Here is a 57,349-nt window from a genome sequence, read left to right as displayed (position 1 = left end):
TTGTTTGTATGTACCGTAGACCTCTATACATTCTGTGAAGAAGCTGGTGCTAAAAGTCGGAAATTGATCCCGCACAAGTTTCATAAAATACACATGACATCTAACAAAAATAGAATCAATTTTTTTGGCCTCATACTCGATGCCCTTTTTGTAAAATATTTTGGCCTCGATGCCCTTCTTGTAAAAATATTTTGGCCTTGGTGCCCTTAAAAATATGAGGTACTCAAGGCCACACTGGCCTTGCCCTAAAAATGACGAAATTTAAGGCCTGCCCCCCCCCCTCCCCTTTCCTCCCTCCCCTTCCCCTTCCTCACTATATCACAGCCACCAATTACATTGTGGCCTTTTCCATGTGGAATAGATCTCTCTTTTTTGTGGTTTCTCTGAGGTATTAGATCCTAAATCAAAGATAATTATTAAAATTTTGAAGAAAAAAAAGTTAAACATCTCGCCTGTCTATCAAATTGTCTGCTGAGAACCAGAAGGGTGTTAACTCTAAGTAAAATAATAGGAGTTACTGCCCATCTTGCTCCAAAGAAGACAAATGAAAATACTGCTTTCGTCCTTAGTTGTGATAAAAATCATCAGATATGTCATTTTGAATAGCTCAATGAGGTGTAGATTATTACTTGCGGCAGACAGTTTGATTTCAAGGAAAACATGTAGCCAAAAGATACCCATCTAAGATGTCTAGAATTCTAGCTGGAAAATCAAATGCTCTGAGTATTAAAATTCGCTACAAGGCTAATTAAACAAAAAGTGGTATAAGATACCGGTACATATGAAAATACTGAAAAAATAGAGACAATTTGATATCACAGAGTAGCAAGAAATGCACATCCAATATATCTGAGAAATCTAGCTGGAAAATAAGATACTCTTTGTAAATACAGTCTACAGCTGCTATGAGATACCATCAAAATGCCTATAAATAATGTGGTGGTGTAAAATAAGTCATTAAAAAAAAATAATACTGAAAAAATACAGATAACGGTAGTTTGATTTCAAGTATTAGCGAAAGATGCACATCCAAGATGTCTGCTGAATATGAAAATACTGAAAAACTAGAGACAATTTGATAGCACAAATTAGCAAGAGATAAACATCCAATATATCTGAGAGAGATTTCTAGCAGGAAAATAAAGTGTTGTTTGTAAATGCAGTCTTCAGTGTCACAGGTTTAATACAAGACTGAGGTGAAGATCGCCTTTACGAACTGAGCTGTCTAACGATCAATTGGAGCTGTCATGTTTCACCATGGATTATTTTGGGCTGGGATTAAATATCAGGCACCCAAAGAATGCAGATGTAGTGCGGCAGAGGGGGCGGGAGGAAATATCGGGGTCAGGGATAATATCATTGACACCTGGTTTATCCAGTTATTATGGACGAGGGTGGTGGGGAGGGGGAAAGGGGTGTGTGTGTGTGGAAGTGTGTAAATGTGGGTGGGTGGGTGTGCGTGTGTGTGTGGGGGGGGGGGAGAGGTTGACAGCAGCATCACATTAAAGCAACAACTTGAGTCCTGGTATTGAATTATTGTGCTTGAAGTAATTGTGACTTGTTCATCATGCAGTACATTGGTTGTTTGGACCAGAAGCAAAATATAAAAAATGTAAAACTAGCAAAGCTAGAAAACAATAATACAACACATACTGGTACATGTATGAACACAAATTTGACCCTATATAATGCTCAACATGTGGATTCTTGCTAAAAATAAACCGTTACATATATTTCCTACCAGAATCATTACGCAAATTTTATCAATGTGCTGAGAGCTACCGGTAAATCTTGTATGATTTTACACAGCATTTATTCCCTTCTGGCCCTAAACAGACAATAAGACGTGTTGAACATTCACAACTACATACACAGAACCTGACTTGCATTATCTAGTAATTGGAAGAGATTTGATCTTGAGATACATTACAAAAAGTGCATCTGACATGATTGCACTATCTAATGAAGATATAGACATAGAGAGGGGAATGGGGAGAGGGGAGGATGGGGAGAGGGGAGGATGGGGAGAGGGGAGGACGGGGAGAGGGGAGGATGGGGAGAGGGGAGGATGGGGAGAGGGGAGGACGGGGAGAGGGGAGGATGGGGAGAGGGGAGGATGGGGAGAGGGGAGGATGGGGAGAGGGGAGGACGGGGACGGGGAGGGGAAGTAGGACATTTAGGGAGGTAAAGAAGGAGAGGGAGGGGGAGAAGAAGTGGGGGAGAGGAACAACTATTCTGCTAATAGATTGGAGGGGGGCACTACATTGTAAGTAATGTTTTAGAAGTCCACACAATAATTCTATAATGTTACTGGCTAAAGGAAGTACAAATTTTTCTTCGCAATTATTTACAGAAATCCCCACCAGTATCTACAAATCAAGTTCCCTGAAAAACATAGGATGTTTTCAGGGCTGTTTCTGGCGATATCAGTCTAAAAGTACATCATTTACATCAAACAGTCATTCGTACATGATATAAATACTGCTTCTTATCAATTTTTAGTTAATAGTTTTAGTCGGTAGTTTTTTACACAAATCCCCACCAGTATCTAAACATTAATTTCCCTGAAAAACAAAGGATGTTTTCATAGCTGTTTCTGGCGATATCAGTCTAAAAGTACATATGTACATCATTTCCATCATATATTTATAGTTTCGTACATGACATAAAGATATACTACTTCTTATCAATTTTTAGTTAAAACGGAACTTCCTAGTTCAACTTTTACACTGAACTAAAACAATGGCTTCCTGCTTTGATAAATGAAATTCAGAAGCCATTTCCCTTTCTTCCTTGTATTCATGGCAACACAATTGCAACAAAGTTCACTGTTTATAAATGAACTATCACAATAAATATCATATTTCATGATTTTTATTGACAGCACAGCAACAGAAAAAGTATGACAGGAATGCTTTTGTCCAGATGTTGCTAATCAGCATAGCTCTTTAGAAAGTATGTGTACCGTATATTTTGTAATTTTTGTTAATGTACAAGCAAAAAAGGGCACTAAATAAACCCAAGTGTGAAACCATATCCCAACCATTTAATGATCAGATAGAAAAATATCAATCTGAGTTGGTGAAATTGATGATGGAATTTGACATTGTTTTCAGTAGTTTGTAAACATCATAATGGTAATATCAAGACATTATATTCTATATATTCAAGAATCTTCATTTCTGTGTTTAAAGGTGGCTAGACCTTTTTACACATACAATGTATAAAGGTATTCATAAATAACATTACTTATGGTGGTCTATTTCACAGTTCATATCCATCTTCAATCTTCATATTTTTGTTTATCAAATAATAACTTCAGAAATGTATATGGCTTGAATTCCTAAAGTAAGCTGGTTCCATGCCGGCTTCATCAGTCAAACTGAATGATCCAATTCCTCAGCAGACTTTTTCGGAGAGTCACACGATTCTCGTATTCCCTTTCATTACGTCACATCCTTAGCACCGTGCAGCCTGCTCATCCATTACCTAACAAGGTTCCGCTTTTTCCACAGACTATTTTTCGATCAAGCTACTTCGAATAACAAGAATTTAGAATACTGCGCACTTAAGGTAGTGTCATGTTTTCAAATCATCACAAAATCTAAGTAATCTAAGATAGGATACCTGGTTACCAGAACAGGTTCGGTACAAAAATAGACATAGCGATGGGAGGGGGAGGGGCAGGGGGGCACATCACCCAATGAAATTGGGAAGAAGAAATTAGAAAAAGGAAGAAATGAGAAAAAGGGATAAAGGGATAAAAGAGAAAAGAAGATAATATAAGATCCACTCTGATACCCTCTTTTTAATTGGTATACCCTTGTCATTCACCAAGTGGGATTGGTGCTCGCCCCCCCTCCCCACCCCCAAACATGATGTCATTGCACCCTCAACAGTTGGAACCATGCTAACTATACCTGGAGAAATTCATGATATTGGGGTATTTAGGGGCAAATGAAGTCATCAATGTCACACCCACTTAGAAGTCAATGCAAAATTTGCTAATCGATTTTCCTTTTAAAATCGTTGAAAAAAATTGAAAATTCAACCTGTTGACCCATGTTTGAGTCTACAGAGGCTGTTTGCTATTTAAAATTGTATTCAATGGATTATGAGCTAGAAAATCACTTTTGGAATATGAAATTGATATGCATTTAACATTGTAAGGATTATCAAATATCTGAGGCTAATCGATGAATGGAAAAGCATGGTCACAAAAGACGTTCACGAAAGCATCTCAAGGCACTTTCAATGACCATGTGAATCACATATTGAAATATGCAAACATTCACGATGACATATTACTTATTAAATCCCAACATGATTTTTACAGGCAATACAATATGGTATTTTAAATTGCTTTTCAGTTGATTTATTTGTTATAGTCTTTGCCATGTGTTGGACACTCATGTCACGTTGCTTGACAGTTATTCTTGTTAACCCGGACTGACCAAGGCGACCTCCGCAAAACCAATATTAGTTGGACGGTCAACAGTGATGGGTCTGTTTTGTGCATCACAAACAGACACACACACGCAATCTCCGGTTACGAAGCGTCATCGGCAGCGTACGTCAAAGTCGTTAGCTAAAGTTTGCTTGAATTAAAACTCAATACGGAGCTCTGATATTAAGCAAGAGAACTCAATATCCCATCCCATCTTACGTCACACGACCTCTTCACATCAACGAACAAACGAGCAGCGACTACCTGCAAGGCTGGCTGCAGCTTAAGTTCATCGTCTGACAGGGGTCAAGTTTTTACTGTCTGCACAACTTACAAGCAGAATTAAAGCAGTTACCTCATTTCTAAAGTCAAGTGCAATTCTGTTCAGTCAAGCAGGATATGAAAACTAAAGGTCTCTGTTGAAGAATGAACATCTGTATATCCATTTTATTCTAAATATGTAGGGGAAGAGGGGGAGTCTGCCCATACAAAATGTGATAATACCCAGAAGAACTAAAAGGAATATCCCCTTTAGCTAAGATTTCTGGTTGAAAATTTTAAAAGAGCCTTTAAATCAGAAAATACCTAAACAGACATGGTATACAAATCTTTAGTCAGACAGTTGAGAGTATTATAAGAATAAATTGTCTTCACAAACTTTGTTTAAAATGACGATCCAAACCTTCACAACAAAACCTGATACACAACCCAATCTCCCATGTCAATGCAAATCAGATGATCTTGATTTGAAGCAAAACAAACTGATTGACAAGTTATTGGGCAGGAAGCAAAGCTTCTTGACCAATCATAAAGCTCCTCTCTTCACATTAAAACGCATAAAATGACAAAATTATGGAAGGGAAATATTATCTTTGCTATTCTAGCTGGCACAGCTGCCGACCAATTTTGATTTATTTTGAGACTTCAATCTAGAATTCAATTTATATTTTTTATCTAATCTTCCTTTTGTCTGTGTCTCCTGCATGAACAACAGGAAGAGACTAGTTGACCTCAAAGGTCAAAGGTTGCAGGGGGTGAAGGAAGTGAAAGTCACATAGCATGAGCCATGGTGAAGTTTAACATCAGTCTGGCAACTTCAGACCCCTCCCAATTTGGGCATTTAGAATAACAGGATCAGTCCAAGATATTTAATTAGAAATTAAAAAACCTGTTGTTGGCACTTGCATTGTTTATGCATGTTTCCCATGTTGCAAAAGTCTCTCATTTTCCTATGATGATTCAAATGTAGAGCCTCTAGCTTTTGGTTACATGTTAAAAAGGTGGTTTGGTGCTAGAAATATGTGTCTATAAAGTAGGCCCCAGAAGTTTTCATGTATTGCATTGTACTATTAATGTTATTGTTCTGCTGGTGAGAATCTTTGCAAATCTAACCAGAAGTATACATTTGCATCTTTAACATCTCTGTTCGCATATACTTCCAACATATCTAATTTTCGTCAGCAATTTTCAAGTAAAGGGTCTATTCATTGAAGGCTAATCACAGTTCAAGTTTGCATGCACCTGTACATGTACACACAGGCAGTGCACGAAGATAGACCAGTGATAAGTCTAGCTCCCGTTACGAATTCCAGCTGTGATTTACGACTTGTAAACCAGTGGCCAGCCAGGGTGTAGGCCTATATTTAGTCGGCTTCATAGAATTATGATGACTTGAATTTCCCATGGAGTTTACTAGATTTCAAGAATACAAACTGTACCCAAATAAACAAAAGCATTTCAAAAGAATTGTAATTGATGTGTTAAATATCTGATCTGGTGAAATAATCAAATATTCAGCAGTCTGGTGAGTGAATAAAGGGAAAACCTTGAGTAAATTAGTCATAACCTTTTTTGATGTTGTAATTATGCCAGTTTATGCCATTAGATCAAAGCTTGAAACCTATTTAATCCTGTACTGTTACACAGTTCAGTTCACTTGATTATTCATTCAATTTTTTCAAGCATATATGCTGTCAAAAATGCATACAAAACATGTCCAAATATTTAACATGAAAGTTTGTGAAAGTAACATTTTATTAGGTTTTCCATTGAATGCAAGGAATTGAAATTCAATTAATTTAAAAACTCATGAAATAAATTACCAATAAATCCTCAATCTCCATTTTGAAACATACAAAATGACAAAGATAAATGCCATCTACATGTATCTCTCTGTAGACAAGTGCACATGCATAAGTGCATGAACTTTCATAGTAGCCTTTCAGAAGGTCTTGTAAATGTCACAAGCATGTAGGCATGTATGTTTACTCTGTGCATAGCTTTCTAGTAATATCATACAGTAACCATAGCTGATGAATGTCCATCTAAGACAACGTTGGAGATCACCTACATGTAGGAAGCTACAGTGTAGGATGCCTCAGGTTATACTAAACACCTGAGGGGTGTTTCTCAAAAGGCCTGTCCTCATCAGCCCGAGTCTGCCAAATTGCCCGCTATTTAAACTATCACGATTGCAAATTAGCCAGTTAATTTTCGTCTTTATCAGCCCGCAGTTGCGATTAGCTGGATATCTGGTCGAGAAATTATCCAGAAAATTTTTGGTCGTTTCCAAAATATCCTGCTATTTGGGAAATGGCAGGCTAATTTGCGTTCATCCGAGCTAGCTTGTGATGAGCGTATCGGTCTGGTAAAGACGCAATCTCGAGATTCGGGATAATACCCCCGAGTCTGAAAAAAAGCGTGTTATTTGGCAAACTTGAGCTGATGGAGACAGGCCTAAAGACTATAAGATCAACTTAAGTTGGACTTGAACTATATGGCAGGCCGTTAATTCATGCCACTGGTTGCTCTCACCATTGGTCTCTCAATTATGATCTGAAGATAATATTCTTTCCTTTTATCCTTTAATGATGAACAATAAAAACAGGTAAATTCTGTAGATTTGTGACCACGATTTGTACATCCCTTACAGGAACAAGTGGCATGAACAGCCTGCCATAGTTCAAGTCCAACTTAAGTCGATCTTAGTCTTTGTGAAATACGCTCCAGTGTTTATTACCTGGCAATGATGCTGGTATATATTCTATTAATAAAGGTATACACTATCTTAATTCTATTCTATTTTCTATTTTATTCCTGGAAAATACTATATCATAGCTTTCAGTTATAACGTTTCATAAAAATTTAATAGCTACATTTTAATATATTATTTTCATATTGTCTGTAGTATATTTCGTTCCTATTTTCACGAAGTGACGGTAGTGAGGAAAATTCGCATGCAAATTGTATGTGATTTTCATTCACTACCATCACTTCGTGAAAATAGGGACGATTTAATCAAATAATATGTCCATGCAAGCCTTAATTGTCCCATAATCATTTGAATTTGTCATACAGCTTTAATATGGATTGATTATATATCTTCTAACAATAAACATCATGTAAGTAATTAATCAAACAAATTGATAATCCAATTTATTTGATTGGCAGCATAAATATCAAATCCAGCTTATTCTACACTTACCATACATCATCACCTCATCCTTCACACTACATGAACATAATAATGCATCGATCATTACGCTTAAGATGCCAAATTAATGATTTGTTCGTCCGTGCCTCCAATTATCTCTATTCAATGGGATTAGTCTAAAGAACGCTTTAACTAATGTAGATGACTCACACATTATTTCAACCTCGTTTCAAATCATCTTTGCATATCCACCATAAAAGAAAGCAGCCTACTGTACATTTGTACGCAGACCCAGTCTCATCGGACAATTACATCGCAAGTCTGCTCCTTGCAAATTTCAAACATGAATCCCCTCATTCTGCAGCTCACGAAACGCAATCAATTTAGCGGTGTTTAGAACTGATTGGAAAACAGGACACAAGGCATGGTGGAAATGAAAATTGGCATGCAAATGTTGCTGAAGCAATCAGAAAGAAAATAGAAAGCATGCTTTTCCATCAATCATTTGCATTAGATACTGGACATGCATGACCCCGTGGTAATAGTTCAGAACTGGTTGGGAAGATGGAGTGACGAAAGTGTTTTGTCGTTTCACCCAATCGATTCTTACATAAATATATATACTTGGAAGTTCAAAGTGATTTAATTTGTTCATTTTATTATTTTGTACATGTACATTGTACATTTTATTTGTTTATGGATTACATTTTGGGGGCAGCTAGTTTCCTTCCGTTACTCTCTCTCTCTCTCTCTTGCACATCCTTTATATTTCCTCTATTTTGATTTCAGTCTCAACTTGTCTGTCTTCCTCTTTGTTTTCTCTCTCGCTCAATCCCCCTCCCTCCCCTCTTCTCTTCATCCCTCCCTTTTGATAATGATAAAATATCTACATTTCCTAACAACTACTTTAAACATATATTATTGACAATGCCTGTTTCAATACAATACCTGTGCAATGACATTTGTTTCTAGAAGATACCTTTATTGAAAGTGACTTTGTATCAATGAAATAGCTGTTCTTTCCATTTACGAGCTGCGACAATATTTTCATCTCACGATTCAAGAATAGCTGGTACTACTCTGTATATTGAAATGTAGAGGTCAAGGACATGCTAATTGGCTTGACCCCTCCCTTGCGTCCATCTCCAGGGATGGAGGCTGACCTGTCAGTGATACTCGGCAATGAAGTATTCATGAATTATACAATTTTTATACAATTAGTTGTCATCAAACCTCCAGTACGCATTTCACAATATACTATTAAACAGAAAATAATTCAAGTCGGCATCCACTTTTGCCAGTGAAAGAGAGTGCTTGGGGGAAGATTATGCTCTACAAAACTCAAATATACTCTGGAATTCTTAAAAAAAACTCTGGGAATTAAGGCTCATCTGTCACTGACACTTAGCAATGAACTGTACATGTAGTATCCCCTTTTTATAAAATTAATGGTGATTAAACCTGGTGATTAAACCTGCAGATCATTTTTTAAATATTTAAGGAGGCGTGATGGCTCAGTGGTATAGAGCAGGGGCCTCGTATCTGGGGAATCCTGGGTTCAAAACCAGGTCAAACATTACCAAATCCATCAGAGAGGACTAAAGCCATCAGGCCCTTGTTTGCTAATAAAAGCATATACATGCTTTCTTAGCGGTCAGGTAAAACAATCATAAAAGTGATAAAACAATTGTCTTCTTCTTTAAAATTCTAACGTCAAATATCACTCAAGTCAACATGCACTATTGCTAGTGTTAAAAGAGGGCACGGGATGGAGAGTGGTAACTTGTGGAAAACTAAAAAAAAAAGATAAAGTGAAGAGGAAAAAAAAATCAAGTCTTTGTTGGTCTTTGTCGTCAATCTCTTTCAAGAAACCTGTTTTTCATAATTATCAATTCCTTATTATGAATGTCAAGCTTGAATTCATAGAAGAAAGAAAGGCATTTCTTTGTAAAAAAAAAACATTGATGTGTTACACAATTTATTAAATGGCTGATCTAAACAGGCAACGATAGTGAAATGGTTAAAGAAGATACAACATGTACATATCCCTTCAAGACATCATCTATTATTCATTGGGATGGCATGGGAAAGAGTCTTTGAACGAGAAGGTAGAAGATCGGATGAACAATTATGGTATGTCACTTCCATTCTCAATCTAACATGTCATGAATGGAGTCAATCCGTATGAAACGTCACATACACTTTGCTGCATTCTCGTTAATAGGTGTATTATATCAAACTACTAGAGCCCCCCAGTCTGGTAAGTGGCAGTCCCTATGAAACGTCAAATACACTTTGCTGTAATCATCTAAATGGATGCATTTTATCAAATTATCACCCCCCCCCCTCTCCTTTAGTCAGCCATTCCACATAAAATGTCACATACGCTTTGCTGTATTTTCTGAATGGACAAATTTTATCGAATTACAGATCCCCCCCCCCCCCTCCCCCCCCCCCCCCCCCCACTCTGGTCACTTTTTATGGAACGTCACATACACTTCGCTGTATTCTTCTAACTGGACGCATCTGATCAAATTACTCACTGACCTCCTATACTAGTATGAGAGGAGGAACTGTGGGTGAATGGTAATTGATGAAAATTTTGTTTTCAATAGTTGTACGATTGGTTATGACTAGCGAAGCATGCAATGAGTGATCTTTGTAGTATTATTGAATTTGTTTTGGGTTTAAAACAGTGGGCCGCTTGTGGGCGAATGGACCGTATCATTTCCTGTACATAGTGTACTAACTAATCATCGCTCCTTTGTGATTTAAAGGGGTATGTCATCTACAAATAATTTGTGTAGAGCTTTAATATACAAAATTAACTATTTTGTTAAACCGCCTCTCTCTCTCTCTCCCTTATCTACATGTAAATCTCATCTCGCCATCTTTAATTATCTCTTTTTACGTTTGAATTTTAGAAACATGCAAAAGGCTGTGTTATATGAACTTCTTAAAACCACCCCTTCACATCTGCTACTTCGACATCTACTGATGACAGCAATGGCAAGCAGCCATTACATGTACACACAAGCATATCAACTGTATTATCAGTTTTATGATATTATCCAGCTCAGTTTCACTGATTAGTGTGAGGGGGATTGCTTGGAGGATTCAGAGGAGAAAGGGATAAGTCTGTAGCTCGTCTCGATTCTGGAATGTGAAATACAGGTAATCGAGACAGCCTCGATGATTGTAGTTTATAACCGCACCTACTTTCTAAATAATAAAATGTTGAATCCACATTTTAGTTTTTTTTTATGTTGGTACATGACATTTAAAAGGGCTAAAGAATTAAGCAATGCTTTCATAATGGTAGATCGATACAACACTTGTGATTTATAGTGTTCCAGCAATCACATTCATGTACAGTATACTGTAAAGCTCATAAAACCGAGTATCCCAATGTTATCAGTTAAATGGTAGTTATGAGCAATAAGCATTCCTACGTAGATAATTGCTGCCAGTAAATAATTACTACTGCTGAGTTTGATCAAAGAATATTTGTCAGATGAGTCTTTAATTGCACAAGGACCTTTGCCGCTGGTTTAAAAAAGAAAGGTCACACGACACATATCTACATTACATGGACAACCTCATCCATTGCGTGAGTTCAATAACCTACAAGCACGAATTCGGTAAATCCTTGATTCCAAAGAAGGCATGAGATAAAGATGGAATCTAAATCTACAAGTGCATAATTAATGTACAGGAAATCTGCTCTGTAAACCTCCAACGGCACAAATCTCCACTACTACACATGGGCTTAGGGGGAATATAAATCACACACCCTCCTCTACACACAAATACTAGTGTGCAGACACAGACCCTAGTCGGTCAAAGTGCGTAACTGGGTGTCTGACCTACAAGACTATGCCAACTGCACGGTCTACTGCCTCTCATAGGCTTTGTACTATAGCTGCTCCTACTTATCTGACATAGCCGTAGATCGAGAGCTAGGCTCAGCTCAAGACTTTATGATATTGTGTTTCAGTGTCAAGTTAGAGTCTGAACCTTGAGACTACAAAAAAACAGTGAGCACAAGCCTCGCCTCTCACACGACGACAACGCCTCACGCTACGTTCCTCCGTAAATTAACTTCACCCTCGGGCTAATTACCGCAAACAACGCTTGATGGCTTAAGAACTTTGGAGATGAAAATAGCAAACCGGTTTGAAGGAGAAAGAGAGAGCAAAGATACATCTATGTTAGATGAGTCATCCCTAAAAGGAGACTGGTAAGGGAGACTGGTGTGGTGGAGGGACGAGATGGGTAGCAATGTGTTTGCTATCAAGGGCTGTTCACACTTTACGTAAGCTCCCCCCCCCCCCCCCCAAAAAAAAAAAACAGGATGTGCTAGATATCTTTGATTTTAGTTAATAAGTGGCATTTAGTACTACGAGTTGACAAAAATTTAAAAAAATGGAGATGCTATAGATAGGATCGCAAATGGAAATATCATATGGCCAAAATGCACAGAGTGGGAAGTCTCCATGTGTAAAAGATCTGTGGATATTTGGGGTTCATTTGTACCAAGCTGACTTTGAACTGGTCTATTGATAAAACTATAGCTTTACTACGCATCATGTACAAAGACAAAGCGGCCTGAGTTACATAAACATTTATCTACAACCTCCATGCATATACATATTGTAGCTTTCATACTAACACAAAGTTCTGTAAGTGGGAACACACCTATTGCAGACAACACTCTTGTATGCTATAATTAATACCATCGGAGTAAAAAGCAATCTGCATTTTAAATGATCATAACCAATATCAGACGCTAAGACACGTTCACATGACTATACTAACAAGATGAGCCACTTAACGCTTTCACCACTTTATTTATTTGAATAAAACATCTAGCAGCCCCATATTATGTTATTATTATGTTATTATTTAAGTTGTGTCCACAGAGAAAGGGGAAGGGTTGAGCCTATACACTGTACTTTTTGCGTATAACATATCTTGCAACTCAAATAATGGTAATATCAATGTTGTGTGAGATGAATTGAAGCAAATTAAAGAGGAGTATAAAAGTAAGAGGTGAACCCAGATTTGTTTGCATAAAATACCTTGTAAGCACTAAAAGGAGAAATAATAATGTTGTGCCAACAGAGAAAGTAAGAGCAAAAGTTGGGCTCAGAATTGATCGCAAATTATGCGGCAATCCCAAAAAATGATAGCAATACATGTGTCAAATTTGTTTTAAAGAAAAATTCCAAGAGGTGGTTCTCTGCATCTTTGCATACGGTAAATGTCTTTTTTTTTAAAGCACTAAAAACAGCAATATTAATTTTTGGTCGAAAAGAAAAGAAAGAGCCGGAGTTGAGCCTATACTTAATTTTCATTTCTAGCTAGCCCTAAAAATGGCAATACATGTATTAGTTATGCTTTAACAGGGAAGAAGCAAGAGTTGAGCTCAAACTTACATGTATGTGCATAAAATATTTTGCTAACCCACATAATGGAAAAATTAATTATGTGTAGGCATGGAAAATAAGCAAGAGTGAGGCCCAGACTGAGTGTCTCCTTTCAATTATAACGACGGCGGGAATAAAATGATGATAACCGTGGAAGACGTAAAGGTAACCAGGAGACGAGAGAGAACGGTTGCTCGTTAATGGAGCATGAGAAGATGACAATGTACTTTCTACACGTAGCTAGGTGAGCTCTAATAATACCATGCATGCATATCTTTATTAAACAAGGTGTACTTTTGGAAAACAATGTGATCATACGAAAGTTACAACTTTTTTATGTTTATTCTCTGAGTTTACACGTACCAGAACATATTGTGCAGAAGCATGTTCCATGTTGCCCCATTAAAAGTTGAATCTTTAAAATTGCTTTTAGAATTAGGTGAAGGTAATTTCATATTCTAGAAATTTGCAGTAAATTAATTCTACAGTCATTGCTGAAGAAATATTCTCAAGCTACGTTGTTTAACACAATTAAAGGCCTGTATTCTACTATATATATATTTCAATTAAATTTGATGCAATGATGAATAAAAATTGTGTTTAAAAAAAATAAAGAAAACTGAAACCCAGGGTAACATGTACCTCCTTTGTTGAATTTGACTTGAATTATACCAAGCCTTAAACCAGGCATCAGATAAAATTTAATTTGAAAATGTAGAACACAGCCTACAATGAAGTCACAAGCAAAGATGGTGCTACAGAGCCAAAATAAAACTCAATGCCATAGTCACATTCAAAGCTAGTATCCTTGAGCACTGTAGCTCACGTGTATGTGTACTCTCAAGAAGAAAACCAAATTGCCCCCTCGATGACTAAGCTTAAACAGCAGGCTAAATTGCTCCAAATGACCCTAAAGGCCCATTCACATTTAAAGCAGGGGACCTCTTAAAAAAAAATCTTCCCTGCAGAATTTATTGATACAAGTATAGTGCACTGCACATATTTATGTTATAACATACAGATCAGTGAGTAGGTATTAGGGCTATTGTTGCATGGAGCTATGTGTATGTTTGTGTAACCCTAAAATAGTGCCTCTTGCCGGTCCTTTATGGCGCTGTAGTTTTTACAGGCGGACTTAAAGTGAATCACGACCGAACTGGGCGTAATTTGTCAATTCTTGCTTGAAAGTGGAAGTGATTACTTGCATTATATCAGCTATTTTTTTCCCTTTCCCCTTTATTCCTTTTCTTTTGTTTATAACCAGGATTGTGCAGTTTTTCATGTATATGTATCAAATGAAATAAACATATCTAGCGTGAACTATCATAGGGCAACTGGAAGAACTGATAAGTCATTGAGAACACATAGTTATTTACAGATGAAAAGTGAAACAAGATCATTTCCGCGTAGTGTACACTTGCAAGTCTTGAAATCTTTAAAAACAATGTCAAAGGATCTACATAAAATCTAAGTGGGATTTAAATTGATTATATGAATACCTAAGCAGGAATACAACATACCAAATGCAAAGGACTATAATAGCTCACTTTCCTTATCCTTCATTGCTTCTTACTTCTTTATTACATATTTTCTACTAAAATTGTTAGAAAAATATCATTTATTTGTAGCTGGCAATACAGAGAGTTAGTTTGTTGGATTGTATTTAAAAAAAAAGTATTTCCATCGTTTCAGAACCAAAGATCATTTGACATATAAATCCTGTCAAGGTTTTCCATTAAATTAATCTGTATGCATATGATACAGGTAGCTAGCTGTACATGTAACATAGTTTGATTGGAGCTAAAAGGGCATTGACCGATAGCACTTTAAAGAATTAATACCCTTCTTCTTCTCAACAGAAATATTCTAAAACTACGTCCACATCTTATGTAGATAACCCAGAGACACATCCAATACGTGAAGCAAACGATATTAACTTAAATAATAAATCATAGGTTGGGTCAATCAGACTACCAAAAGTCTCACATTGAGTTTAAAGCCCCACTGCACTACTTATAGCTACATGTACTTGCGCTCTATATAGCAAACAATGCGTAAGCGGTAACTGTCGGTCCCCCATGATTCCCTTTTTCTTATGTTAATTGAGAGCAGATTTGATTAGATAACCACCTGTCAGTGACCACGCAGGGAGGTCTCATTTCTCCTGGCCAAAACAGTGCAGACAAGCTTTAAATAATAAATCGTAGATTGGGTCAATCAACCAAGTACGTCTCACATTGTGTTTAAACAATTTTACCCTGTGAATTTTATCTCTCTCTTTCTCCTTTCCTCTTTTTCCTCGTGAAGCATTGTCATTTATATCTTCTTCCAATTAAAGTGAAGGCCTCATTGTCAAATTTGTTATTGACCCAAATAGGCCCTCAACTTAGCCATGGTTTCATAACAGGCAATTGAATTTATCAAACCTGCTACATCAAATCCACAACAATCCTTACTTTAAAGGACATATACCTTGCGGTCCACTTCTTGAAATCGAGGGTTCAGTGACACAAAGGCGTAACTCCATATTTTGCCAAAATGAGTATCTGATATCATAATGTTTAGACAAATGTGGGCTTTCTAGGAAACACAAAGACTTAACTCCACTCAACATCCCATTGAAGTCAATGGCAAGTGAAACATAGCCTTAACTCCTTAAGGCCCAAGTGCTCAGCGACACATAAACCACTTTTTCTCAAAATGGCCACAATGGAGTTACGTCTTTGTGTCACTGACCCCTCGAAATGTGGTTTGATATACGAGGGATGTACACAGCTCTGATTGGCCTCCTGCATTAAGGGATGAATCACCAAGAAGAACAGGCAGCAAGCCACCACCTGGGGTCTTTGATTATTTGCCAAAATGGAAAGGAGGCATACCAATCAATGTGTTCATCCACATCTTCACGGTAGATTCTGCATCTTCCAGAGGTTATCTTTCTTGTTGAGTTCTGGTAATGCGATTGCATTGTGAAAGCAACAGTGTGGAATCAATCAGAGAAAGTTGATCATGTACCGGTAGTATATATTTCTTATTAAAGATGAACTAGTTCTTAATTATATCTACATCCTTCACAGTGACCATATGGTAAAATTACTCCAAAGGGAGTGGAGATGGTGCACACTTTACGTGAATGAATCACATGGCAGGGGAATAATAATAATATCTGTAAAGTGCTTACAAAGGGTATTCCGTATTAAGCGCTATAATCCAAATTTATTATTATCATTATTACATCTGCATCTTATTTTTTTCCTAAATCGCTTCACAAGAGCAGACAGCGGAGCTCCCATCTGCAGCCTTTGGTTGTTTGCCAAAATGCTAACGAGGCATACCGATCTATGTGTTCATCCTCCTGCATGCAAGGACACTGGCTGCTTGCATCTGGTACAGGTTCAGCATCTTCAAGAAGTTAGATTTCTAAAAACTAATCTTCAGAGAGATTCAGCACCAAATCCAACTTTCATAACTCCAAATTACAACAAGCCAAAAGCCAAGAAAAGAATCAAACAAGATTTGATTTTAATATTGTATCATGTTGTATACTACATTTGTACTCAGTTTATAAACTTTACAGAAAATCAATGTTTTCATCATAGCAGGAATTGTCACTACCTCCATCTGTTCCAGGATTTCAAAAATTGTCAAGAATATTGATTTCTAGTAAATAATTGTCTGTAAAATAGACATCACTGCGTTCATCCCAGCCAGCAAGAACACTGACTGATATCTGTGCAATAGATTCTGGATCTTAGGGTAGTCAAATTACCTTCTGGAAAATATTTTCTGGAAGACAGGACATTCATCGGTCATCTTAGAGAAGATGGAATTCAGGGAGTGAGCTTTCAAGACATTAAACAAGGACACTGGCTGTATCTGCCATGCCAATCCTGAATCATTAAGAATTTAAATTTCTGGAAGTTCAATCTTTGGGAAGTGAGTTTCTGGAAATGTTTCTCTGAAAGATGGCATACATTACAAACTTCAAAGAAAATCAACTTAAATGAAGTAATTCACTAAATGTTTACTTCCAGGTTGTCTTTCCAAATAAAAGGTGTATTTTTACCGTTGTATGAATGTTTTGAGCTGCGATTTTCCAAGCAAATCTGTTAACAAATTCATTTGTATTCAAGGGCCTTCTTAAAGGCAGGTATTTGACCAAAACCCAGGCTTTTAAAAGTCAAAACCACTCCTAGCATCCATTAGATGCCATTAAAGCTCCACACCATCACTACCACTACTTGACCCGTTCCTCTTACCAGCAACCCTAGATAGCCCTAGATAGCGCTAGCATCCTCTTTGCTACTGTGCTATGGTCACCTCTCTTCCACGTCTTCCTGTCCCACTTCCTTTCGTTCTAATGTATCTCTCTATCTCCCTTAATTCAATCAGTCTATCTCTCCCTTTCTCTCTCTCTGTCTCTCTCTGTCTCTCTCTGCCCACTACTTAAAAATGGGCATAACCTTTGCGATCTTCATTTTATTAGGGACAGTGTCAGTTGTCAGTGATAGATTGAAAATATGTGTTAGAGGAGAAACTATTACATGGATGATTTTTTTTTAAAGTAAAACAATAGTGATACCATCACTCTCTCTATATTTCTCTCTCTCTCTTTCTTTCTTCTTCAACATTCTATCTCTTTTTTCTTCATCTCTCAAAGACTATTGTTTTATCTTCTTACCACTCTCCATCATCTTAAATAATCCATTTCCCTACCCTCCTCCCCACCTTCTCCCCTCTCCCTTGCATTTTCTTTCCAGTTCACCTCCCTCTCGCATCTCTAGTTTTGCCATTTCAATGACCCAACACTTAACACACATACATGTAAAGGCTAAAAGCAATCTCACATCAGAATGATTAAAATAGCCCCCAATTTTTCTTCTTGAGACACTATTTGGAGCGAGGGAGGGACTTGACTAGAACCAAATATTGATTACTGCTACCCTACATGTACGTCCTCCTGGAACAAATTTTCTGTTTTTATCTCTCCCTCTGCTCCCCCCCCCCCCCTCCCTCTCACAATGCCACCTTCTTGTTATCCCTTTCCTATGTTTAAATCTTTGCCTACTCCCACCCCCTCCCCTCCTCTCGCTCTCTCTCCCTCCCCTCTTCCCCTCTCTCTTTCTCTCTCTCTTTCTTTCTTTCTTTCTTTCTTCTTTCTTTCTCTCTTCTCTTCTTTCTTTCTTTCTTTCTTTCTTTTTTTCTTTTTTTTCTTTCTTTCTTTCTTTCTTTCTTTCTTTCTTTCATTCTCTCTCTCTCCTCTCCCTCTCCCTCTCCCTCTCCCTCTCCCTCTCCCTCTCCCTCTCCCTCTCCCTCTCTCTCCCCCTCATCTCCATCCTATCTTCCCACCTCCTACCATGCAATGTGTTATCCATCACAGAGCTACATAGATAAGGAGGGGCCATCATTCAATCGCATCAGTACCAAGTGCTTTGGAAGTGGAGATGGTGATTCAATTGAAACACTGATCAATGTCCATGAGATTCCAGGTGTACCACATCATCACTCGCTCTAGCCGGGTTCACATTTGATACAGAAAAAACGATATTAAAAAATAAATTGCTATCTACACACCCTGTAGGTGTAACCTTGTGCCTCATATATCTGTATGAAAAACAGAAATGCATAGGTGTCGTGGTCGAGTGGATATGTCACCGAACTGTGACACAAAGTCAGCGGTTCAAGTCCCGCCGCAGCACTAATGTCCTTTGGCAAGACATTGATCTACATTTGCCACTCTCCACCAAGTGTTAAATGGGTACCCGGTAGGATGCGAAAGTTAATGTGGTTTATAGATGAGCAAGTGTGCGCTTGTAAAAATGATGCCTTGCTGGAATGCTCCCCAGGAAGTGGAGAATGTGCATACAATATGTGTGGGTAAGCCTGAATCTGATGACCAGGGTAATAATATATGTCTTTAACGCGCTTTGAGAGGGCCTGCGGTCCTGAAAAACGCTATATAAGAACAAGCTAATTAAGAGCCTTTGTTTAATAGTTGTTACATACATGTAATATAATGTTTTCTCACCCTCACTTCCCATTCATTAACAAGTTAGAAACAAACAAACAAACAAACAAACGTTTATTTCACCATGGCTGTGTAGTGGCTATCACGTGTGAACAAGCCTTTGGAATCAGGGGTGCGTTAACACTAACCAAAGTAAGCTAAGACCTAGCAAATTTGATTGATCAGTGCTTTCATAGAAATTGATTAGTCGAAAGTTGAACTATCCTTTCATCAACCAACTACAAGGGATGCCCATGCACATCAGATTATTCAAATCCAGGTGCAGAGTTTACACGGAACAGAGAAATACAGTCCAAGGATTCATCTTTAGTATATTAACCACAAATGAGTCAAAAAGAAGTCTTCTATTTTTTATAAATATAAATGAGACCAAGATGAGTTCAAACAATAGTTGACACATGTTTTTCTGGCGCCGATTGAAGGTTTTTGGTGCTAACACCAACATACTGCTGTCAATTTCTTTCAAGTATACTTGGATCCATTTCAACAAATTTGTTAAAGACAAACAACATTGAAAAACATCAAAATACCTTCCTTTTGAGGGGGGGGGGGGGGGGGGCTTCACTAATTTTTTTTTAAAGAGGGCCCCTAAAATGAACTGCATCAAAATCATGGGGGGGGGGTGTAGGAAGGCTTATCTGCAAATGCCTTTCAAACCTTAGTAGATCCATTTCAACAACATTTACCTACACAAACAACATTACACACTTCCCCTTTGAAGGGGTGCTTACTTTATTATAAAGTAGAGCCCCTAACTGGCCCCATCGCAATTGTGGGGGGGGGTGGGGGTTCATCAGCAACTGCGATGTCATTCCTTTTCAACCTTATTTACATGTAGATCCATTTTTCAGCATCTTTATCTCTAAATACAACATTTCCCAAACATCAAAATTCACTTCCCCCTTTGAGAGGGTCTCTATTTTTAAAGGAGGGCCCCTCAATGCACCCCCATCACAAATCACTGACCTACAAATCATGGTAATGACTCCACGAGGAAAGTCAGAGGCATTTAGAGGGTCATTGAAAGAGGTAGCAAGTTGTCTCATGAATACATTGATGCCATGAGCCCTCATGCATGTTTGATGGTTTGTGCACCTATCTATAGATTTCTGTGGACAGAGCAAAGAGAGTCTGTTGCCCATAAATTTACCTGTATGTCAAGTATACAGATTAGCCTCCAACATGTAAATCTTGGGATAGGATAATGCTACAACAGTTTTTTTTTAAAGCATATATTAGTTTGAAAGTTCTAGTATAGAGAGTTTTCCTAAATTACAGGTATTCTTTTTTCCTTTTGGATGTGATACAAGAACTTTCAAACCATTATTACAAGAACAACCATCCTGATGAAACTCTTTCATGATTTAATAGTCTTGTGTAAAAAGGAACCAAATTTTGTTAATGTTTTTGAAAGTAAAATGCTATGTACTGTACAGAGAGAAACAAAGTTCTGGTTGCTAGTTTGCCACTAGAACTGTTTAACCAAACATCAATGTCACTTGCTAATACCTTTTCATGAGAATAAATTTCAAACTAATCAGACTAACTTGCAAGAGCGTACATTTATGTTTACATATTTTAGGATTTCAAATACATTTGTTGATCATTTATTTTGTAGTGTATATGTAATTGGTAAAATTGGGAAGTGACACATATTTACGTGTCATTGCCTTTCTAGTATTTCATTTAAGCTAATATTTTTATCTTTTTGAGGGGGAGGTTCCACGCATTAGAAAAATAGATACAATGTATGCATGTACATGTATCTACACAACGGACTGAACAACATCACACCACATCTGTAGCAACCAACATGTTGCTCACAAAATAATGAAGTGATTATGACGTACAAGAAATACCACAACACCTATCCCCTTAAACCGTGCGGTTGGGTTGGTGAGAAACAGGAAAGCGTTTGTAATAGTCTACCCCATCCTGAGCCTAATTGCTCAATTTGTTAATACCTCCTCCTCCTCCTTCTCCTTCAGAATACATCATGCTTTGCAGGGATAATGCACACAGGAGGAGAAAGGTAGTATTCATCCATACTCAATACAGCAGTTGAGGATAGTGTGACCAATCTTGTCTGAAAATCACAATACAACTTTTCTATTCCAAAGAATTTGAATGCCAAAATAATATGACAAAAGGAATAATTAAAACGATTTTCAAATACAGAGTAAATTTCTTTCTAGTCTTACAACAGATGTGAAATCTGTTGGGAAATTTGACGGACATGGCAAAAATATCTTGCTGGAAACATGTACATGTAGACCTGTTCAAAAACAGAACCCTGAGTTTTTCCAAACAATATCTACAAGATAGAAAGTAAAATAACAATAGCATACACAATTTGCATATATTATTTTGGCACTTAAGAGGCTTGCAAAAGAGAACCAGAGGCTGCTTTACAATCCAACAAGAGCATTCAAGTTAGACTTCTTATCGATTGAGTCCCTGTTTACTACACCTGGGTAAATGGTGGCATATGCAGACGGATGTCTTGGTTGATGCCACTGGGTTTCAAACATGAACCAGTTATATCCACAATACAGTGACTTTTCCAACCTCAACCCCAGTTTACAGGCAGGCACATACCCTGGTCAGTCATTGTGCATAACAGTGTCTGCAGCATGAGACTACAATACGCTTTGTATTTTAGCTGTCTGACATAGCCAGAAACGGGCAGACCTAGGCTATACTCAAGGGTTTAGGAATTGTGGTAAAGTATCATATTAGAGTTTGTGGTTGCAACCCCTCCAATGATGTAGGTCTTGGCTAATGATTGTTGGTCTTTATATGATAAGATTTAAAAAAAATTGCCAATTTCCCAATGAAACAAGCTACAGATGAGACCATTTAACACCCTCTCCACCAGGAAAATTACAAATTTCCTGTTCACAACCAAAACATCAAAGACAAATATCAGAGCCAAAAGCTATTTATTAACACAGTGCTCAAATTAGGAAATTTTCCTCCCACTGAAATCCAAATATTTATTTTTATCTTGTAAGTTTGCCAGTAGCCTATTTGCCAGGCATCTAAAACAAAACAAAACAGAAAATCTTCAGTCTCAACAGACTGTAAAAATAAAAATGGTTGGCTGTGCCAAAGACGGACGGAAATTACCTTTCTTTTTAAATTTGCTCTCAAGAGTCTGTTGTTTCAGCAGTTCAAGAATAAAATACCTTTCACTTGACTTGTACATACATGTAGAGCATGCATCTTTCTATTTGTCAACCACCAGTTTAAAACATTTTACTCAGGACTTCAAACATAGCTCATATAATGTAACAACTGAAACGATTCTTGAGGTTGACAAAGTTGTTGAATATACTGTAAATGTAAGGAAGTTACAATAAAAAATAAAAAATATCGAAAAATCCTTCTTCTCTTTAAATACAACACTACAGAGGTCTAATCCAGCCATTAGTATATTGTTAATTAATTAGTGTTAATTATATCTACTTGTATCATTAAGAAATTTATGGCACCTCTCTGCCATTGAAAGGTATAAAGTTAGTGATTGAATACTAATCTTTTTAATGTATCCAGAAAATAGCAGCATGATAACAGATTTTAAAGAGAATTATGTGACGGAATAGTGACGCATATTACGTTCAAATACCAGCCTATGCAGCCTAAAGATCTCTCACTACTGATAGCAAGCAATCTACTGTGATTTAAGTGATCAGTACAACAACATGTAGGCCTATGTGTACATGATGTAACTATTAAATTCTATTCCCTAGAGCCTTGTATGTCAAGTATATTCTACACGAGTTCTACATATCCTTCCCACCGAGATGTCATTTCCTGAACATCGGCAATCGAAACTCTACTCTGAACTCTACCATGATAAACGAGGAAAAGACAACCTGTGGTATTTTCCTGATTGCTAAAGCAGGAGTGCGGTGTTGTGCCCTAGTGTTGAAACATTATGCAAGGGTCCTATCCGAAGACTTTGATTATACGCGTTTGTGTTTGTATGAAATTTTAGATCGACACACAATCACGATTTCATCTATGAGCTCAGCTACAAGTACACTGTATATGATTAAAGATGAGTGCAAGCAAATAAGATAAAAGGTGATGCTAAAAATGTTCAAAGCCATGTTTAAATTTACCTCCTCTTACACAAATTCAAGACCTGTACTACATCTGCAATACCTTTTAATATTATGATATAGAGGACATGGTAATGAGTCTGTGGGTGATGTATTGTATTATTGTAAAAGAGTCATAAACAAGACAAATGAAGTGCTTAAACTAATGAATGCTGCAAATGTTTCTCCCTTTTATATAAAGCACTACATTTATTACACAGTCCACAAGAAACCTAATTGCTCCTTTGATTTTCTTTTTAAAATGTTTACAACACAAAAACCTCTTAGCCACAAATGTGCATCGAAGAATTCCCTTGGTGTCTCTATAACATGTACATGTAGATAGTAGATACTCCTAGATCAAGATCAAATATGTCCCTGAAAACAAAAAGTACATAGAGAGCAGTATACTGTCTGTTCCCCCCCCCCCCCCCCCCAACAGAAAAAAACACAGAAAAGAATAGAACGTAGGAGTACTGCAGTAGGGTACTGTCAAATAAGAAGTTATAAAATTATTGTTATTGCCTATAGTCTGTAGAGACTAGAGACTAAGACCCCGTTCTCACTCACTTTGAAAGTGATCTTAGTTAGACCGCTCCAGACTGCTCCAGAGGAACGGGTCTTGAGGAACGCTTTGCGAGCGTTCACACTCCGAGCAGTTTTTATGGCTCAAACCGCTCCACGAGTCAAAGTGGTCTTGTTGTTATGGCAGCTCAGGTAGGCGGAATACAAACCGTATGTACCGTACTACATGTTTCGCACCGAAGGTCACTAGCTCACTTCCGTTCAAAGTACGCTTTCCGTTCACATTGCACGTTAGAGCGCTCTGGAGCGCTCTTAATAAGACCCGCTCCTCAAGACCACTTCGGAAGGTGGACTTCTGGAGCGGTCCAGAAGTCCGCTTCCTGGACCACTTTGAGCGTTCTCACTCACGTAAGAACTGCTCCTGAGGAGCGGGTCTTAGTTAGAGCGCTCCAGAGCGCTCCAACGAAGTGAGTGAGAACGGGGTCTAAGCTTTTATGACGTGAAACTGAATGTGACAATTATTTTTATGACTCAAAGGGAGTTGGAGTACTATTCTAAAGCGATTTTTCATTTGACCAAGCATTGATTTGTATTCGTCATGGAAGAGAAAACAAAGAAAATGCATGATTGTCATTTTACGATGGTCTGTAGTACATTAATTTGCAATTGTTTGAATCTGAAACTGATTGTTTTGGTCGTGAACAATAACATCCAATGGGGAATGAAAATACTTCATCATTTTTTATTTTAGACTTAAGCTGAACTGTATAACAAAACAAACACTACATTGTATGCACACTATTAAAAAGTATACTTTACTCTAGAATCTAGATTATAAAAATGTTTATATATTCTTTAAAATATTATCTATCTATGGGAAGCAAGCATCTTACATGTACCTCTGTTCTACCACTACTTAATTTAGTTACTTGAAAGCTTACCACCATCAACATATTATAACTAATTAACTGTGTATCACCAGAACCTTTTGCATGAAATAAATTTTTGAGAAGTAGAGAGTGGTTGAGATTTGCAAAAGTTTCAAGCAACAAATTAATAAAAAATTAATCCAATACGGAAATATTGAAATACAAACAAAAGTTTCGTGAATTTAAAACAAAATTATTTTTGAGTTTCATATCCTGAAAGATTCTGATCAACAGTAAATCCGGCAATTCTCTAAAGCTACGTTGAGTCTGCAGCGTGTTAAAATTATTAAAATTGAAGACAACGAAAATAAAACATTATTAGTAACTAGTGTTAAATACATCTACTCACACTGAATCTGAGTGTATTATCTCTCAACTACTGAAATTAGAAACTACAGATCCCAATTAAGTACAGGAGTGAAAAACATATTGAAAGCACATTAGAAGAAGAAGATTACATGAACATGTAAATGTATCTCACATGAAGGAGATTAAAAAAGAAAAAAGAAAAAGAAGACACTGTATGTAGGAAATTGAATTATCCCATGTGACATAATTACTAATTGAAAAGATATGAAACCTGTCAAGATTGAAGGGGTTTACTGTTAAATGCACGCTCCAAGTACAATTGAAATTCCTTTAATTAATTAAGAATGATGGACATGAAAGGTGTAGAAATACAATGTTGAAAGCGGATACCATGCACAGATGAAATACATGTTATCAATTAAGGATTACAGAAATCATGATTATGAAGAGGGTAAAAATACATGGTGAAAAGTAATATACACTGTATATATACATTAAAAACAGAGTTGATATGCTCACTCATTAGAAATCAACAGAAGAACACGAAAAACCATGGAAAACCATGGAAAAAAAGGAAGCCTATATATTAAGAACAGAAACTTACGAGCTAGCTGGAAAGCTGAGAAGCTGAAGTTGTCTAATGAGCCAAGGGTTGACTGATGGGGAGGCAGAGGGGCTGGTTGGCTCTGCTGACCTACATGTATGTCTGCATCAATTGACTGAAAGAAGAAGAAGAACGTTGAAAATAAGTTTTATTATTACTAGACTTTACCAAACAGGAAAGAACTAGTTTAGGATTTATACATTTTACCTGTTTAAGCTTTAAGAACTTTAATGCAGAAATATATAGTTTTGATAGCCCCCCCCCCCCCCCCCCCCAGCCCCCCAAAAGAACTTACATTCACATTTATTTGAGTTACGTTTATAAATATTATATTGCTCCTGATGTTGAAAACAAATGAAAGACTTAAAAGTTATTTCATCCCTGGCAAGTATAGCAATTCCTATGTGTGACAGAAATGTCTAAAACCCATCATAAGATGCTGTTTGATAGAATAAACAGTTTTATATACCTCACTTAAGAAATCCAGCCATCTGATTTGTCGAAATTGCATTCATAAACTTTAACTATTCCTGTAAAATTCCCGGTAAAATTCCAAACCCATGTAATAGTTCAAAAAAAAGTTCTAAAATCCCAGTTACCATGGTTACCGGGAAAATAGTTCTAAAAAATAGTTCTAAAATCCCAGTAACCATGGTTACCCATAGGTTTACATGTTAAAAAATGGTTTGAGCGATCGAGGATACCGTACGTGTGCGAAGAATTGGTCGGCATTTTTAGTACGGCAATATATCTCGATTCAAACAAGGCAAAAATGGCTGTAGAAACTCCCCCAAGATTTCAACTTCTGGATGAGGATCAAATTTGAGACATGCTGACAGCAAGAACACGGTATGTGAAATCTTCCATATTTTTTTTTCAGTAGGCCTAGATCTAGATTCTAGTACGCGACAACCAGATGCTGGTGATTGTACTGATTTGTACGTCACGGACAGATGCATATCCTTCCCGTAGAGATTACACACATCCCTATGCATTTCCATTGGCCAGTGCGCACTCGATGTTTTAATTACCAGAGATTCAAACTAATATTGCTTGTGATCCTGAAGGTGATACTCAATAAGTGACGTGTCATATGAAAGCGCAGGTTTTTCTCCATATTCCCCGCAGGGCCGGCCCACCCCTAAAATTGTAAAAAATATCTTGCTTAGACTATAATCTAGATCTAGTCTACTTTCAAAGAAACACTCATAAAAAACAACCGTGCAGATAAACTAGAGAAAGGCTAAGGTGGTGTTATAATTTTTTTGGCATATAAAAGTATTAATGACTGCTTTAATATTCGAGAAATAGTTGTTTTTATACGCTCTCGGTTAGGTTACAATTGGGCTATTGCCCTCGGCACGCCTCGGGCAATAGCACAATTCTAACCTTCCCTTGAGCGTATAAAAACAACTATTTCTCTCAAAGCAGTCATTAATACTATATTATTATGCTAAATACCAACTCTAATAGTGGAAGAAGTGGAATAAGTGGAACAAGATGAAGATGATGAAGGGGAGAAGGTGAAAGAGAAGATAAAAGAGAAGGTAAAGGAAAAAGAAGAGGTGGAGGAGAGGGGGAAGGTGAAGAAGAAGAAGAAGAAGAAGAAGAAGAGAAAGAAGAAGAAGAAGAAAGAAAAAGAAGTATGATACATTTTTTAAATCAGTGTTGATTGACATATCAGGATTTGAAGTGAAAGATAAAAAAAGAATCCATTTGTAATCAATCAATTCAGATGGGCGCTTCACATTCACAACTATCATAAGATTTCATATAACAAGGAAATAACGATCATGCTATGTTGAATCTATAGAAAAGTGAATCAGACATGAGATACACTCAGAAACTGAAAGTGGAATGGTCACGTACACATACATAGTTTGCAGAAACAAATCTTTTCCTGGATCTTGAAGGCCATTTACTTACAAATGTATGTCTACACACGTTCTACATACTCTATGTCAAAATCAGTTCTACGTATGTACTGCATCATATTCTACGATTGTTTTTTCAAATAACTATAAATAATAACCTTGAAAGATTAATATAAATAGAAGAATAAGGCATGCATCCTTTAATTGACTTAATCATACACTATACACCTGAGCCTCTCACTAACTCACACATGTCTGGACTTCTTAAATCTAAGCCCAGACCCTCAATATTTCAATACTTTATGCATTAGAGGGCACATACAAACATGAACAATAGCTGGCTGGTTTACTAACATTTTAAAATATATGGATTTTTGTTTCCTGGTGACATAGTGACAAGGTATTCCATAGAATGAACTACAATATTTGGAATCCAGTGTGCATACATTATTTGTTGCTAGGTTGGGCTATGTTGGGCAATCCATCGGGTTGTCAAGAAAAACATTTGTCTAAAAATTATGCATAAAATTTGAATATATGTTAGTATTGTTCTACTGTTCTATTACAGGCGTGGTAAGGTTTTATGCATATGAACCCCTTGTCTATCTACCAACCTGTGTAATTGTTTCCAGTTCCCCGAGCCATGTTCCCAGCATCTGGTCCAAGTCCTGCTCTACATCACTGTCTGGTTCTGCATCCATGTCTGTGATGTCACCAGACGTATCGCTTAGAGTATCCCCCGTGTCAGACCTGTAGGTGATCAATGGGACCAGGGATAACATTAAGATGTAGTCTTGGACTAAAATCTAGAACTTAAAGCCCATCTGTACTGGTTGGCTAGGAGGGATTAGACCTCCCTGCATGGTCACTGACCGGTGGTTATCTCATCAAATAAGCTCTCAATTATTAGAAAAAGGGGACCATGGAGGGGCTAATGGTCGCCCATTAAGCTTGGATTGCTATATATACATGTACAGGGCGCAAGTAGCTACTTGTAGTGCAGTGGGGCTTTAACTATTCAAACATTAACTGTTATATTACTGCATACCTGCCAACCTTTCACTGCAAAAATGAGGAATCTCTCAAGCAAAAGAAGAGTCTATTTTGTACATTTCACACAGAATATGTCAGAAAAAGAGAGGAACCTAGGGTACATTTATACAGTAACTTGAAGACCCCCAAAATAGGAATTGTTCTTCTAAAATAGGAATGGTAGGCAGATGTATCACTGTCTGAAGAGTATCAGTGCCATATGGTCATCAGGAGGGCAGACATATATATCTACACATGTACAATACATTCGTGAATACATATTTTGATATTTTACGTCTGATAACAATGGCCTTGGCATTTTACACAGTAATGTTCCACTCAAAGGATAATGATTATCTTGGAATGCAGGCAGAGGTTCTTGGCTTCTTCTTGATCATTTGTGTAGCGATATAGATGGCATATGGATGACATATGGATGGCATAATAATAATACCAACCAAAGTGTGCATACATATGTAGGCATCTCATATTATGAAGGAAGTAATTTCCATGTTTGTAATTTTTATTTTGTGATTTTAATTGTTAAACTCCATGCAGTTCAGCCCTTGGGCTGTCAGTTTCTTGTAATAGCTATTAAATCAAATTTAAAGCAAGCACAAATATCATAATCAAATTTCTCTATGTCACTTCATACAAAGCAATGCAAACACCAAGATGGAGGCCTACATCAATGTGCGATCAGGATGTGGTCTGCTGTCTTCATATTACAAAAATGCACACCAAATACTCATGCTCATGTGAGATGCCCGTGCACACTTTGGCTGATATTATTATGCCATCCATATCACTACACAAACAATCAAGGCTCTAGATTTAGAACCCATGGCAAGTGGAATGCATTACACCAGATAATTAATAAGTATAGCCTTGATCCAAGGATATGAGAAGCACTTATATTATAAATATAGATTATACTACCGGTAAGTATATACATTAGGCTCTATTAAAGATAAAGAGAAAAAACAACGATTTTCTGACCAGTAAAAACTGGCCATTCCATGACTCTAAATCACTTATACAACTTTTCATTTTTTGCTTTAATAACATATATATGTCACAGGAGGATGGGTGGGGGCCCTTTCATATTTTTCATCCCCCCTCCCCCTTTCTCTCTCTCTCTCACTCATCACTATTTGATTTGGGAAAGATGCCCCCTTCCCTTTGCAGTGCCATTGAAAATGAGTGTATTGATCTAGAATGTTACAGTATTATCTCATAAGCCTTGAAGGCAGACCAACTAATTAAAAACATTGTCAAGAGATAACTGTATCCTCTCCCTCCTGCGCTGCTAATGTAATACAATTAGCTGTAAGCAAGGCAGGACAAATACACACTCAACTCAATTCCTTTTCCATGACCCAATATTTCCTCTTCATAATCATAATAAGGGTTGATAATTTCCCCATACTGTTTTCAAGGTACAGTTGTACATGGATGTACACTGTGAAATGTAATGCATGGTGCTAGTGCGTACTGTACATGATCACATTATAATGATGCCATTAAAGCTTGATTAATTTGAATAATCATTTCCTTAGTGTGATTAATAGATGTAGATTGTTAGGCAAACTATAGATTGCTATTAAAGATGAAGTTGAGTTCTGGTCATGCGATTGCATTGTGAAAGAAACGGTGTGGAACCGACCAGAAAAGGTTGATCATATAGCATATAAGAATTTGTGTGTATTGCAAGGTTCTGGAATCATCAAAATGATAAGAAATGTGGCCAAGTCTTGGTAAAGTTACAAACACTGTACACAGAAAGATGTATATGGGACTACACGAACACGTGGCGTAAAAAGCCGGCCCCCCCCCCCCCCCCCGATTTTTACGATATTACATGCATATTTAGAAGAATATGAAGGCATTTGAAGAGCCATGCTTTTCAGAAAACATGTCTTATCTGATGTTCTTCCACACTTGCATAATAAGAATGACTAATGCTCACAAATTATTTTTCACCTCTTCCCAGAACTCAACCTTCTCTTTATTGGGTTGATTGATACCATAGAGTACCGAAGCTGCGACGTCATAAAAATCTATTTTTAGAATTTCTCAATTTTTTCTTCATTTTCCAAAAGAACATTAAAAATAATGTCCAAAAGTCGAAAACCAATTGAATATGTTAAGTATTGGCTGAGATATGACCATCTGAATAAATATAGTCCCCATAGGAACTGAGTGTTATATGTTCTGGCTCCTAATGGTTAGGACATTATTTTTGGTGCTCTTTTGGAATATGAAGAAAAAATTGAGAAATTCTAAAAATATATTTTTGATGACGTCACACTTCACCACTCTATTGAGGTAATATAAGCTTTTTGAATAGGGTAATACATCTGTATAAATAAAGTTACATGTAGTTTACAACTCTTTATATATCGCAAATCCCTATATGTACACGTAAACGTCTATGACATTTGCAAAAGTCAGTTATCAGACTATACAGTACGTACATAATATGTAAATTAAAAGAGATATAAAAGTGCAATAGCCTATTCATCTTTGGAAAGAAATATGATACGATTTTATACACGAGGCCTACAGGTACATGTAAGCAATACACTGAGTATACTTTCATCGCACAAGTACCTGCATGACTTACTACCAGTATATTATACTCTGCTCCGCAGTAATAAAAACAGATCATGAACATGTAGGCTATTTATATGCTTTGTTCTATAAATGTATTTCTATTTACAAATACATCTAACAGTACTACACGTGGAACATGTGTCAGAAACACATGTATCAGAGAATGTGAAGGGGGGCAAAAGGGAAAATATAATACACTTATGCACATTGCAGATGTCTGAGAACATAGATTTCAAGGGCAGACAAATAGGGGCGACGACGAAGCAGATAGATGGAAACTATAGGAAGAAATGGGGGAGATGGGAAAACAGACAAGAGAGAGAGAGAGAGAGAGAGAGAATGTGAGGGTGAGCGATGGGAAGATTTACAAGGAAGAAAAAGATATTTCACAAACACAACAAATTAACATGAGACTAGAACCACCAATAAAACAATATTATTGAATTAACATGAATTAACTGTTTCTAATAATATGCATGGCTCCACACTAACAGGCGCCAGGGACGCTTGTGAATTTTTCAATCCATTTATTTTACATAAATGTGAGATTCACTCATGTTCAACATCCCCTCCCCCCCCCCCCCCCCCAGAGACCCACAATTTAAAATTTCATGAACTTTTTCTGAGCTCTCAAGACCATTTTTCCATCTCTGTTTCTGCACATTCTGCCCACCATCCCCCCCCCCCCCCCCGAATGAAATTGACAATCAATACTGGGCTCCAAGTTCAGAGTTTGTAGTTCTGACCTCAGTACTTATCATCTGAAAGCGATAAAGCTATAGAAATGATGATTTTTTTTTTTTTTTTTAAATCTTATTTTAACCTCTGGAAACTAAAAAGTTTTTAAAAAACATAAGTGTCGCAACAAGGAAATTAAGAACTGGTACAAACAGTATTTCTACACTGCTTCCATAATTTCCTGACCACTTTTCACAATTCCACTACTGTAGATTCCCACAAAACCAACCAAACCATGTTCAATGGCGTCACTCCATTAGACTGGTCTTGGTTTGAGTCATTGAGCTACACGCATGGCTGAGCTATGCCGAACATGACAACAGTCATTTTGACCAGCCGATATATTTTTGGCAAGTTCAACGCCACTCCTGGGGGTGATATGCCCAGCATGCTTGCCAGTCGGTGGCCAGTCTTTTGCTATAGATTTCATGTGACGCATTCGTAAACAACGCTAGGATACCAGGACCATTTATCATTGCTTGCTTTTAATCTTTTATCAGCTGTCTCTTTCTCTCTTGTTTCGAGAGCAAAACAAATGAAGCATTGATGAATTGCATTTTATTTACATGTTAAACAATAGAGCACAAGAACATGTATTTACTGTACAGTGGCTTTAATGGTCAAGTCTTTGTCCACTTCTTTATCGTGTCAGAAACAATATCTGACCTTTTTCATGTTTCACCTTATCTGTATTTATTTATCATTCTTGTAATGCCTTTGAAAAATGGAAAGAGCTTTTTTTTGTCACTTCCTAAAATCCAGACAAGAAGGAGCCAATGGGGTCCAGCTATCAGTATCATTTCAATAAAAATTGTTATCAAATTTGAGGGTCACTGTGCATATCAGGGGGTTATATGACCTACATGTAGTACACTGGTAAATATGTACCCTACTTAATTTCCTGTACAATGTAATATCAATATACTGTGGCGTCACAATCCAAACTAACTTTATTTTAATATTACATGGGGCTGGATTGAATTTTGAGGGGTTGTGTACAATGTACATGAGGCCCCTGTTAAAAAATTGATTCCCCCCCCCCCCATTTTTCCCCCCATTTTTTTCTTCTCCAATCCACACTTGAAAAGTGCACCAATTATGCCCTTAATACACTAGTGTCCATGTCTACATGTGGATTCCATGGCTCCAAGCCGACTGGCATGTTACTGTTAGGGGTCAAAGGGGGCCCTGCTATCATATCTCAGTGAAATTGATCAAATTTTGGGGTCAACAGAAATGTCTGAGGTTCCTTTCCCCCCATGGACTCTAGTCAGTTTCCTGTACAATGTATTATCATCATTTGCTAGGACCCAGGTTCCATACAGGTACATTTACATGTACCATACATACTCGGTCTTTAATACATACTCTCATATGGGGTCCAGACTTGATATTTAGGGTTGGTATGCACAAGGCCCCTGATAAAAAAAAAAATGAAAATTTAGGGGGATCAAATTATATCCAAATCTTGGGCCTACATGTATTTGTAACTGTATCAAGCCCAGATAAATCTTGTGTCATGCTCAAATTAACAGAGTGATGAAAATAACACAATGATAAAATTAACACGGATCTATCGGTGCACACAGTACATGTATTTCATATCAGGTCTCGATTAAAACAGATGTGATGTGAAGGAAAAGGGTTGCGGGCACAGGAAGGCAGAAAATGTCATTCCTAACTAAAAGTACAAGAATTACTCATCTCCTTGTATCTAAAAATGATTTCACATGCAGGCCTACAGTGGGAAAAAGGGATAGTAATAAATCCCTGTAAAACGATCAAAGTACAACATGCCTGTATCTAATTATAATCTGTTCTTGTACAGCGCATATCTTTTTGCTTTTCCAAATGACTTTGGATATAACATGTATTACCCTAGCTTTACCTACATGACCACCAGGGCTCAGGCATTCACAATATAAATCCTACCAGGTACTCACTTGCTACACCTGGGACAAATGTATATTGATGCTTGCCCAAGGACGTTAATGCTATGGCAGGGATTTGAACCCTGCACCTTGTGGTTCACAGTCCAGTGACTTATTCACTTGACCTATACATGTACATCAGGTCTAGTCTAGAGGGTCTAGCAAATGTGTATTGAAGTTTGCCAAAGGACATTAATGCTATGGCAGGGATTTGACCCTGCACCTTGTGGTTCACAGTCCAGTGACTTATTCACTTGACCTCTACAACAGGTCTAGTCTAGAGGGTCCAGCGAATGTATATTGATGCTTGCCAAAGGACGTTAATGCTATGGCAGGGATTTGAACCCTGCACCTTGCGGTTCACACAGTTCAGTGACTTATCCACTTGACCTCTACAACAGGTCTAGTCTAGATGGTCCAGCAAATGTATATTGATGCTTGCCAAAGGATATTAATGCTATGGCAGGGATTTGACCCTGCACATTGTGGTTCACAGTCCAGTGACTTATCCACTTGACCTCTACAACAGGTCTAGCCTAGAGGATGAGGATCAATGAGTTGAATGATGGGAGAGTGTGGACATTACTAATTAGGTTACTCGTTCATTAATTACGTTATTGAGCTGTCAGCTCAGCGGTCAGTTACAGGCAGTGACGGACAGGGAGAGTCCAACAAGCTAACACCTTTAATAGTGCAGTGGACATACTGGACTTCTTGCATGGCTTATAACTGTAAATTATGCTAATTAATTATATGAAAGTATTGATTTCAAAAAATGATTAATGTTGTCCAGCAAATCCCTGTTTAATGTTGTTACATAATACATTATCGACACTGAAAATGTGTTGGGTACATGTACATGTACATGTACACCAACTTGTCACCAAGTATGTACTGGACTGGACTACTGTGGATTGAATGTTGATCGCTATTGATTCTGAACATGATTGAGCTGTTGTTATGACCCATATTTTATGTTGTTATCAAGTGCTCACCATTTATAGGGGCTGTCTGAGCCCCGTTTCATAAGCTCATATTACAAATTTGATCTCAGCCAATCAAATACCAGGTTTCCAGTACAGTGTAGCTTATTACAGTACAGATACTGTAACTTGTTATTGATATGAAGTTTTATGAAACACAAATTGAACTCTGGAGTCTGGACCCCCACCCCCCCCCCCCCCCATCAAAAAAAAAAGAAAAAAAAATCAACCTACAATGTATTAAGTAACCCCTTTGAAAAAAAGAAAAAAAAAATTGTTTTTAATAGCGAGGAGTGTTGTTGATAATTATGCCAAAGAAATGTGTAGATGTTCATGTTTTAAACTGATATTTTGCTGGTACCCTTGTGCAAGGCACCCAATGTTTAATAACTAAAATAGAAAAGTATTTTGAGACACTTTCTCACACTCATTTCCTTTTTAAAACCATAATACTTGTGCATACAGTTCATGTACACGTTGTAGGTCAAATTGATGATAAAGCTACTGGAAGATTTTATGGCCTTCTCATGAAATTAATCTTCCCTCTAATGACCCAAGCATCATTAAACATATGCAAATCAGCTACAGAATGTCTATGAATATATTCAGAGCATAGTAATAAATACAAAAATTATATACAGTGTACACACATGTTTATGTTTGTATGGGACTGTGTATTGCTTCAGAACACATTACCACAAAAAGATAAATTACAGTGGATGGAAATAATTGGCTTATTCATCCAGCTAATTGTGTTATCACAATGTCAGTGCAGAGTGAATATGATTGACTGTCACAATGCATCAGGAGAAAATTAGGGCACCACGACGGCAGAGCTAGGGCAATCTGGGAGGCTGGGAGTCACGATTCATATTTCAACAATATTATGATTGGGTGACCAGAGTTCCCTAAGGTTTTTTTTTTAATATTAGGAAAAGTGATATTGGATCCATGATTTCCCATATTCTACATAAATTTATTTAGTTAAATTACCGGTAACCAAATGGACAGCAAAGTTTTTTATTACAAATTGGTGCAAATAGAAAATGTTTATCGTCAAAGTATTTTGGAGATATCGCGATCTCAAAATTTGATGTCAGATCGAATCGCTGTGATTTAAGAAAAAGTCATTTAAACAAACGAGACCTTAATTCTTGCAACAGAGTTTACACCTGATTTATCACAAAAAGCGATCAATCAAATACATGTATAACATAAGTGCATATTTTGCAAGGCAACTATCATACAGTCAGTTGCGTATGGTTCAATCTTTGACTTACAATTTTGACAACTTAATTCTGCTCTCAAAATAAAGATTCCCAGACCCTTGTCGGTAAGTTCATATTTTTTAGGAACGGACACAAAATTAGTAGATCCTTTGTCAAAATTTTCATAATTTCACACCAATTGATTCTATGAAAAATAATGTCTCTGGGTAATTTTAGCTTTCTCTTTCCATTGTTGGTATCGTATTTTCAAAATATTACCAATCTTTTGAGATAGCGACCTAAGGTCATGCACGAACTATGGTCACACCACCATACATCAAATTAACAAGAAAGTAGAAATTAGATATAAGTCTGCTTTTTGGATTCACTAATTTGTGTACATGTTTACATGTGAGATTCCTAGCTTGCTGATATTATCAAAATGGTGAAAGCAAACAATATATGATAAGTAAATGTCGTCATCTGCAGCAAGCCATAAGGCAAAATAATTATGTGAGTTTATGTACATGTAGATCATATCATTGTCAGTTCTTAGCACTCAGCACAGTTTATCAAATATCAATATTAATCTCTGGACACTGAATGACTACATGTACTACATACAGGCCAGTACAGTAAAGTACCTACATTTATCTTTTCAAACAATATGCATGAATATACACCTACCTGTACATATTGTACAGAATTCTAACACAAAATACACATTACAACATTAATGCACCATCACACAACCATTATGCAGTTTGACCTACCTTTACAAAATATATATTGCTCAGATAATTAGAATTTTGTACTAAAAATTTAACTGATATCCTTTCGTAGCCATGTTACACAGTAATAATTATCCTTTGGATGAATATGTTCCAATTTGAAGAGACATCGGCATGAACATCATTAAAGTCTTTATTGAGCACTAGATATTTTCTCCACCGAATATTAGCTTTTCTGAACAAATGAGTAATCCAAAGTGTCAGAGGTTTGGAAACTCAACGGTGAGGAGAATTTCACGCTTATCTGATCAACAAAGCTCTCTCAGGAGAAACATGGTTCTGCGAAGCCTACATCCATTCGTAGCTGCTAGCCTGTCCTGCTTTAATAATCACAAAACTTGTGGGAGGTCATACTCATAAGATGCGGAGGTGGAAAGACGGTTCCTATTGGAAACCTCCGTTGATGAAGTTGATAATGCGATGATGGATGGCAAAAGAGCATCCAGCTCAAGTTTGTGCACCGTTATTATCCTCTGTCTGTCTACCGGTTCTTGTAAAAAGATGCGTTCCAAGAAGATGCTTGCTCACTACACATCACAATTCCAATCCATTCACGAAGACAATTCAAGGGAGAAAATGCTTGATGATTGCTACGCTGTGATGGAAGAAGCGAAAGGAATATCGTGCATTTCCAAGGAAAGATGCGGCTGCGCTTCATGGGTAGTTCCTAAATAGCCTTCAAGAGATGTAGCCTTGTCTTAACTGATTTCTGTGACTGGCGTTTGTAATGCATGCATCACTTGGCTCGCTGGTAGCTGAAGCGTAGACATGCAAATGACCCTGGTTGAGGCAGCTAGCTCGCAGTGTATAGTAAGGCATGCCAGTCAAGCCTTGCGGGGGAGAGCATCACAAATATGCCACATATCTTGCTCTCTCTTCCCAAAACATACACGCAAAAGCCCGCTAACCAACGCTAGCTGGGCTTGATGAAATATGAAACACACACAAACACACACCTCCACGTACTATGAACCTACCGTTTTCTACCCACAGACTTTACCCCGGTAGTATCAGCTTTAGATGCAGTCCTCTTCCGAAGATAGAGGAGAGAGAGAGATGAAGTAAGCAGGAGGAATATTCTTTGTACCAGCCCTTCAGATGGCTGAGCTAAACAACTCACTCGCAGAGATGCGAACCCCCTGATGAATAATGCTTAGTCCACACACACTCTCTCTCATACACAGCTGTTCGCTCCAGGGAAAATACACACAATGTGCGGTGGATAATGACAACAAATTTCAGCACTCAGGCAATAGGTCTAATCAGTGAAAAGAATACCAGGTCATTCCATTATTTGCAGAGGGGTGACCAGCTATTGTTTTTGCTTCCATTATGATTTTGTAGACCATTGTCTTCTGAAATGCTTTACCACTGATAATTAGCCAAGTTACACATTAATTGCAGTGTTCTTTTCATTAGTAATACAGATACTAGGCCTATCATTCTCATTCTCTCCCTCTCTCTCTTTCTCTCTCTCAACTCATAATTCATGACCTAATTTGTTAGTATGTTGTGAATTTTAATAAATATGTAAGACAGAAAATGTGTTATATCATTTCATATTTTTACACATTTACGATATTATGTGCATATCGAAATGTTAAAGAGAAGGCCGAGTTCTGGTGAACGGAAAAATACAAGTTAATAACTATCTTCTCTTTTTATTCCTAAGCGGAGGATATATGAGTAGACCTAGATACATGTCAAGTACGTCCCATTAAAAATGATTGCTCATGAAATGATGTCATATTTCAAATCATCAATGCAATATCTTGACAATTTCAAAAACAATGGAAATATTATTTGGTGCTTATCAATACAGGATTACCCTGAATAAAAAAGTGAAATTAAAAAAAAAATAATAATAATAAATACATACATGTATATATACATGTAAATACTAATCTTTCAACATGACATGGGTGTGTGTACATGTTCATATACTGTATGAAACTATTTGGATGAGTTTGATGTAGGTGCACTCAGCCTCATCAAGAGCTGATAGCTCATATAATGAACAGATGAAAATGTGCACCATTTGTTCATTTGTTTCATAATATGAGTAAATTTCATAGATCCATGAAACTTGATTTAAAAAAGAAGCCACTTTAAGACTGGAGTATGTCCATGGTGATCGTAAATACAGTCCTGACCGTAAAAATTAGCCTCCTAAAAAAAGACCTAAATATCTTTCAAATTAGCCTCCTAAATTTCTTTCATAAGCCTCTGTTCAATATACTGGTAGCGTAACTTTTCACGCAGGACATCTACTAATTGGCTTTAATGAATGATATCTCTTTTTTTAATAGAGCAATTTGTTGACTTAAAATCACGTCTCTGGCGATAACAGTTAATTTGCTAACGTGTCTGTCTTTTTAAGGAACATTCTCTATGTTCCATCTTCTCCTCTCTCGATCTCACATCCATCACCATCTTTGACCCTGGACTTCATCCTAAAACATCATGTCTAGTCTGTGAATACAGACTCTCTTTGACACCTACAATGTACAACAAACTTCAGTGACTTGAGTCTAGCCTACACAAATTTGACAATTTAGGCAAGATGTCAAATCTCAAGCGAGTGTAGTCTTAGCGGAGATACATGTAGTTCAGATCTCGTAATATCCTGCTCGGCTCATTTTCTGGAAGAAATCTGTGTTTTTTTAACATTCTCTCCCCACAATTCCCTTAGCTTGCATGCAAGTAACACAAGGTCTGAACTACACAGACTAGTCAAATATGATATACATGTACAGTAGTCAGGCCTGGCTCAAGTCTTGACTGTCTCTCAAATTTAATATAGTTTATTATCTAAACAGAGTCTCTGATTGCAGACTACTATTCCTTCTACAGATGCTCCATGTTCACCTTCAGGGATGACTCATCATCATCAACCTCCCATCCAGGAATGATTCCTCTACAAATATTTACCCTAAAATCATCTTCACGGCTTCCCCATTATTTATCCCTCAAATCCAGAAAAATGAAAGCAGCATGCACTTATCCCAACAAGCAATGCTCCTTCTCTGAGATCATTGATTTCCAGTCGCACATGTATAGTACAATGTAATCACTGATGCAAGATAATTTGTGTTTACTTGTCATATTACCGACTGCATGCTTTTATAAATTATGACCTCTATAACCCTGCCATTATGATTTAGTACAGTCAGGTCCATTGAATAATTTGAATTCATAATCCATATTCATAGTGATGACGACGACTATGATGATGATGATGATGATGATGATGATGATGATGATGATGATGATGATGATGGTGATGATGGTGATGATGATGATGATGATGATCATCATGATGATGATAATGATGATGGTGAGGATAATGATGATGATGGTGATGTTAGTGATGATGATGGTGATGGTGATGATGATGATTAATATTATTATCGTAAATAGTACTAGTAGTGCAGTAGTACACTCTAAAAATTAAAATCTTTGATCACCAAAAAGTGCCGCATACTGGAGTGCCCACTTTTGAAAAGTGGGCACTCCTTGGCCCTTTTAAAGATAAAGTTGAGTTCTGGTCATCCGATTGCATTGTGATAGAAACGGTGTGGAATCGAGCAAAAAAGGTTGATCATCTAGCATAGTATTGGTATTTGGCCCAGTATTGGTAAAGTAACAAGCACTGTACACAAAAAAATGTGTATATGGGACTACACAAACATGTGGCATAAAAATTGGGCCTACTTTTTAAGCTGTTACTTGTCATACTTAGAATATGAAGGCATTTGAAGAGCCATGCTTTTCAGGGAACTGATGTTCTTCCACACTTGCATACAATGATAACGTTCACAAATTATTTTTCAACTCAACCTTCTCTTTAAATGGTGATTTAACATATTAAGAAGCAGAAGCCCTGTGCAATCACCAAACCAAAATATGTCAAAATCAGTTAGATCATTACGGCGAAAATTGTATGAAACTGCACAAACGATCATCTTGTTTCATTATCTTGTAAATCATTTGTATTGCAAGTGATCATACAGAAAGATAATGAAGTCATATGCTTCTCCCTAGAATTGCCACAAAAAGGTTCAAAGACAGATTAAGCTATGGAAAGTACATGTACATGTATATACAATGTACATGTATAAATCTGAGATGGGAACCTCATATTCCAAACTATATTAAAAAAATACATGTACGAAAGAAGAAAAAATTATCATGACGTCTTGTATAATTTGCATATATGTACATGTTAACAGGACGACAGGGTACGAGTCCATACAGTATGAAAATGACACCCTGCTAAAAACTATAACATCTGGAGCTCAAGAGGGCAGTTATCACATCTGTGTAAAATGAGTGATTGATTTTTCAAGCAAAAGTTGAGTGTATCGTGACCTTCTGACTATTGTGCCTGCATGTACTATTCAGTGTTTTTGTATACCGGTAGTCCTGTGCATGATGCTTCGGTTTGACAGTGCTTATCAATAAAACGGTAGCTTTTGCCAAATCTGAGTTTGAATGTATATTACATGTACATGTACATGTACATCTGGCCAAGTGAAGAAGAAATGATGAAACAACCGTAATAGATACAAACTACATGTATAAGAATTTGGGGCTTTAATAGTTTTTCAAGTATATGACATATAGCCTATATGTACATGATCATTACCCCCCCCCCCCCCAACAACAACAACAAAAATAAAAAAATGATGTAACAAAAAAGTCTGTCTTAACAAAACTGTTAATGTTGTACAGGTACACATGTATATTTTATAAATCTTGCTCCTATAGTTGAATCATATTTTACAATCATATCACTGAATTTAATATTCACTATCTATAACACCTACATGCAGGAGATATTCTGCATCACTGTATCATACGTACATGTAAATGTAAAGTGCTTTAAAGGTTCATTTACTTTATACGAAAAAAAGTTTTAAATTAGCACAAATATACTATTTAAGATAGTTTAGGAAACATTTGAAAGTTTCATTAAATTGCACTATTTGAAAACAGACGACTCTTCTTTTATAAAGTGTGTGGGGGAGGGGATCTTATCTGGAACTAGTAATTAACTGTAATTATCATAAAATTAATTTCATTCTATTTTAATTTAATTTTAATTTTTAATTTAAAAAAAGTTGTTCTTGGTTATGGTATTCTGCCATACTAAACAGTACATGTACATGTACACTACAGTATATGTATGTCAAAGCCTCTTATATTGAGTTAAATGCTCTGTATGTACATGAGAATAGTACATGAACCTTTGATTATTAAAATAAATCTATAAAAAAATTAACAACCGGACTGACAGCCAGACTAATCAATAAGATGTATGAAAGCTGAGCAATATTTTAATCAAATACACTTCGCATGTTTAACATGATACATTCAGATTCACTGTACATGTATCTACCAGGGCATCCCAATGCTATGATTGATTTTTAGGCTCAGTCCTACTCCTACCCAACTCATGCAAGACATCACATTGAGGGGAACTACCCCCTAAACTTCATTATCGGAGGAAGAAGAAGGAGGAAGAGAAGGAGGAAGAGGAGAAGAAGGAGGAAGAGAAGGAGGAAGAGGAGAAGGAGAAAGAGGAAATGGCATAGGATGAGAAGGATGAGAAGGAGAAGTAGGAGAAGGGAAATAAAAAGAAGAAGAAAATATCTAAGAAATGAGAAGAGGAGGAAATAGAAGAATGAAGCTAGAAGAAAAGTTCTAAGAAAGAAGAAGAGGAGGAGCAGGAAGAGAAGGGTGAAATGGCAAACGAATAGGATGAGGAGGAAGAGAAGGAGAAAGAAAATAATCATAAGAAAATATCTAAGAAATGAGAAGGAGAGGAGGAAACAGAAGAATAAAGCAAGAAGAAAAGATCTAATAAAGAAGAAGAGGAGGAGGAGGAGGAGGAGGAGGAGGAGGAGGAAGAAGAATAATAAAGAAAGACAAAAAAAGATCTGAGAAAAGAAGAAGAGGAGGAAAAGGAGAAAAAGATGAAGAAGAAGGAGAAGAAGGAGGAGAAGGAGGAGGAGGAGGAGGAGGAGGAGAAGGAGAAGGGGCTCCAAGAAATGTACAGTAAATCTGGATTTTGTTGGAACTCGGAAATCGGCCAATCACATTTCATGACACACATTTCCCCTGCCCCCGTTCTTGCAATCTTGAGTAATTAACTTGCGTCATTCCGCAGGAAGGGGGTGTAACGTGGTGATATGTACATATTACTCAGAACTTAAGTGAAGCAAACTATTGTGTATTAAACACAAACAAATCAAATGTGGGAATGATGAGGCAATGTCATGAAGAAAGGTTAAAGGGAGCTTAAAGAGAAGGTTGAGTTCAGGGAAGAGGTGAAAAATAATTTGTGAGCATTACTCATTCTTAAATGCAAGTGTGGAAGAACGTCAGTTAAGACATGTTCCCTGAAAAGCATGGCTCTTCAAATGCCTTCATATTCTAAATATGCATGTAACATGCTTTTTACGCCACGTGTTGGTGTAGTCCCATATACATCTTTCTGTGCAAGTGTTTGTAACTTTACCAAGACTTGGCCAAATTTCTTATCATTTTGATGATTCCAGAACCTTGCAATACACAAAAATTCTTATATGCTAGATGATCAACCTTTTCTGGTCGGTTCCACACCGTTTCTTTCACAATGCAATCGCATGACCAGAACTCAACTTCATCTTTAAATGTTTCTTGGAGACAAATCTGAGACCTGTATGTATTGCCTTAATTTCTTCCAGTATGCCAGTGTGGAACAATATGCAATGGAAAAGATGTTTTGTAAACCCTTGTCTTCGGTCCTCCTAATTGGGACTAATTAACTTACATCATAACAGAGGCCCGGAAGGAGGAGTCCAACTGTAAGCCTGTATTAGGGTTATTAGTGTACACAGCTATATCAGTTTGGGATTCAATTGCTAAAAATTTAAAATACAAATAAAATAAAACCAAATTAAAACACTTCTGTCCACTATAAAAACAATGCATATAAAGTCAATGGCAAATCATTTTTGCACCGGTATATCAAAATGGCAGGATCATAAAAAGCACAGAAAGTCAGAAAGGCTTGTAAGAAATGACCTTGTAACAGATACATTTAAAAAACAATAAGCAATATTTATACACATGTTAACATTAAGGAGATATACAAATGTAGGAAGAGAAGAGAAGGAAACATTAAAACAAAATACACTGTAAGTAAATTATTACATATATGTATTGTGATTAATGCTCAAAAGGGAGATAGTTTTTATAAGTCATTTACTAAACTGTGCAACTTTTAAAAGAAATATGAATCGTATATTATTCAATCATCAAATTTGATATTAAAAGTGGAGTCAATGCTTTTATCATAATCTTTGTTAACACAAGTAAACTGTACAGTAGTCAATGTACATCGTACCTTTAATATAGTACGTTAGATGATCTTGTTGATTGTAAATGGAAGGAAAAGTGACATCTGATGCCACTACTCTGCTACTCGTCTACTAGGGTTACACTACACTTCCTTTGCATATCCCTCAAATAATGGTATGGACTATGGATAGGGCCATAGATTTTGTAGTCTACATGTCGGCAAAAACATACACAGTCCTGCGCGACGAGTGATTTACTCTCGAAAGCTCAAGAAATGCTCTGGTAAAATCAAAAAAGAGCTCTGGCAGTGTTATATGCATTATAGCCCTTTGTAGAAAACTTCATAACTTTGGGAGTCTAGACATTAATACAGATAACAGGTACCTACACTGTATGTGTTCCAGGCACCTGGGGCAGTATTCTGAACCCTGTGTTATCTCTAATATTGTTGTATCTTTGGAGATAAGATAAAGTTGGTATTCTGAACATTGTTGTAACTTTTGTTTTATCTTTTGTTGTATCTTTTCTCTAATTTTATTGGCCGCGCCTGCGCTCATACTTTGGTGCGCTTGTACTTGTGCGTATTATTAATAAAGTGGCATTTAATCCTCATTTGCATATGCGCACGGGAGATAATATGTCGAGATAATTGGTATTCTGAAAGTTGTTGTATCGTTTATCTTATCTTATCTTGCATGGTATTTACAACAATATTTACAACAGGTAGGGGGTTGTTGTATCTTTTGTGGTGATATAATGGCGGCAATATTTTTTGCCCAGAACCAACTTCGAGCCAATAGACGAGTTAGAAGAAGATTGTGTGTTGACCGGAAACATCACAGATGAGAACTTTCTAAGATATTACATGCTAGGATATGACGATTTTAATGCTCTCATCTTAACCAATATGGTGAAAGCGTGATTTGTCTTCATGATCCACATTCAACAGCGCATAATGATGACGCGCGTAATAATGCTCAAATAACTAATTACGCCCAAGATTAGTATGCGCCAGGCGCATCTTCAGATATGGCATAGAGTATTCTTATTGGTTGACCTACTTATAATGCTTATATAAAACACATTTTGATTGGTAGGGTTCATACAAATGGGCGTGTCAACAGTGGTCAAAGATAAGATAGAGGCGGTCCTTCGAGAGATAACACAGGGATAAAATGATGTTCAGAATACCAACTTACAACAATATTAGCGCTGTGTTATTTCTGGAAGATACAACAAAAGATAACACAAAACTTACAACAATGTTCAGAATACCACCCCTGTACAGGGTGTACATGTACATGTACATGTACATGTATGTGTCCCGGGCACTTGTTAATGTTGAGCCCTGCATACTAAAAGTAAGACATTGGCAGATAAACATGCCCCCTTTATTAGACAGCAAAACCAAATATAAACATTTTTTAAAAATGTGGAGTTCATGTGCCCCCCCCCCCCACCCCCATACATGTATCTCCATTTAATTTGATACCCTTTCCTCTACAAATTCATATCTCTTTGGGAGATTTCCAAGAAAAATGATACATAATTTGGCAGGCCTTGTGTGCAATATACCGGTACACCAATATAACAACAGCCCTACAGTTCATTATGATTGACAGAAGTTGGTGGCAGGTGGCTGCTAACTGCTATCCAACTGCTGCTAAAATTAAAATATAATTTCATGTTCTATTCATTTGTCTGTGAATGTTGATATCAATCCAATATGAATCAAATATAGATTAACTACAAATGTACAAATGATAGTTTAATGTACATTGTCCATACTTGTACTTCTTTTTTTAGAGACAAAACTGGGAACTGAAAATTTGTATTGTCAAAGAAAAAATCTACCGGTAGTTTGGTAGTTATTGTGAATTGTGAAGTTTAAACATTATCAAAAAGATAGCTAATTGACTAAATTTTGCTGAAAATGAAAGTAAAAAAGCACTGCACATTGAAATAGGTACATGGCAATGTAAAGTTGAAATGATGTTGGGGGAATATATCTACGCATCTTTACTTAATTATATTCCATTTAAATGTATTCACATGTACATGTAATATGTAATCAATCAAAAAATTTATTGACTCTATGCAAAAAACGTGACATGTACATTTGTACATTTACAGTGCCCCTGTATATTACAGAAACTTGTACAAAATAAATGTTTATGAATGCTCATCTTGATTTCTAAAACGTGCCTCACCATCCTTTGCCCTCAATATTGGAAAGCCATTTTAAAGAAGTTGAGTGTGCATCAATGGCTGATCGAGAGCAAGAGGGGTATTAACTCATATCATTTTGCAATGGATGATATACACTGTATACATGTATATCTATGAATTAAGTACATATCTAGAATTGCCTCGCACAAGTGCAAGTACATGGACTTTGCATTGCATAAAGCGCAAGCCGTTCTCTTTTTTAACATATAATAACAATCGGATAATTCAAAGGACTTTCAATTCTTTAGATGACAAGATACATCTATCTTCCATTAAAAAATCTGCTGTGTTGAGATTATATACAGCAATCTATCATTGGCAATACAGTCAAATTCATTACCAGTAATCTCTACGCTAAGCCCACTAGGAATAGATCAAGCCTCATTAAGTTACGCGGAAATTGATGCGTCGCGAACGTCCTGGCTCCGCCGGCACGGAACATTGATCAGATTCGGGGACATATCGTCAGCGAAACCAAATATTTTTGTTGTTACCAGCAAAATGTCGCAGCGTTGTAACCCAACCCTGGGCCCCATCCTCAGCTGTGGCTAGGCGATTCTAATGACAAAATATGTTCATGATTGTCCATTGATGAAAGACTGGAAAATGCCTTGCTGTGAGAGTAAATGCTACAAGGGTCACTGTGTGAAATGTTGATGAGAAAGGGACTCAGTCTGGATTGTACAAGTAGTATTTTTAGAAATCTCTGTTAACTACATGTATCTGCGCACTACATGTACAATGACTCGGCTACAGACTTCACAATCTGAAACAAAGTAGAGCATACATGTATCTTCCCTATCTACCTTATGTCTGTACATCCACGAAAGCCACTAAACGTTGGATTTGCAGGCCAAAAAAATGAAAAAGTTAAATTCCAACTGCATTTGAAAGATAATACTAATTTGGAACTTCCCTAAAAAAGGTGGGGCTTGAAAATGTCTTCAAGTGGGAAAATAACGACTATTAGTTGTCAAATCGACTTTAGGGCTATAGAGCCCAAAAGTAATAGTCTTGATTGTCAGACAATTGCCCCGAATGGTCATACGTTTTATGCTGCGCAAAGATTCAATCAGTTTAATCTTGGCCATCACAAGAAGTGGGTTATTGATGTAGACAAATGCTCATGTACATGTACCCTTTACAACTCTTTTCATGTATGTTATTACCAAAGCAGAAAAAAAGCAAGTCAGTCACTCAATATAGTGTCTGACAGTGACAGTGAAGTCTAGCAAGTAAACGGGTTTCCTTGCATAATTTGAATATGAGGACACTACTAACGTTTAAATTTCACAGATAGGACATACATGACATATTCATAATTCCTGCAAAGTTCTACAGCATTTGAGGTTGGCTGCAAAAGGGACATACATGTAGTACCTTTATTGCCTTTCTGGTTCTCATAAGGCGACGTATCCCTGGATTTCATGTCTGTGTGTATATAATATGTGTAAAAAAATATATACAAACATACAGGTGTACATGTACATGTATATTTCTGTTTATATGTATTTATATAAACATATGTGCTAATCTAAATGTACATGTGTGTATAGCACTACAGAATTACATGAACTCAGTCCAATCTTAAACTGTAGATGATTTCTGTAAATCTTTAGTGTCAAAATGAAGGCATTGCCTCTATATGTACACTATTCATCAATTTCTTTGTAGATGCAATTTACATGTTCATCATTCAAGAGGCTAAGAGCATTTATCACAATGTTATATATATGCAGGGAGATACATGTACCGGTACATGTACATGTACATCATTTTATTGTACTGGCTCTTTGTCAAATAAATTAATCTTTCATATATCGCACCATCCTTCGTTTGGATCTGAAACAAGAATGCGTCATTGTCATGTTGCCCATCCCTACATCTTTTCAAACGACTGCTCTTCCTGAATAATTGAGTGCTTCCACTCCAAAAAGCACTTCCACTCCAAAAAGCACTTGTTTTATATCCGTAGATAAAACACACAAAATAGTGTGATCAAGGCTTCGCTAGGCGTAAAAAGAGTGCTTCTCGAGGCTTTCTAGAAATAAACCGATCAATACTGCCATAGGCCTCATCATTTATTGAAGCCACCAATCAATTTGATTTCCCTTGTTAATCAAGCACGATGTACGATACAACTAACTGAAAAATGTGTGTAACATTTGCCAAGTTTGGACGGTATACACAGATGCAGGTCTAGATAATTAATTGAAAGATTCACCCTTGTTCACACGAAGAAAAATATATGATTTTTTTTGTGTGATCACCGATAAGCTATTAAAGAAATCAAACTTCTCTCGTGTAAACGTACCCCCCAAAAAAGTCAAAGAACAAGTTTTATAGCCTACACAACAAGGTTGAGCATTATTTTATATTGTATATATTGTACAGGTAATGAAGGAAGAGAAGAAGAAAAGAAAAGTTAATTTACCATGCGAACATACATGTACCTTCCCTAACCCTAACAGCTTTCTATACAAAGTAATTTATCTGGTTACGGCCAGTTAGACAAATCAGCATACACTTATACATGTATGCATGCATAAAGTACAAGTACATGCACAGAAACCCTGATCTGCATACCACTACATCAATCGGCAACTTACCGGTACAGTGTACAAAAGTAAATTTACAAATTACAACTTAAAATGTTATCTTGGACGATATTCATCCCCTTTTGCTACAAGCACTACTCTCATATGAGTTCATGATCTTTTTTCTGTCCCTGTTTCTAACTAAGCGGTGTTTCTCTAAACGATGTTCCCTTTCGTGTGAATGGGCCATGAATATTGCATGCCACCTTCTCCAGTCAATAGTGAGTTTTGTCCTTGACTTGTCTGCAACGGAGGACTAAATTATGTATGGGCATGCAGTCCTACAGTACATGTACATGTACATGTACATTGCTGTAGCCAATGTTCAATTACAATTTCAATTTCTTTCTTTATTCATATTGAGTTCATCTATTAAAGAGGATTGTTCTCAAGGTACACATTCTGTATTGTATTGTAGAACATAATGCATTACCATCAAATGAAAATGTTGGTTTATAAAATGTACGGTACTTGAAATTTAGGTACAGTACTTCTATCAGGGAAATAAATATTTAGATAGAGATGGTCTCTTGGACCTAACATAAAGGTTGTACAGCCTTTAAGTTGGAGCCTTGGGCAGAGCCATTATGTATAAAGTTTGGTTAACTTGGTGTCAACTTCCACATATCGGTATGTATTTTTATGTTTTAAGCTGGCCCAACAAAGCAGTATTTTCCATATTGTGCCTAACTTGAACTGGGTTGCCCAAACTCCCCTAATCAATGGTACTGACTAGGGCCACATGCCACACCTACAAAACTATATGTTGTTGTTCGTTTTGTGAATAGCAACATTTGTTACCATAGCAACCTGTTGTGTTACACTCATGGAGTCATCATTTTCGTTCAGCTCAAATGAAATTGAAAGGCTGTGCATATTAGCGTGTAATGAGGTACTCGAGTACATGCCCAGGCTTACAGGCGGATACTGGATTACTCGGCCGCCACGTTTCTTTGTTTGTTTGTTGTTGTTGTTGTTGTTTTGTTTTTGTTTTTTGTTTTTTTTTTTTTACAGAAGCAGGGGTGTCCCCTTTAATCATTACATTACATGTACATGTAGGTAATTTCACATTGCCTTAGACTGAGAGCCAGAATGATAACACCCTTCACGCTCTAAGACAACATGACAAGATAAAAACTACCACTAAAAAAAAGTTCTGCAGTTCAGAAAATATATCTCACATTTGCCATTCTCAGTAGGCCTGTCTTCATCAGCTCGAGATTCCAAAATAGCCAGCTTTTTCTGATTTGGAAAGTTACAAATTGCGTCTTCATTAGCTCGAGACTGGACCGTTGCATAGTGCATAGTGCGAGTCATGGGGCTGGTGAAGACGCACCGGACAAATGGCGGGATATTTTGCAAACTAGCCCAAGATATCTTGGGATGATTATCTCAACCAAATATCCCGCTTATTGCAACTTCGGGCTGATGAAGACGCAATTTAACTGGATAGTTTGTGATCGGGATAGCTCAAATAGCTGGATATTTGGCAATCTCGAGCTGATGAAGCCAGGACTAATAGCAGGCTCGGTGTAGGAGTTCCACCCACAGACCGGTACATGTACGCACAAGTACAAAACAAGGTTAGGCCAGTCTCTGTTGAGTAATTAAGTTACAACCGAATGGATTACTTAGTCCCATGGAATGTATTTATTGTCATGGTATTAAATACCTTTCAAGCACTCTTATGATTCACTGCCCCCAAACAAAGAAAGTGCGCTACTTATTGATCAACAAATGTGGCTTTAGTGGTCGTTGATGACAAATCTTTGACATTCTACTTGCTTTATTATCAATGCTTTTGTTTGGTATAAGAGTAATTTATTTGTTTTCCTCCATATCACCAACAATAAATGCTTTGTATTTTGATATGTTGACACAATTACACATTTTGAACTTCCGGTAAACTTGTACATGTACATGTACATGTATGCATTTTTATGTCAGGCGGAAATTCACCACGTTCTTGTCAATCTTTGACATCCTACATGTACATGTATTTGCTTTAATAAAAATTCCACATTTAACTTTGGCATAAAAATCTTTTGATTTGTTTTCCTCCCATATTATCAACTTTAAATTCCTCCAAAGTTTGGTGTTTTTACACAATTACAAATGTTGTATGCGCACGCACCATTACTCCGAACCTCAAGTAAACTACTGTATGTGGCAGAAATCACTACAGTGTACATGTATATTTATATCCACAGCATTCCAAAGATAGTGCGTACAATAGCATACGGTACAAGTTTCTCAGAACATGATAACATTACTTAAGTACTTGAACACGCACAATGTACATTGTATCACACTTGGTTCATTTTTTTTCTTGATTGGCATGTATTTTTCAATTACTGTGAGGTTGTGAATTATTCATTGTGTAAAGGGTGAGTCACACATTCATAAAAATGTATTTCCCTCCAATAGTTATAATCAATTTTAGTCTAAATGTTTCACTGGTTCAACGGATTTAATGACCACCAATTCAAGAGAAAAAATGATAATTTCAATGTGAGCAGGTACACATTACACGCCTAGACCTCATTATTTCCTCTACTTGGTATAATACTCAGATCAAATAACATGTTTTGTTTGATAGATAAATCATACATGTATGTAAATAGCTATAAACATCCTGTTGGTTTCCAATTTCCACTTCAATGAAGCACTGTAAAAAATAATATGTTTATGTTACAATAAACTTCCAAAAACTATATACAATGTAAAGAACGTTTGACAAACAAGATGATAGATATATATATTCCAATGACCACTGGAATGCTTGAATATTTGAACAGTAAAAGTTTGTTGTAAACATAAGTTTATATATCATTTCTGATGATTAATTTTATAAGCATACAAAACCCATCGGCTGAATAAAAGTTGAAAGACAAGCAACTACATGTACATGTGTAGTGTGAACATGAAGCAGGCCCACCTGAGATAGACATGCTTTTTTCTTTCTTTTTCATTTAAAAGAAATTATAATTTGTTTCCAGGAACTGTGAATTTTGAATACCCTTTGGATCTAAATACTCCTTCATCTTTTCTCATATCTTGTGGGACTTTAAAGATGAATTCATGTACATTTTGAAAATGTGTTGTTTGGAACCGGAGATGGGCTGGTTGAAAGTTGAAAGACAAGCAACTAGTGTGAACATGAAGCAGGTCCAGCTGAGATACACATGGATTATGTGTTTACTCATACATATTTTATACTAGAAAGGTGTGTACAAATTGGGGAGGGCCATAATCTGCGTTCACACATCTCCAACTTTCAGGGACTAACATGTACACATGTAGGCCCTTAGGGTAAATTTCAATATTTTTACATCTACATTGTATGGTTTAAAAGCAAATGAAAGTGACTTTTTTTAAATATAAATGGGAACAAAAAATCTCTGAAAATAAATTGTTGGCAATGCTTACTATGAAATCATTTAAAATTTCAATGTCTTTTTCTCTCGTTGTCCTGTGATGGAGGTCAGTCAAATCAAATACAAATCAATCTTCTTTTATACTCTCTAAAAAAAATCGAGTGATCACGGACGTCACTCCTCTGGAGAGTGAAAATGTAGTGAAAATCGAGTGAACATTCACTCTTTTCTTCTTAGAGAGCACCCTAAAATCAATCGATTTTCACTCCTAAACAAGTGATCACGGACGTCACTCCCAAGAAAGTGAAAATAGAGTGAAAATTCACTCTTTTTTTTAAAGAGAGTAAACATATAAAATGGTACCCTTTGGCGTTAGGCTTTAAAAGTATGGATCTCATCCGTAAGCATGTGCAGGACTGTCCATACAAAAGTTAACCACTTACAGTACCACTGACCAGCAGATACAAAATATGTAGAAAGTCTTAACATGACCAAAAAAAATTGTGTTAAGTTGTAAAACAGCTAGTGTTCAGTAAAGTTCTAAAAGGGGGATGGGGGCTCAAAGATTTCTTGAAAATACATTAAGCTATTAAAGCAAAGCACAAACATGTACACTTGTACATGTAGAAAATGAATGCAAGAACACTTCTAGTCTTCTAGAACTGCGCCATGCAGGTTGAATGGGGTGGACACTGGACAGTTTTAAAGCCAAGGTAAAGCCAAGGAAGGCCACTGGTGCAAAGCGGGACCAGCTGATGTCTGGTGCTGCCTGATAGCACACTGCTCAAGCAGGGGTGCATCCAGGAGTTTGCCAAACAGGAGCACAATATTCTTTTCTCTTTAACAGGTTCATCAGGAATTTTGCAGTGCCAATTTACCTCCAAAATTCTCTGACAAATAACAACAACAACAATAGGACAGAAGTACCCTGTACATGTACTATAACGTCTGGTGCCTTTTAACACCAAATTGTCTGACAAGAAAACACTCAAAACGGAGAGGAGCACAAATTGGAACTTGTGTACCGGTATTGCAGCTACAGTACATGTGGGCCTACATGTACATGTACATACATGTACATGTACATCCATGGTATGACCCTAGACTGAAAATTCAGTGTATTTCACTCAGGGATATGTTCCGCTGAGACTATACATGCACGTCTGGTTTCACCATAGGATCAGAAAAAGAGTGTAAAAAGACAAAAGATGCTTAACTCTTCCTAGCAGAAACTTGAATTTCAACAGGATGCATTGGCTGTTTCCCCCCCCCCCCACCCCCCCCCCCCAAATCCCCTCCCACAACAAAAAAGGGGAAATCTGCCGCTCCAGTTCTTGAACTGCAGCCCATCAAGATCTCCGGACTGATGGCTCTTCCAGACATTACCAACATCATCCCTAAAACCAATTATTGTCTGGCCTCTGTCCCAAGACACCATGTCCATTTTTCATTCTCTTTCATTGCCCAATAATGTACAACTTCCTCCCCGAATGTGTTTCTGAAGCTTATCTTGGCCCACATTTTGATACCCACTGATAACATCTGCAGTGGTACTAGTCTCCATTTCTCTTCAAAATGTTCCAAATACAGACAGAAATTTGTCCAGGGCTTTCGTATTATAGCTTTTTATTTGGGTTGCCAGATGGGTAATTTATAATTGTACATCATGTAGATTGCTTAAACATGTAGGCTGCCAACTTTATCTTTTGGTAGTCATTTACATGTACTGTACATACATGTATACACACACATAAATAAACAGTAAACTGCACAAAATCTTCTTTTTTTCACTAGTGCAACAAAGACAGGACTTTATTTTAGGCCATCAGTTGACACACATACATGTATAACTGCTGATTTAATTTAGAGCCCTGACTTGCATTTCTTTTTATAGCCTGCAATGATAGTTTCAAAAGCCTGAAATAAGGCCACATCTCAGTCAGCGTTACATTCTTATCGGTATCTAAAATTGCTCTTAAGAATGTGGGTCAGGTATAATGTAAAAGGCATGGATGCATTTGAGTTTGACATCAATCATAAGCTACGCAGAACTTGAAAGTGAGTCACAGATTCACAGTAAAACTTCTCTTTCTCTATTTGGACAGATTTCTCCTTTAACATTACTACCAATATTCTTTACGGTCACTTTATAGACTACCAAATGTGACTTAAACTACAATTTGTAGTGGTCTATCAAATAAATATTCCTTCAATCAAAAGAAAATGTTTGCAACTCATCCCAGATTCCCAGTAAAGCCTAAAGGATGGATTATTGGATTTCATTTGATTTCAAATGGATGTGATCATACAGGGCAACATTGTACAGGTATGTTTTGTTAGGTTTTACCATGGATTTTACTAGCACCTGTATGTTGTCTTTCACAGGACTAATAATATAATTACTGATTGGTAAGATACTACATTTTATTGTACAGTTTGAGTTCACCTACATGTAAACTTACAGTATGGTGAATATCTACATGTACCAACAATTGTTTAGAAATAACTGAAAATGGTTGCCTTTACTATCTTCCCAGTGTTGGATATGTGTCAAAATATTAATTGAAGTAACTGTGGAGCAGCTGAGTGATGGGCCCCATTCCAACTTCGCTGAGTCATTTAATCCATAACCACAATATGAAACATGCACAAAATAAAACTTGGCAAGCATCTGCCAAATGCATGACATCATAATTTTGTCCACGTTTATGATCTATATTTGGTATAAATGTACAGTATAAAGATTAAAGAACAAGTTAAACATTTTGGAACATGATTTCTGATTTCATATCAGCCTCATATTCATCTCTGTTATCCCTTTTGATTGCCCCCCCCCCCAACCTCCTCTCTCTCTCTCTCTCTCTCTCTCTCTCCTCCTTCCCACAGAAGCTCAAGTTCTACTGCTCATGATTCTCCATCTTCTTCTTCTCCTCCTATATCTGCTCATCATATTCCCCTCCCTTTTCTTCTTTTCACTCCTCCTCCCCTATCTTTCTTCTTTTACTTCCTCTTGTTCTTCTCCTTCTCTTCCTTCTTTTCCTTTTTTTTTCTTCTTTTTCTTCTTTCTCTTCTTTCTCTTCTTTATTGTTTTCTTATTCTTCTTCTTTTTATTCTTCTCTTCTTCTTCTTTAAATGCCCGAGGCCATATATGGGACCTTCACATTTTCTAAGCACCAAAAATACAACCAACAACAACGATTATCCATGATACAAATTGGAGCACATGCACAATGACCAAGAAATTTATCACTTAAATTAGTAAACAGTAAATTAAAAGTAAGTATACGTAGACTATAGGCTACAAATCAGTACAGTAAATCGTGTCAGCATGTTTTATAAGAGTGATTCCAGGCACAGAAAAGCAAAAACACAATAGATATCAAGAATAAAATAGGGTCTAACATAAGTAACAATAACTTTTGTAATATCAATTGTCATTTGCCACAGACTGCCAATACTGAAATGATCAGTGTGAGGCAAGGAAGCTGAATACTGGTTGAAGTATTTGTGTAATTACCATATTCCTGAAAATGTACCATAAAATCAAATCTCTATTGATTTTATAATAATCTCATCTTGTGTCACACAGCACAATTACCATCAGTGGTGGACCACTAGGCACTACACCATCAGTCATTCACAATCAATGCCTTGCCTTGGCCCAACCCAAAATCACAGCGTTTATCTCTTTGGCCCGACTTGACGAGTGCAGTGATATCACATAATTCTCGCCGCGCCTCGGCAGGCAGGGCCAGGGCTGCCGTCGAAACATACGGTGTACACAGGCACCCTCCACTTTCAATCTCATAACATGTTTTCACACATTTAGTGCATAGAAGATGGTCATACTCACATTTTGTATGTCCTGTCAGTGATATTCCACGAATGTTTCCCCTAGAAGAAGTATTCCTTAACGGTTCACGTCCAGTAATGATGTTGATAGTGGTTTCTAATGGCAATAATGATGTTCTTCGCAATTCGTAAGAGCTTTCGTCGATGTGCGTACCGTACGGTACGTACTTTGTGATTAATATAGCAGTGTGCAGAAATGAGCGGGTACAAAAGTACGCACACAAAATGCAAAATCTGAGGTAGGGGGGGGGGGGGGGGGGGGGGGGGGGGGGTTACGCGCGTGGATGGCGGAGGATCTTGAACCTCAATGTACAGTCGACAATTATTTCTATGTTGTTGTTGCTGTTTTGTTGGTAGTAGTTTATGGCGTTCATTCAGACTACTGAGTAAATATACACGCCATATTTTCACTTCAGTTATCAGTAATGAAATTTGAAAATAAAAAATTGTAATAATATTTTATGTGAGGTGCACTCCCTGAGCACATTTTTTTGTCCCGAAATTTGCAAATCTGACCGATAGACATTTCGTTCCGTTAGGGGGGGGGGGGGGTAAGGTCACCTTTTTTTTATTAAAGAAAAGGGGGGTTTAACCCCCCCCCCCCCCTGCGGACGCGCCTGCTCTAAGTGTTCCGTCTTTGGTGGAGGGTAAGATAGGTGACAGAAACATCACCATTTCAACCTTACTCTACTCCTATATGGCTCCTCTAAATAGCCAACATCTATAGGCCCACTATAGGAACTTCTCCTAGGGGCAGTCCCTCAATAAACCTTTTCTTTTCAATCTGAACTGTCTACCAGAAGCTTTGTCCACCGCTACCCTACCACCGCACCCCACCCCCGTACACACATGCACACCTTCTTCTTTGGAGGGGGGGGGGGCGGGGGGCAGTTTGGAAATTAATCACTAAATTAAAACATTTTCAAAAAGGAAGTTCATATGGGGCTGGAGGTAAAGAATGGAA

The 57,349-nt window shown here is 37.1% G+C and overlaps 1 long non-coding RNA gene across 3 annotated transcripts; it reads right to left on the bottom strand.

Moving 5' to 3' along the window:
• Nucleotides 1–25,775: 25,775 nt before the first annotated feature.
• LOC115925991 lies at nucleotides 25,776–56,563 on the bottom strand. 3 transcript variants are annotated; one of them, XR_004064915.1, is made up of 3 exons: nucleotides 36,966–36,984; nucleotides 28,299–28,434; nucleotides 25,776–25,925 (listed from the first exon to the last, which is right to left on the bottom strand). It is a non-coding gene; the product is annotated as an uncharacterized LOC115925991 (long non-coding RNA). The 3 variants fall into 3 exon arrangements; XR_004064913.1 differs by lacking the exon at nucleotides 36,966–36,984 and adding an exon at nucleotides 56,387–56,563 and having other exon boundaries at nucleotides 25,777–25,925; XR_004064914.1 differs by lacking the exon at nucleotides 36,966–36,984 and adding an exon at nucleotides 37,961–38,183 and having other exon boundaries at nucleotides 25,777–25,925.
• Nucleotides 56,564–57,349: the final 786 nt, after the last annotated feature.

Source organism: Strongylocentrotus purpuratus, unplaced genomic scaffold (genome assembly GCF_000002235.5).
Source record: "Strongylocentrotus purpuratus isolate Spur 01 unplaced genomic scaffold, Spur_5.0 spur5_scaffold_19, whole genome shotgun sequence".
Classification (NCBI taxonomy): Eukaryota; Metazoa; Echinodermata; class Echinoidea; order Camarodonta; family Strongylocentrotidae; genus Strongylocentrotus; species Strongylocentrotus purpuratus.
This window is presented reverse-complemented; position numbering and strand designations above follow the sequence as displayed.